Below are 72,089 nucleotides of genomic sequence, written 5' to 3'. Positions count from 1 at the left end.
GGTATTTCTTTTTCAATTCTTGCTTATAATGCCTCTGGCTGCTCAAATCTATACTGATTTAGGTCTAAGTTCGGTTCGATTTGCTATCCTATTTTTTGAATCTTTTGTTCCCCTTTGTTGTACGGATTTTGTTGTTGGGATATGGGTTGAATATATTTCATGGATCTGCAATATCATCAATTGAAAATTGAATTGTTGTGTTGTGCTTTGATGACAGGGTCTAGGACCTTATTCAGCTAGTATCAGGAAAGTAGAGAAGGAAATTAAGGAGATGACGAAGAAAGTCAATGATCTTTGTGGTAGATGGTGGTGATATATATGTTAGAGCATGCTTTCTTATATTATTTTTTAGCTTTAGTTCCATAATTTTGGAGATCATACACATTAGAGTACGTTGAAGGAAATATAGAAATTGTGCAACAACCCTAGTCCCTAATCTTTGATTGGCAATACTTAGAAAATTAATTATCAGACCAAGGTTTTCAATGTCTAGATTGTTTGTTTTGTTTTGGAAGCCATGCAAGAAAGTCCAGAAAGTGAGCATTTTAGTTTCACTGATAAGCAAGAAAGAGGGCAAAATAGGGATGTATTGCACTTCCACATATGTAAGCTTGTTGGAGCCAAAATTCATCAACATCATATGTTTTCTACTATATTATTTGGTAACAATCTCTTTTTGCATGCATAGCTTATTGCGAGAAAAACAGATAAAGCATTAAGAGAAAAAAATGAATCACCTACTAGCAGCATAACGAGCATGTCTACTGTTACTTGTCCCAGAAACGGCAGCCATGCGAATTCTATTATTAGAATCACGAGCTATAGGCATTTCAATCCTTCCAGAACTTGGGTTAGGGACTCCACAAGTAAGACTGATGTATACTCTATGGATAGTGTGTAGCTTGAACTGTTCAGCTAAATGGGCATGAGAATGCTCATCCTGTCACGGAAGAGAAAAAACATGAACTTCAAATACACATATTTCCCAAGTATTATGAGCAACAGAGTTAGGTGCATGTATTGCATGTAAGAGTATAGTTGGAATAAAAGAAAGTTCATATGTTTCAACAGATATATATTGCAAGTATTGCTTATAATGCAGTCCAGCATACTACTGAACATATGGAGATTTAATCTACCGAAAATTTCAAGACCACTTGAAATCCCCTGCTGATAGAGAAGTTTTGTTAATAGATTATAACAGAGTGGCACAAACCTGTGCTTCATATGATTGTTCTTAATGGTCTTAGCAAAATACAATACTCACCCTCAGTAGTAAAAATGATGCTTCATTATTTGTGGTTGTTTACAAGAATTATTTTATCACGACTAGCCATATGGTGTTTTATATTTTCTTGGTTTTGTTAGGTTTTAAGTGTAGATGACAAAAGTAATTTCCTGCTATTATTTAATATTGGGATGGTTCATTTATTATTACTTTATGTATTTTTTTTATTTTACATTTTGTAATATAACATTTCTTTATCCTAGATTTTGATTGAAGATAGTGTAATATTTTTTGTTTTCCTAAATAATATATGGATATTTGCTTTTAACTTGTTATGTCTGATAAGAGGATATTCTTGAACAAGAGGGCTCCTGTTCATTCAGTCATCACATTCTATTCCTCAAAGCATTGTCTACATTGCAATCCGAGCTTCACATTGCACGCTCTTTATACGTTGGGCCAATTGTATCTGATTATAGTGTTCAGGTGCAGTTTTTCAGGTGCAAGCTCAACAGGCTTTCAATCCTTTTTTTTTATTCTTCTTTTGATGAAAATCCTTGATTCTTTCTGTGCATACTAGGTAACAATATGCCGCGAGGAAAACGATTCAGAGATGTTGAGTTTCAGCACACATCCGTGGGATCTTCTTCCGATCAGTTCCTACGGTCCCAGCAGCACGAGTCCCATTCTCAGCACGAGTTGCATACTCAACACGAGTCTCTGTCTGAGCACGTGTCACCTGCTGATTGTCTAGACATGGATGACGTGCATATCCAGAGTAATTTGATTTACATTTTATATATTAAATCATTTGCCTTTAATGTTTTAATTAATGTATATTTTATTTTATTTTTATAGATGGACTGGGGAGAATGAGGAGGACACGAGGACCCACTCGAGCACGGGATGTGTGGAATCTACATGAGGATGAGAAGATCGTTGTCCATTGCAATGAACTGGGGCAGCCCATCAAGAGGGTTGCAAGTATTTTATCGACTTTTCTAGGATCGGTTGCGCGGAATGGTCAGTTGTGTCCGCTCAACTATACGAAATGGAATGAAATGCTTCCTTCATATAAGGTTGAGCTTCTTAAAGTTATTGAGGTAAATAATTGAATTTGCTTACTATCACAATTTTATTTTTTGATTTAATATTGTTATAACATTCTTTAATTACTTTGGTGTAGCGTAAGTTTTTGCTTCCTAAAGAGAGCCATGATTGGGTGTTGAAGTCCGTCAACCGCAAGTGGAAAGAATATAAGGCCAAGTTAAAGGCGCACTGGAAGCAAGATGGTATGACAGAAGAGGAGGTTGCCCATGTTTGTCCTCCTGATGTAATCCCTCATCAGTGGAGGGAGCTTGTCCACTACTGGTTTTCCGAGAAAGCTCAGGTTGTGTATATTTTTTCAATACTTTAGATTGTATTTACTAATAATATATATTACAAATTTATACATTAAATATATTATATTGTTTATTCTTTTTTTGGAAGACATATTCCAACATTGGTAGAGCTGCACGAGCCTCTCAGACTGTTCCTCATACTTCAGGCTCGATGAGTTATGCTAGGCGTAGAGCTGAATTCGTAAGTTTTTTTTGAAACTCTTTGAAACTATTTTTAACTACTCTATCATATAGCATGTATCAAGATAACTAGCTTGCCAATATACTTTTTGTTGTAGATGGATGATAATAGAAGGGAGCCTGGTAAGGTGGAGTTTTATAAGATGACTCACACCCACCGAGATGGCAGTTTTGTTCGGAAGGAGTCAAGAAATATAGTTGTATGTATTCATCTTTCAACGATATTATTATTAGTTCTATTATTGGCATACATTAATTTGACTTTTTCTTTTGAGATATATAGGACAGGGCAACAACTCTTATTTCAGAGCGCGTCGGAGAGTCATCATCATCCGACGCGACCAGTCATGTCGAAGCTCAGGTGCTCGCTGAATTATTGGGCCCAGAGCGTTATGGTCGAGTGAGGGGTTATGGCGTTGGAGTTACCCCCACTCAGTTGTCTGCAGTGGGCATGTATACAAGAAATGCTGGAGAAGGCAGTAGCAATGCAGAAGTTAGTAGACTTCGGGCAACAATTGAAGATATGAATGATCGCCATCAGGCAGAGTTGGCAGAGCTGAAGCAGAACCAACAAACTTTGCAGTCTCAGCTTGAGCATATTTCATCTATGTTACAGCGATTTCTCCCTCCTCAGGTAAATAACTATATGTATTTGATGACTATACATAATTATTATTTTGCATGAGTTAATAATTTTCATATTTTGCATGGCGATTTCTCCCTGATATTTTTTAGACTGTTATTTAATGAGTTTTATATGTATCTTTCTTATATTTTTCAAAATACATTGTAATTCTAAACTTATGTAAATTTAATCTTATATGACAATATGAATGTTTCGAATGATCTGTATGTTTGTCTTGATGTAAATGTAATGCAGGTTCATATTGCTATAATATCTTTTTTAATATGCTTTTATTTTTTAAAAAAAAAATCCACTCCCGACGCTTTAAAGCGTCGTTAAAAACCCCCTTTGGCACGGGCTGGCACGCCATCGCCGATGCTTACAAAGCGTCGGTAAAAATCCTTTAGGCGACAACATTTACCGACGCTTTATGGCGTCGGCAAAAACCCAGAGCTGGGCTTCCTTTGGGCTTTCCTGACGCTTTAAAGCGTCGGCGAATGTTGTTTTTGCCGACGCTTTCGTTAGCGTCGGGAAAGCCCAGTTTTTTCCGATGCTTTCTATTAGCGTCGGCAAAAACATTTGCCACTCCGGTATCGCCAACGCTTTTGCGACGCTTCTGTTTGCGTTGCGGGAACTTTAGCCGACGCTTATAAGCGTCGGTAAAGATTATAAAAAGCGTCGGGAAAGATGAGTTTTCTTGTAGTGTCACGTGATAGCATTTTGTAACGAAGATAAACGATTGGATAATATTGCAACAAATTTGAAGTTTTCATAGCTAATTGACACTTAACGGCTGGGCAATATTTCATAACACTTTCTTATTTCATGATTTTATTAATTTGTGTCATACACACATATACACATATTTATATACATATATACATATATTTATATACATATATATATATAAGTATATATCTATATATATATAGACATGGATGCATGCATGTATGTTTGTATGTATGTATGTTGTATGTATATATGTGCATGTATATATATGGACCTACCTTTCTCTCTGCCGCACGCCTTAAGGCCTCCATGAGGAATTTCTCGCATGATTCAAGCTCATCCATAGAAGTGATGCCAAGGGGGGCTGGCTCAAAAAGTCTGCTCAGATTACAACAGAAAATAAATAGTGTTTAAACTTGGATCCAGATTCTAATTGTATATCCGAAGCCAAATGGACTCAGCTCTCCGTCAAACCGAGCCCCATGCAACCCAACCTGCTTGCATTCTTGCCGCCTAAGGATAAAACCAAATGTGTAAAGTTTTCAATGCAGAGAATACAATAGAATTCCAGGCGTTAGATGCCACATATCGTGCATGCGATGTGCCACGTGGTACACAAACTATGCACGTGGCATTCAACTCCGCTTCTTCGTTCCCATAACTAGACCCCGAAACCTCCTAAATGGCTGTTTCCACTGGGTCGAGCCATTGCAAGGAGAAGAGAGGAGTATGGCCTCAAGCGACGAGAAGCCGGGGCCCACGCCGGTGGCCGGCGGAGAAGGCGGCACGCCGCCGGGGAGGCCGATGTCGGTGGCGACGAAGCTGGTGGAGAAGGGGGCGTCGATGCTGCAGACGTTGAAGCCGGTGCGGCAGATGAAGCAGCACGCGTGCAGCTTCGCCCTGTACGGGCACGATCTCGGCCGTCAGATTGAGACCCACCACTACGTCTCCCGCGTCAACCAGGACTTCCTCCAGTGCGCCGTGTATGACTCCGATCAGCCATCGGCCCACCTTATCGGTATATCCTCCGTCTCCTTCTAGTTATTATGCATATATTAGTATTCTCCCTTCCCTTTTAAAACACCAACTATTTGAAGTTCTCCAAGGAAACAAAGTAAACGAAATTGTGTGGTGATTGACATCCGTAGCTTTATGGGTTTTAGTACGTGATTGAATTGCATCCTCGGTGGCAGGTGTGGAGTACGTCGTGCCTCATCGAATTTTTGAGACGCTGCCTTCGGAGGAGCAGAAGCTGTGGCACTCCCATGCCTACGAGATCAAGTCTGGGCTGTGGGTGAGCCCTGGTGTCCCGGAGATGTTAGAAAAGCCGGAGCTGGAATGGATGACCAAGAGCTATGGTAAGTTCTGGTGCACCTGGCAGGTGGACCGGGGCGACCGCCTGCCGATGGGCGCGCCCGCCCTCATGATGTCGCCCCAGGGGGTGGGCTCGGGCTCGGTGCGGCCCGACCTGGTGAAGAGCCGGGACGAGAGGTACAAGATATCGACCGAGGAACTCAAGGAGTCGAGGCTGGAGATGGAGGAGCCCGAGTGGATCCACCCGAATGCCGACTACTGGAAGCAGCATGGGAAGGGTTTTAAAGTGGACGTGGTGGAGACGGACATGAAGCGCAGGGCTCCGTTTCCATGAAGGGTCTTGGGTTGGGTCGACTCTTCTAGTTCTGTTTTGAGTATGGTGTGATGGGTATAATAAAAGCTTGTTTGTGTTGTTGTTGATGCCAGCAATAAATGAAGTTACTTTTATAGACAATTATTTTCTTTGTCAGAATAATTTTAAAAATTATCTAATAATTTGTGCCATTTACAATATTTTTTTTTTTTGTTAGTGTGACCGCGTAAATTATTTTTTCTACGTAAACTCTGTTTCCCAACTTTGAGGTGTACTGAATGGGATAGAACAATGTTGCCCAGATAGACAACCCAAGAGGGGGGGGTGAATTGGGTTTTTAATATAATTTGGCTAATTAAAACTTTGTGGATGATTAATTAAAAACTATAGCAAGTTATTTAATTAAAGCCTAGTGCTGTGAGTAATGTGCGGGGAAGGAGATGAGAGACAATGCACTACAAACACAAAGTTTTATAGTGGTTCGGAGCTAACCCTTGCTCCTACGTCCACTCCCCAAGTCTCACTTGGGAATTTCACTATAACCCCCTTGGATTACAGCCGGTTGTTTTGCAAGCTCACAACCAAACTTGTTGTTTTACGAGCTCACAACGAACTCGGTCGGTTTTCCCAGGCTCACCGACTAGAACCAACCCCGATTGTTTTCTCGGGCTCACAATCAAACCCTTACACACGTTGGTTTTAACTTGGCTCACCAACCAACCTTAAACCCCTTGATTCAATCCCCCGATTGAATCAAGTAAATACAAGAGATAGAAGAAAACAGAAAATAGCTTCTCAAAAAGCAGATTTAAGACAATATAATCGTAAAGGAGTTAGAAGCCCTCAAACACTTTTAAGCTGGTGAAGAGGTATGGCTTCTGGAACTCCGGTCTCCTCTTGAAAGAGTGGTCGACTTGAATGCAGGAGGAGGAAGCTTTGATTGTTGGGAAGAAGTTGTTGGAGCAGTAAATGCAGATCTCCCCTTTTTCGTTTAAGAGCACTTGGAGAGCTTGAAAACTTGAATGCTTGGAGTGGAATATCTGTTCTCTACCTTGCTACAGTCCTCTGTGGCTATTTAAGCCAACCCCCACGGAAACTAGCCGTTACTCTGCTTTTTCTGGCCGTTCTGCACACTCTGCGCAGCCTGACAATATGACCGTTGGTGGGTTGGAGTCGACTCGCGCGATCAGGAGTCGACTCGGCTGTAGCAGGAGTCGACTCACGCTTTTCCGGAGTCGACTCGGCAACTGTTCCAAATTTGAATTAAAGTTGCCGTCTTGACTGGGAGTCGACTCGTCTTGACCTGGAGTCGACTCGCCAACTTCTGGAGTTGACCTGGCAATTTTTGGAGTCGGCTCATCCACTGAAGTCCGTGGATCCAAATTTGAATTTTGTCCACTCGAGTCGACTCGACTGTCCTGGGAGTCGACTCGAATCTCAGAGCCCGAACTCTCGATTCTCTGTCGTTTGGCTCATCCAGTCTTGGAGTCGACTCGAACCTCCTTGGAGTTGACTCGGCTCTCAGTTTCCGAAAGTTGGTCTTCTGCCTTTTGACGTGTAGCTTGTCTTGGAGTCGACTCGAGCTGTCTGTGAGTCGACTCGAATCTCAGAGGCAGTAACATGGTCTTCTGTCTGTTGATGGTCGCTCAGTCTCGGAGTCGACTCGTGTACTGCGGGAGTCGACTCGAATCTCAGAGTCCGAAAATCGTTCTCTGACTTTTTCCTTGTGTTCCTCTGAGAGTCGACTCTTACCTTCTTTGGAGTCGACCTGCCAACCATCGGAGTCGACTCGCGTTCCACTGGAGTCGACTCGAATCTCAGACCCGAAAACTGCTCTCTGACTTTTCTGCCTGTGACTGCTTGGAGTCGACTCTTACTTCCCTGGAGTCGACTCGGTGAACATTGGAGTCGACTCGCGCACTTCAGGAGTCGACTCGTTGACAGGTTCTGAGATGAAGCTTTCTGTTCTTCTTTCTGTTCTCAGTCGGAGTCGACTCGTACTAATCTGGAGTCGACTCGAGCTCGTGCCAGTGAACTTGATACGCTTGGAGTCGACTCGTGATACTCGGGAGTCGACTCGAGTCTCAGACATTGGTTCATGCAGACTTCTTAACTTATCCAAAATACTATGAACCAAGTCTAGAAACACTTGGACAGGATTTTCACTGAAACACTCAATTGAATTCATTAGTAATCACAAGATATACTCAATTGCTTTGAGCTCATCAAAATCAAATGGGGTTTTAATCAATCACTCCACAATCTCCCCCTTTTTGATGATGACAAAACTTTGAGTATATGTAAAATGAATTGCTCATAAAACAATGAAGTAAAATCCATAAATGAATTCAAATGTCTGATAATTTAATTTATCCAAGTTTGAAAGGAGTGAAACATTAAATTTCGGAGTTAAAGCTCCCCCTTTCATTTGGAATTATATAAGCCTTCATATTATGCAATCAATTGTTTGGCTTATATGTCATTAATGATTTAGCTTGATTAAAATTCAGATTCTCCCCCTCAACATATGCATTCAACTATATTTTGATTTTCTGAATTTCCTCTTCATGCTTTGAAGTTTTTTTTTTTTTTTTTTTGAACTGAATTTTATCTTTTTAGAGGAAAAATCTGTCAATTTGTTCTTGAGTAGGATTCAGCTAATCTCCGAATATCCCTTGAATAGATTCTGAAGATTACTCCATTAGGAGCCTCAAAAGAGAGATAATGAGCCTCGAGGTACCGAATCCACTTAGAACAAATTTGTGTGTGTTTTTAAGAGTTTATCGTTTTATTTATTTCCATTGATTTCTTTTACATATTTTTTTCAATATTTCTCCCCTTTTACATATTTTACCATATTTTATACATATTTCTCCCCCTTTTTGTCATCATACCAAAAAGGAGGTAATCACACACAATCAATGGCACAATCAACAAATGGCACATAATTGAAGATAAAATGTCTACTCATTGTATTGATATGAATGTGAACACATTTGAGCATACAATAAGTAAGGTAAAACAATACATCACACAAAAACATCTATGGCCTCCTCGAGGATGAGGCTCCCCCTCTCGAGGATGCATCTCCTCCTCTGGAGGGTGTGGCTCCTCCTCTCGAGGATGTGGCACCTCCTCTCGAGGATGGTGCTCCTCCTCTCAATCGGCTCTGCTCCATGAGGAGGGTGACTGCATCTGTCACATGTCCGAGCTGCGTGATAATAGACGTGGTGGCTCTGCTATGTGTAGTGGAGAGCTCTATCACCGACGCCTGAAGCCCAGTCACCGATGTCTGTAGTGCGTCCAGCTTGTCGATGAGTACATTCGACAAGCGCTCGGCCCCCTCGGTGGTGGTGTGCATGTCACGACCTATCTCCTCTCGCATCTGTCGAGTGGAGCTCGTGACCTCATTCATGCTTTGGAACTGGGCCTGGACCAAACTCCGGATATTGTAGATCTCTTCCCGTACATGAACCGTCATGTCAGTCACGGCTGTCAAGGAAGGGACCAACTGAGAAGATACAGGTGCAGGAGTGGGAGCAGGCACCGCACCTCGGAGCTCCCGAAGCAGCTCGTCCCTCAGATCTCGGACGATCTCCTGCCGCAGCTCCCGGAGCTGCTCTGGATCAATCCGAACCTTCATAGATGGTGTAGCTGAGGAGGAAGGTCCGGCAAAGGTGGTAGGAGCAGGAGGAGTGGATGGGAGGTCTGGATGGTCTGGAAGGTCTGGGTAGTCTGAATCTGGCTCAGGACTGGGTGATGGTCTGGTGGTCTGAGCAGTGAGAGTAGACTTCCTAATCCAGATCCCTTCTCTCTTCCGAAATCCCATCCTGTGCATAGTCCCCGTACACAAGCGATCAGTCCATCGCAAGGCACGAGAGGGTTCCCTCTCAGGAATGGAAATCTCGTACTGCCTAAAAAGAAGAGTGAATAACATCCCGTATGGGAGTGAGAGCCTAGGTCTATCTAGGGGCTCACACATATACCTATAAATGAGCTTTGGGAAGTTGATCGGGGTGTCCTGAAGGATATAAGACATAATAGCTAAGTCCCTCTCATTCACAAAATCAAATCTCCCTGTCTTAGGGAAGATGGACCTGGACAGAATGCTCAAAAGGATTCTCACTTCAATAGGAAGTGAGCTAGCAGATACCTCATCTAGGGGGGACTGAGGTGGATGCCCTAAGACGACCGTAAGGGCCGCAACTCTATCCTCAGGGTGTGCAGGAGCCACCCCTACTAATGGAAGGTGAAGGATATGGGCAATGAGGTCCTCTGTGACACGCAACGGGACACCTACTACCGTACCCTCGATACCTCCATCTCCCCGATGGACGGTACTGTAAAACTCTTGAACTAGGCCAGGATAGGTGGAAAGGTCCAAGGTGAGGAAGTACTCTAGGCCCTGGGCTCCAAGCCTATCGCCTATGGTGAACCCCTCCCGGGAGAGATAGTCGAAATCAACAAACCTCCCGGAGGTGATGGCCTTCCCGGCCAACGGCCTAACGAGAACCACCCTAGGCGGGGAACGATCCGGAGGTGGTTGCCTCGCGGGATCGTGCCGCGCCTTGGAGCGTCGCTCGGGACCGGCCTCGGGATGGGACCTCTTCCTAACGACGGTCTTACGAGGCATCTTGACCTAAACGGGAAGAAAAATACCTAGAGGACGGTGAAGAACCGACAGAGGAAGCTCGGGACGGACCGGAAATGACCTAGGAACGGACGGAAACTCAATGTCCGGCGAAGAATCGACGGAAAAAGGGCTTGGAGACGATCGGGGATGACCTAGGAGTCGGCTCTAGGGCTTTGTGAACAGTGGCGGCTTGAGGAAAAGTGTTTGCGAAACGACAAACCTAGGGTTAAAAAGTCGGATCCCGACTGCGAGTCGACTCCCCTGAGTCGCGAGTCGACTCGACCTCGAGTCGACTCCAGAATATGCGCGAGTCGACTCTCTGTTAGCGCATGTAGACTTCGAGTCGACTCCCGACAGTGTGCGAGTCGACTCCCCCTCAGCTGCCATCTTTGCGAGTCGACTCCCGCAAATGCGCGAGTCGACTCCCCCTTAGGAGCCGGCTCTGAAACTTACTCGAGTCGTCTCTAACCTTGGCACGCACCTAAAAATCATGCTATAACCGTGCCAAATGAGGGAAAATCACCTAATTGGGATCTGATTTGATGATCATTGGATAGAAACTCTATTTTAACCACATTCTAATCATCAAAATCAATTAATCTAGTGGAAACTCCCACTAGGATGGATCAATCACTCCTAATCCCCTCCTAAGCACACTAAACCTCTCTTCACTTAGGGGTTTTGTAAAAATATCTGCTAATTGATTATCAGTACAAACAAATTGGAGTGACACATCACCATTCAATACATGATCTCTTATGAAGTGATGTCTTATCTCAATGTGTTTAGTTCTTGAGTGTTGAATTGGATTTTTAGTTAGATTTATGGCACTTGTGTTATCACAATTAATGGGAATTTTATCTTGTTTAATGCCATAATCTTCTAATTGTTGTTTAATCCATAAGATTTGAGCACAACAACTCCCGGCTGCAACATATTCAGCTTCTGCAGTGGATAATGCAACCGAGTTTTGTTTCTTGCTAAACCATGAGATTAGGTTTTCTCCTAGAAATTGACAAGACCCGCTGGTACTTTTTCTATCAAGCTTACATCCAGCGAAGTCTGAATCTGTGTACCCTATTAAGTTTAGGCTAGATTCTTTAGAGTACCACAGCCCTATGTTCTTAGTTCCAATTAAGTATTTAAAGATTCTCTTAACTGCAGCTAGGTGTGATTCTTTAGGATTAGCCTGATATCTAGCACACATGCACACACTAAACATAATATCAGGCCTACTTGCAGTAAGATACAGTAAAGAACCTATCATACCTCTATAAAGTTTTTGATCTACAGATTTACCTGATTCATCTTGGTCTAACTTGCATGATGAGCTCATGGGGGTGCTGATTGACTTGTTTCCCTCCATATCAAACTTCTTGAGCATCTCCTTGATATATTTTGCTTGATTGATGAAGATGCCTCCTTCAGATTGTTTGATTTGAAGCCCTAGGAAGTAATTCAGCTCTCCCATCATGCTCATCTCAAACTCACTCTGCATCAAATCAGCAAACTCTTCGCAGAGGCGATTGTTAGTAGTACCGAAAATGATATCATCAACATAAATCTGTACTAATAACATATCTTTGTTTTGCTTTTTCAGAAATAATGTTGTGTCTACATTTCTCCTAGAGAATTCATGTTCTAATAGGAATTTACTAAGTCTCTCATACCATGCTCTAGGTGCTTGTTTTAATCCATAAAGTGCTTTGTTCAGTTTATACACATGATTAGGGTATTGATGATTTTCAAAACCAGGAGGTTGTTCTACATACACCTCCTCATTAATAAACCCATTTAGAAAAGCACTTTTTACATCCATTTGATATAGCTTGAAGTCCTTAGAGCATGCATATGCTAATAGAAGTCTAATCGCCTCAAGTCTAGCTACGGGAGCAAAGGTTTCATCAAATCTATGCCTTCTTCTTGATTATAACCCTTTGCTACTAGTCTAGCCTTATTCCTTATAACAATTCCATTTTCATCTAGTTTATTTTTATATATCCATTTTCTACCTATTATTGGATATTCAGAAGGTCTCTCTACTAGATCCCACACTTTGTTTCCTCGACCTTAATTAACTCCCATCCTGCCAGCGCATTCTAGTAAATTGGTTTAGTTCTTCTTGCATTGCATTTATCCAATTTACATCATTTTCGGCTTCTTCTATATGTTTGGGCTCAAAGTGTGAAACAAAAGCTAGATGGTTATTCAAATTTCTAAGAGATGCTCTAGTCCTAACCAGTTGTGATGGATCATCTAGAATTAGTTCCTTAGGATGCCCGTGAGCATACCTCCAAGCTTTTGTTAGCCCATGATCCACAATAGGCTCTTGGCTTGATGATGTTTCTTCAATCAATTTTTGATTATCATCTTGTAATCCCATCTCATCTATCTTTTCTTCAAGTATTTCAACATCATCATCAAAATTAACCTTCTTATTAGATGAGATGTCACTAGAGTCATCAAAAACAACATGTATAGATTCTTCTATAACTAGGGTTCTTTTATTAAAGACTCTATAGGCTTTACTAGTTGTAGAATAACCTAAGAATATTCCTTCATCAGATTTAGGATCAAATTTTCCTAGATTATCTTTTCCATTATTATGGACAAAACACCTACATCCAAAAACATGAAAGTAATTAACTTTTGGTTTTCTGTTTTTCCACAGTTCATATGGTGTTTTCTTTATGATGGGTCTTAATAAAACTCTATTTAATATGTGGCAGGAAGTATTAATGGCTTCTCCCCAAAAGTACTTAGGGAGGTTACTTTCACATAACATCGTTCTCGCCATTTCCTCTAGAGTTCTATTTTTCCTTTCCACAACTCCATTTTGTTGTGGTGTCCTAGGTGCAGAAAAATTATGGGTTATCCCCTTTTTACTACAAAATTCATCAAATAATTGATTTTCGAATTCGGTACCATGGTCACTTCTAATGGCTATGACTGAAGACTCTCTAGCATTTGTTACTTCCTTATGGAACTTCTTAAACATAGAAAATGCTTGGTCCTTATGCGCTAGGAACATGACCCATGTGTACCTAGAGTAATCATCTACAATAACTAGGCCATATTTATTTCCACCTAGGCTTGTTGTTCTAGTTGGACCAAATAGGTCCATGTGTAATAATTCTAGAGGCCTAGAGGTAGAGACACATTTTATGGATTTAAAAGAGTTCCTAGATTGTTTGCCAAATTGACATGCCTCACATATTTTGTTCTTTTCAAATTTTAATTTTGGCAAACCTATCACGGAGTCTCTTTTAACTAATTTAGTTATTGTGTCCATGCTTGCATGACCTAACTTACGGTGCCATAACCAACTAGCATCATTATCTTTAGTTTCATTTACAACTAGACATTGGTTATGTTTTGCAAGATCTTCTAGGTCTACAACATATACATTTCCACGTCTAATCCCTTTAAAAACTAAACTATTATCATTAGGATTTGTTATAATACATAGTGATGGTTTAAACATAACATCATATCCTTTATCACATAATTGACTAATGCTTAACAAGTTATGTTTAAGACCATCAACATATCTAACATTATCTATAAAAGTAGAAGGGGTGATTTGAACTTTACCAATACCAATGATGTGACCTTGGTTGTTGTCTCCAAACGTCACAGCACCTCCCTTCTTAGCTTCAAGGGTGAAAAATTGGTCTTTATCACCCGTCATGTGCCTTGAGCAGCCACTATCCAAATACCAGCAGTTCTTGTTGACCTTGGCTGTAAGACACTCCTACACAAGCAAGTCATGTCATCTTAGGTACCCAAGTTTTCTTGGGTCCTTCATGGTTAGTCAAGTTGGTTCCTTTTGGAACCCATACCTTTTTAATTTTTTTTTTAGTTTTACTTTTTCTAAAATTACACACATTTGCTTTATGACCTACTGTACCACAACAAAAGCAAGTTATTTTCTTAATTTTAGTTTCTCCAGCTTTAACAAAGAAGTTACTGAGAAGTTTTTGTTTATTTCTTGGTTTATATCCTAAACCCGCTTTATTAAATACGGCTCGTTGATTATTAAGTATCATATTTAACTTTTCAGAATTATATGTAAACCTTTCAACTAAAGGTTTGTATCTTCCAAGTTCTTTAGTTAATGTTTGATTTTCTGCTTTTAAATCATTTAGTTCTTTTGTGAGATCCTTGTTTAAGATTTGTTTATGGTTTTTAAGTTCTGAAAGTTCCTTAGTTAGTTTTTCATTATCTTTCGTTAAGTTGTTAGTCTTCTTAATTAAGAGTTGGTTGCTTGTCTTAAGTTCTAGATTTTCTTTGGTAAGATTATCTTTATCCTTAATTAATGAATCATACTTACGGATATAAGTTTGGTTAGTTACTTTTAGTTCCCTGTTTTTAACATTAACATCCTTATATTCAATCATTAGTTCGTTAAACGCATCATAAAGTTCATCAAATGAAAAATCATAGTGCGTATCGGAAGTTACCTCATTTTCGTTGGCCATGAAACAAAAATTGGCCTTCTCTTCTTGTTCTTCATCCGATGATGAAGATGATACGTCGGAGTCCGATAGGGTGGTGACAAGGGCTTTCTTCTTCTTCTTGTACTTGCTGCTCTTCTTTAGTAAGGGACACTCAGCTCGGATGTGTCCCGGCTTTTTGCACTCATAGCACCCGATCCCCTCACTTTCCCTTTCCTTACCTTTGTCCTTGCGGTAGGAATTTGAGGGGCCTCTCCTTTGATGATAGGACTTCTTGTGGTTGATGAATTTCTTGAACTTGCGCACAAGAAGAGCCTCACCACCATCTTCCTCATCTTCTTCTTCTTCACTGCTGCTGCTGCAAGACAAGTCCTTGTTAGAAGAAGTAGATTTTAAAGCTATTACCTTTTTCTTATGGGAGGACTCTTCCTCGTTGTGTTGTTTCATGGTAAGCTCATGCGTCATAAGGGATCCAAGGAGCTCTTCAAGTGGAAGCTTGTTCAAGTCTTTAGCTTCTTGGATTGCCGTCACTTTAGCTTCCCACGACCTTGGTAGACACCGAAGGATTTTCCTGACAAGTTCACTGTTAGTATAGTTCTTGCCAAGGCTTTTTAGGCCATTGACAATATCAGTAAACCTAGTGAACATGCATGTAATTGTTTCGTTAGAGTCCATTTTAAATAGTTCATATTTATGAACCAAAATATTTATTTTGGACTCTTTCACTTGATTCGTGCCCTCATGGGTCACTTCAAGTCTGTCCCAAATCTCTTTTGCAGAATTGCAAGTAGAGACCCTATTGAATTCATTACGGTCTAAGGCACAATATAGCACATTCATAGCTTTAGAGTTTAATTGTGCCTTCCTCATGTCATGTTCATCCCAATCCTTTTCTAATTTGGGTACCTTAACACCCTCTACATATGTGGATGGGATGTATGGGCCATTCACTACAATGGTCCACATCTCATAGTCTTGGGCTTGGATGAATATTCTCATCCTAGCCTTCCAGTATGAGTAGTCGGATCCATTGAAGAAAGGGGGTCTTTGAGTGGACTGACCCTCAATGTGAGAAGATTCAAATGGGGTTGTCATTTTGATCTTTTAACTCTTGAGTGGAAGAGTTTTTGGCTCTGATACCACTTGTTGCCCAGATAGACAACCCAAGAGGGGGGGTGAATTGGGTTTTTAATATAATTTGGCTAATTAAAACTTTGTGGATGATTAATTAAAAACTATAGCAAGTTATTTAATTAAAGCCTAGTGCTGTGAGTAATGTGCGGGGAAGGAGATGAGAGACAATGCACTACAAACACAAAGTTTTATAGTGGTTCGGAGCTAACCCTTGCTCCTACGTCCACTCCCCAAGTCTCACTTGGGAATTTCACTATAACCCCCTTGGATTACAGCCGGTTGTTTTGCAAGCTCACAACCAAACTTGTTGTTTTACGAGCTCACAACGAACTCGGTCGGTTTTTCCAGGCTCACCGACTAGAACCAACCCCGATTGTTTTCTCGGGCTCACAATCAAACCCTTACACACGTTGGTTTTAACTTGGCTCACCAACCAACCTTAAACCCCTTGATTCAATCCCCCGATTGAATCAAGTAAATACAAGAGATAGAAGAAAACAGAAAATAGCTTCTCAAAAAGCAGATTTAAGACAATATAATCGTAAAGGAGTTAGAAGCCCTCAAACACTTTTAAGCTGGTGAAGAGGTATGGCTTCTGGAACTCCGGTCTCCTCTTGAAAGAGTGGTCGACTTGAATGCAGGAGGAGGAAGCTTTGATTGTTGGGAAGAAGTTGTTGGAGCAGTAAATGCAGATCTCCCCTTTTTCGTTTAAGAGCACTTGGAGAGCTTGAAAACTTGAATGCTTGGAGTGGAATATCTGTTCTCTACCTTGCTACAGTCCTCTGTGGCTATTTAAGCCAACCTCCACGGAAACTAGCCGTTACTCTGCTTTTTCTGGCCGTTCTGCACACTCTGCGCAGCCTGACAATATGACCGTTGGTGGGTTGGAGTCGACTCGCGCGATCAGGAGTCGACTCGGCTGTAGCAGGAGTCGACTCACACTTTTCTGGAGTCGACTCGGCAACTGTTCCAAATTTGAATTAAAGTTGCCGTCTTGACTGGGAGTCGACTCGTCTTGACCTGGAGTCGACTCGCCAACTTCTGGAGTTGACCTGGCAATTTTTGGAGTCGGCTCATCCACTGAAGTCCGTGGATCCAAATTTGAATTTTGTCCACTCGAGTCGACTCGACTGTCCTGGGAGTCGACTCGAATCTCAGAGCCCGAACTCTCGATTCTCTGTCGTTTGGCTCATCCAGTCTTGGAGTCGACTCGAACCTCCTTGGAGTCGACTCGGCTCTCAGTTTCCGAAAGTTGGTCTTCTGCCTTTTGACGTGTAGCTTGTCTTGGAGTCGACTCGAGCTGTCTGTGAGTCGACTCGAATCTCAGAGGCAGTAACATGGTCTTCTGTCTGTTGATGGTCGCTCAGTCTCGGAGTCGACTCGTGTACTGCGGGAGTCGACTCGAATCTCAGAGTCCGAAAATCGTTCTCTGACTTTTTCCTTGTGTTCCTCTGAGAGTCGACTCTTACCTTCTTTGGAGTCGACCTGCCAACCATCGGAGTCGACTCGCGTTCCACTGGAGTCGACTCGAATCTCAGACCCGAAAACTGCTCTCTGACTTTTCTGCCTGTGACTGCTTGGAGTCGACTCTTACTTCCCTGGAGTCGACTCGGTGAACATTGGAGTCGACTCGCGCACTTCAGGAGTCGACTCGTTGACAGGTTCTGAGATGAAGCTTTCTGTTCTTCTTTCTGTTCTCAGTCGGAGTCGACTCGTACTAATCTGGAGTCGACTCGAGCTCGTGCCAGTGAACTTGATACGCTTGGAGTCGACTCGTGATACTCGGGAGTCGACTCGAGTCTCAGACATTGGTTCATGCAGACTTCTTAACTTATCCAAAATACTATGAACCAAGTCTAGAAACACTTGGACAGGATTTTCACTGAAACACTCAATTGAATTCATTAGTAATCACAAGATATACTCAATTGCTTTGAGCTCATCAAAATCAAATGGGGTTTTAATCAATCACTCCACAAACAAAAAAAAAAAACTTATTTTTTTGCGCTTTGCAAATATTTTAAGCAGTTATTGAGAAAGCATGTCGGTAGGTTGCAATATTATTTATATAGTTTCTTTGGGCAACGAGCTGTGGACCTATATGTATTATATAGCTTCATTTAGGCGGTGTCCTGGCATGATGTATGAACCATATTATGGCGGATGGCAGCTGCTCGATTGATCAAGATTTTGTTAAGTTGCGTGACAAAGGGGTGTTAGATAAAAAAAAAAAAAGGAAGAACACTCAAGAAGAAAGTTTGGAAAAAAAATAATTTTCATTCAACTTACATAAAAAAATAATTAGAGTACATAGATATTTATAGAGACTTTAGATGGTCTTTTAACCTCTCTAATTGAATTAGTCATTACACCATTCATAACCCCAAATATATCTCAAATAACTTCTTCTAAATAAATTCCTTATAACTCCATGTAACTCCTATATGACCAAAAACCAAAAGACATATAACTCCTCACTATACTAATATGCAATTATTGAAAATAAAATCATAAGTTACTAAATATTAAAAACTAAGTTTAGTAACCAACACCCCTGCTTAAACTTGGTTTTGCAACTCTACGCAAACTCCTTAACATGCAAAAAGTTTCACTCTTGAGGGGCTTAGTGAATATATCCGCTACTTGATCTTGAGATTTGACATGTACAAGCTCGATCTCCTTGTCCTTCACGTGCTCTCTTATAAAATAATATCGAGTATCAATGTGCTTGCTTCTTTCATGATAGATGGGGTTCTTGGCTAATGATATGGCAGATTTGTTGTCAATGAACAATCTTGTAAGTTGTTTTTGTGAAAATTGTATCTCCTTTAGTAGCTTCCTTAGCCAAATTGCATGACAAACACCGGAGGAGGCAACTACATATTCGGCTTCACATGTAGAAAGTGTAACAATTGACTGCTTCTTCGAACACCATATGAATGCAGTGTCTCCCAAGTAAAATACATAATCAGAAGTACTTTTTTTGTCATCCAAGTCTCCTCCCCAATCGCTATCCGAGTAACCTATAGGACAAAAATCTTTGGAAGAAGAATAAAATAAGCCTTGTCCAATAGTACCTTTGATGTACCGAAGGATTCTTTTAACGGCCTTCAAGTGATATGATTTTGGCTCCTCCATATAACGACTCATAAGTCCAACTCCATATAATATATCTGGCCTTGTGCATGTCAAGTAACAAAGACTTCCAACTAGGCTCTTGAACATAGTAGGATCAATCTTTTTTGTATCACCATACTTCGTTAATTTTGTGCCACATTCCATCGGAGTGTTTGCTGGATTACAATCTTCCATCTTGAACTTCTTTAATATTGCTTTTGCATATCTTTCTTGTAAAATGAAAATGCCATTTTCAGTTTGCTTCACTTCTATGCCCAAAAAGTAGGACATAAGGCCAATGTCTGTCATTTCAAACTCCCGAATCATAGATTTCTTGAATTGCATAAACATGTTTGGATTGCTTCCTGTGAAGATCAAGTCATCAACATACAAGCAAACAAGAAATATATCTTCATTTTCATTTACCTTACTATAGAGTGCATGCTCATACGGACACTTCATAAAATTATTTTCAAGGAAGTAAGAATCAATTCTTCGGTTCCACGCTCTTGGAGCTTGCTTTAAGCCATATAAAGCCTTATTTAGCTTGAGAACTTTCTCCTCTTCTCCTTTTTTGATATAACCTTGTGGTTGTTCAACATATATTTCTTCATCAAGAAAACCATTCAAAAATGCCGATTTTACATCCATTTGAAATATTTGCCATTTAAATTGAGCCGCCAAAGAAATTATCAATCTAATTGTTTCCATACGAGCAGCGGGAGTAAATACCTCTTCATAATCAATACCATACCTTTGATTATATCCTTTGGCCACCAACCTTGCTTTGTACTTTTCTACATCACCTTGTGCATTCTTCTTCATCTTATATACCCATTTTACTCTAATTGCCTTATGCCCATCTGGTAAAGTAGCTAACTTCCATGTGTCATTTTTCTCAATAGCCTTGATTTCTTCATCCATAGCCTTCTTCCATTTGTGATCTTTAATAGCTTCTTCAAAATCTATAGGCTCACAATTGGCAAGAAGACAAACAAGAGTTAGATTATTTTCATTCTCTGTTACCTCATATATTTCACTTAATCTTCTCATTTTGCTTAGCTTTGAACTTGGTTCTGCTGGGAATGAAGATGAAGATGGTGTAGGTGCTTGTAACTCTTCATTTCTTGGTTGCTCTTCTTCAATAAATGTACCAGATTGTCTTTTTTCTTCTTGAGAACTCCAATCCCATGTGCCTTCTTCATCAAATTCAACATCTCTACTAACAACAACTTTTTCATTACATAGATTATATAATTTATACCCCTTTGAGCGAGCATCATAACCAATGAAAACATATTTAGTACTTCTATCATCAAGTTTAGTTCTCTTTTCTTCCGGTAAATGAGCATAAGCAATACTTCCAAAAACTCTTAAATTAGAAACAATAGGCTTCTTACCGGACCATGCTTCTTATGGTGTGATATTTCTCAAGCCTTTTATGGGGCATCTATTCAAGATATAAACAACACAATTTGCTGTTTCGGCCCAAAATTGCTTTGGCATACCTTTGCTTTTCAACATGCATCTCACCATATCAAGAATAGTTCTATTTCTTCTTTCTGCAACTCCATTTTGTTGTGGAGAGTATGGAACCATCAAAGGTCTATGAATTTCATTCTCTTCACAATAAGCTTTAAATTCTTTAGAAGTAAATTCTCCACCTCTATCGGATTTCAAGGATTTAATAGTATAACCACTTTCTTTTTCAACATATATCTTGAATCTTTTGAAAGTACTAAAAGCTTCAGATTTGTTTTTCAAGAAATAAATACATATTTTTCTACTGAAATCATCAGTAAAAGTGAGAAAATATTTGTGCTCACCAAAAGAGGTAGGAACAATTGGCCCATAAACATCTGTGTGCACAAGTTCTAGTGGCTCTCGTGCTCGATATGTTGCTTCATTTGGAAAGCTCCTTCTATGATGCTTGCTGAGAAGACAACCTTCACAAAGCTGCTTTGGATCTTCTATGAATGGCAATCCCTTCACCAAATCATGCTTAGATAAAAGCTTTAAAGCACCAAAGTTAAGATGACCATATCTCAAATGCTAAAGCCATGATGAATCTTTAAAACATGCCTTTAAAGATATAGCACTTCACTTTGAATGTTTAGAAGAAATATTCTATTCTTTGTCATTTCAATATTTGCAATCAATCTATTTCTTGAATCTCATATAGAAAGAGTACGATTTTGCATTTGAATATTGTAACCTTTTTCCAAAAGTTGCCCCAGGCTCAAAATATTATTCTTCATATTTGGCACATAGAAAACATTAGAAATAAATGTACGAGTGCCATTCTTCAAATAAATCAAAATAGTGCCTTTGCCCCTTATCAAAATTTTAGAAGGATCTCCAAAAGTAACTTGACCACCGACTGATTCATCAAGCTCCGCAAATAAGCTTCTTTTGCCACACATGTGATTGCTCGCTCCAGTATCAAGATACCATGCTTCCTCTTTGTTGCTTTGTTCTTCTTTATATGCTAATAATAGAAATGGCTCTTCTTCTTCATTTCTCTTTTCACCATAATTAACCTTCTCATCAACTTGATTAGTAGCAGCACTCCAACAATTTGAAGAGTAGTGCCCAAACTTCTTGCAATTATAACATTGAATATTAGATCTATCATACCACTTTCTTTCATATGGCCTTCCTCTACCACATCCTCTTCCTCTTATAGGATTTGAACCTTGCTCCTTCTCTTCATTGCTTGATGAGCCACAATTGATTCTTCCTCTTCCTCATCCTCGGCCACGGCCTCGACCTCATCCTCGGGCTCTTTCTTGAGTTCTCCCATAATCTTCTTTTGTAGTAAGCTTCGTTTGTAGAACTTACACCAATGGCTTTTCTTCCTTTTTTTTTGTTAAGCTTTTTCTCATGAACTTGCAAAGAGCCTATAATTTCTTCAATTGTCACTTCTTCCAAATCTTTGGATTCTTCTATTGCTACAACAACAAAATCAAATTTCGGGTCTAAAGACTGCAACACCTTTTCCACCACTCGAACATTGGTTAAAGTTTCACCATTCCTCCTTAATTGATTAACTATCACCATAACTCTTGTAAAATAATCAGCAATAGATTCTGAATCTTTCATTTGTAAAGACTCAAAATCACTTCTAAGGCTTTGAAGATGAATCTTCTTTACCTTATCAATACCCTTGTATGCTTTTTGAAGAAATTCCCAAGCTTGTCTTGATGTTGTAGCAGCTCCAACAATCTCAAAGGTGGCTTCATCTAACCCTTGATAAATCAAGAAAAGAGCCTTCTTGTCCTTCTTCCTTGACTCCCTTAGCGATTGCCTTCGATTCTCCATCAAAGTCGCCTCATCTTCAAGCTCCACATAGCCTTTTTCAACCATCTCCCATGCATCTTGCGAGCCAAGAAGTGCCTTCATTTTGATGCATCAATTTTCGTAGTTGTCTTTAGTGAGTTGATGAATTGAAAATGCCATCGTATTATTGGCCATTGGATCAGTCTAGCTCTGATACCACTTTGTTAGATAAAAAAAAAATATGAGGAAGAACACTCAAGAAGAAAGTTTTGAAGAAAAATAATTTTCATTCAACTCACATAAAAAAACAATTAGAGTACATGGATATTTATAGGAACTTTAGATGGTCTTTTAACCTTCCTAATTGAATTAATCATTACACCATTCATAACCCCAAATAAATCTCAAATAACTCTCTCTAAATAAATTTCTTATAACTCCATGTAACTCTCACATGACCAAAAATCCAAAAGACATATAACTCCTCACCATGCTAATATGCAATTATTGAAAATAAAACCATAAGTTACTAAATATTAAAAACTAAGTTTAGTAACCAACAAGGGGGAGAGACGGAACTGAAATAAAAGCCCTACTTTACTGTGATCAAGGTTGAAACTAAACAATATTTGGAGTGGATGACCCACTGCCGTTGATATACCTCGATTTTGCTAGGACTTGGGCCTGATTGGATTGCAATATTCTTTATAGCCCAGTCGTGCCCCAATCGAGCCAGGTTCTTATGATGGTTTATCAATGTATGTAACCACGAGCTTAATACATCACGAATATTTTTTTTTAAAAAAAAGAAGATATGCTTTCAATGTTTTCTTTTTGTGCGCTAAAAATGGGAGAATCATATATAACGTGTACGGATACAACCAAGAAAATTAAAAAGCATCACATCGTGGAGAGCACTAGGTAACTCCATGTCTCCCACCCAGATGTGGTCCCTGCAATGGTTGGCAATAATGGATGCCACCCAATCTGCAGCTCCATTGGCGTCTCAGCACTATGCTTTTAAAGTTTATTTTTAGCTTTACATCAATCGGTTAAAATATTTAAATATGATCTAAGAAATATCTCTAAATATAAAAAGGCAATTGCTCTTATTTTTATTCCTCGAGGTTGGAGAATGTGAAATAACGTTATTTGAAAATTAAAATGTAGCTGGCTATAGTCGGTGGAGATGGATGCGCAGTGCTCGTGTTGTCTCGTCATCCGTAGTTTAGTGTGATTTTAATATAATAGAAGATATTGAAGCAGAATCTCTAGTATTTGAAATCGGGCTTGAAGCGTGAATTAACACTGTCCTTAAGCGAATTTTGCCCCTAATATGTTGCTATTGGTGATCCAGCAAAATTCGTTCTAGGATACAATAAAACCGAAATAGAATCCTAGCCAGCAAAACTAGGATTCCCCAGAACAACTGAATGAAAAGTTTAGAAGAAGAAGTTGCCCTGCAAGAATGAATCTCAAAAAGGTCTGCTCCCGCAGTCAGGATTGCTACTTTGTAGAACGGGGGGAATGACTACCTGTAATAAAGCACAGGCTAATACGAGCCGACCAGAAGAAGCAAGGCTTAGAAATCTGTGAAGAATATTGGCTATTTATAACCCTGAACTAAACCCTAAACCAACACAACTATTGGAACAGTGTTTGTTTAAAACATAATTGCTCATGCAGTTATTTTTGTACAAAACAAATAAAAACTGCCTTTAGTAGTTATATTGTACAAGACTGTATTAGTGTAATAACAATAAATAAATAAATAAATTCATAGGCAATCTGAATTTTACACGTGCCAATCTTTGATTAATATAATATTGGTTTTATCTATAAATAAATAAATATTACTTAAATATGTGTAGGATATGAATGTTTATAAAGCTATTTAAAAAACTCTGCACAAGCAATGTGAGACTAAAATCCTCTCAATATTACAAACTATCAAAAGGAAGGAGAATTCCAACAATCCCCCCACTTAGTTTGTAATGCTAATTATTTGAGTGTATGCATTGAGAAAGTTTCTTGCGAATTAAACCTCCTCTTAGTGTAAGCACTTCAAAACTTCGACGAAATCAACCGTAATTTAAGTTTAAACCGTGATTCCTTATTATCAAAGTCGGAAGTACCACACACACAAACTCTACCCTTTTTCATTCCGAAGTATACCGTAAGTTTTAGCATCGTATATGGCCTTGTGCTACATTTTGGATTATGAACATGTACAAAAAAATTAATATCCAATTTTCTGTTAGAAGCAGCACCACTTCTATGTTCATATAGGTGAAGTTCCTTTGAGCCTTAGTACACTGCTCGCATGTTCAAACTGAACAAACAAACTTTCTTAAAGGCAATATCTATACCTACCCTCCTTTAATAAGTATTAGCCTCTAATACTTGAAACTGTCACTTATCAGAAATTTGTTAATTACCCTTTAAACCTTTAATATTAACAAAGAATAGGAAAGGTTGGGTTCCCATTACTGGTGACAAAAGTTTAAAATGACTTTAGACCTATACCTATGGCAGTTTTTCTAATCATATATCTCAAGAGTTTTTTGGTTAACGGGTCAGCCAAATTATTACTGGATCTTATATAGACAACAGTTATGATCCCTCATATATAAGTTGCCTTACGTACTCATGTCTTAAACTAATATGTATAGACTTGCCATTATAAATCTTGCTAAAAGCTCTAGACATCGTTGCTTCACTATCACAATGTAAAGAAATCGCTGGCATCGGTTGTGGCCACAACTTTATATCTAACAATAAATTTTTTAGCCATTCCGTTTCTTTGCCTGCTGCCGCTAACTATAAACTCAGATTCCATTATGGAATGAGTTATGCAAGTTTGCTTTTTCAAAATCCACGAGACAGCTCCTCCACCTAAAGTGAAGATCCAACAAGATGTAGATTTGTTATCACTAATGCTAGTAATCCAACTAGCATCGGTATAACTCTCTAACACCCCTGAAAACTGATTATAAAATAACCCATAGGATTTAGTCCTTTTAAGATATCCAAGAACTCTTTCTATAGCTTTCCAATGTCCAGTGCTAGGATTGTGAGCAAACCTTGAGAGTTTGCAAACTGCAAAAGCAATATCCGGCCTAATGCAATGCATGGCATACATTAAGCTGCCAATGGTACTTGCATAGTCAATTTGACTAATAGACCAACCTGAATTCTCAACCAACTTGTTTGAAGCATCTAGGGGTGTATTAAATTCTTTTATACCTAAATGATTAAATTTAATTAGCAACTTCTCAATGTAATGAGACTGGCATAAAGCATAACCTCCACTATGTAGATTCCCAAGATGGTATCAACTTCTCCAAGTTCCTTCATTTTGAATTGAGAAGTTAAATACTTCTTAGTTTCAATTACTCCTTTCATATTGGTCCCAATGATTAACATATCATCAACATAAAGACATATAATCACACCATATTCTTTAGTAAACTTTGAATAAACACACTTATCCGCACTATCGTGGCTAAAACCATATGACAAGATCACTGAATCAAATTTTTCATGCCATTGGTGCTTGTTTCAAACCATACAATGATGTAATCAATTTGCAAACCTTCTTCTTATTTTTAGGTAACACAAAACCTTCAGGTTGCTCCATATAAACCTCCTCATCTAAATCATCATTTAGAAATGCTGTTTTAACATCCATTTGATGGATATACAAATTATAAATTGATGCTAAAGCAAATAGAATTATAATGGAAGTTATTCTTGCCACCGGAGCATATGTGTCGAAATAATCAACACCTTCTCTTTGCTTAAACCCCTTGGCTACTAACCTTGCCTTAAAGGTCTGCAAGTATCCATCGGTATTGTATTTCTATCTAAATACCCATTTACAACCAATGGGTTTAGAAACAGGAGGTAAATCCACCAACACCCATGTATTGTTGGATAACAAAGAATCCATTTCATCATTGATTGCTTCTCTCTAGAAAGCAGAGTCTCTAGACGCCGTATCTTCTGTATACATTTTAGGATCTTCCTCAACATGCATGATTATTGGTATTTTATTAAGCATGACATCTCTACTCCCTTCGACTAAAAACACTATAGCTTGTGAAAATATAAAATCATCACCTAAGTTCTTCTTCTTTCTAGCTCTTTGACTTCTCCTAGGTTCACTAGGAGGGTTAAGTGCTTTCCTTTTATTGTTAACCAAAGAACTAGGGTCTAAATTTGTATCTTGTGGTACTAAAAGCTCATTATTATCCTGTATAACCATGGGTGTTGGATTGACATTTGAATCGTTAAGGAAACTTGTTTCATTAAATTCAACATCTCTAGACTCAACAATTACATTTGAGTCAATATCCAACAACTTATAAGCCTTAGAGTTTTTTACATTTTTCCACAAATATACTTTTGAGAACTCTAGGACCTAATTTTGTTCTTTTAGGATTTAGAATTCAGCAATAAGCTATGCAGCCCCATACCCTCAAATAGCCTAAATTAGGCTTCCTTCCTCTCCATCTTTCATACAGAGATTCTTTCATTTTTCTTGAGGAAATGCGATTGTGCACATGATAAGCCATTAACAAAGTCTCTCCCCATAAGTTAGTTTGCAACTTGGCATGTAGGAGCATGGTATTTACCATCTCTACAAGCATTTGATTTTTCCTTTTAGCCACTCCATTTTGTTGTGGGGTGTATGGTGCACTAGTATGATGACTTATACCATGTTCTTCACAAAAACCAAAAAAAATATTAGAGAAATATTCCCCACCTCTATCACTACGTAGAGTTTTAATCTTCTTCTCTTATTGATTTTCCACCATAGTCTTATAACTCTTAAACATATCGAAAGATTGATCTTTTGATTTCATTAAATATACAACAATATACCTAGAATAATCGTCTATGAATGTGATAAAGTACCTATTCCCTCCTCTAGTTATAATTCCATTCAATTTACAAATATCAGAATGAATTAGTTCAAGAATATTAGTAGTTCTTTCATTCTTAGAAAAAGGTTTCTTAGCCATCTTTGCTTGAATGCAAGTTTTACACCTTTTGTCACTATGATCAGAATAAGAAATCAAACTATGATTGGACATAAACTTTAATGATCTAAAATTCACATGTGCCAAACGATAATGCCATAAAGAAAATGATAAATCAACAATATAAGCAGAAACATTCACTTTATTAATACTAAGCTTGAACATACCATCACAAGCATATAAATACACCATTCTTAGAATAATTAATTTTCCAGCCTTTATTACAACTTTGAGACCCTTCTTGTAGAGAAGACTTCCAGAAACCAGATCTTTCTAATGTCTGAAACATGATGAACATTAGTAAGAATCAATTTCTTTCCAGAAGTAAGTTTTATTTAAATAGTTTCTTTTCCAATGACCTTTACAATGTCATGATTATCCATCAGAAGCTTCTCTCCTTATGGCAAATCTTCATAGTCTTTGAACTTAGACTTGTCATTGCACACATGAACCGTTGCACCAGAATTATACCACCAATCAGAAGACTTCATCATTGTTGCTATGTTCAACTCAGTTATCATATTAATTTTCAAATCAGAAATCATAGCAACAGTTTCCAAAGTTTTTGGTTCAGTCATGTTGGCTTGTTTACCCGTACAATTATTCTCAGTTTTCAGCCTCTTCCTAAACTTGCAATCTCTCTTAAAATGCCCTTTCTTTCCACAAAAGAAGCAGGTCTTATTTTTCTTACTTGTATCCGGCTTACTTGATTCTGGATTTTTTCTCTTATTTTCAGAATTCTTTTGGACTTTCGTGGTGCCAGACTCAACATTATTCACCTTAATTCCAGACTCGCTAACACCCCTATTCTCACGGATCCTTATTTCTTCTTCAATCCGAATGTATTTAACGAGTTGGTCAATGGTAAAATCCTCTGAAGTGTGCAATAGTTTCTTTCAATAATTATTCCAAGTCTGAGGCAATTTTGTAATAATTGCTGCAACTTGAAGAGGTTCAGAAATTTTCACTTTCAGATCTTTGAGTTTGGATACCAAAACTTGTAGATCATCAACTTGATTCATAACAAATTTATCATCCGTCATTTGAAACTCAAAATACTTTAAACAAATAAATTTGTCAGTACCTTATTTTTCTGAAGTATACTTGTCCTCAATAGCAGCCCAAATTTTCTTTAGGGGCTGGATGGATCTAAATAGATCGTAAAGTCTGTCTAACAAATGGTTCAGAATGTACCCTCGACAGCGCACTTCATCATCTTCACATTTCTTCCGGGCAGTGGTGATTGATTTAGAACATACATTATAGCCAATTAAGTGAGGAGAAAGAACATCTTGTCCTTCCAGCGATTAAAGTTCGTCACATCAAATCTTTCCACCTTATAAACATCCTGATTAATCACCTTGGACTCCATTGTAGAATACAAAAAATCGCTTAAGATTGTTGAAGCAAAATCTCTAGTATTTGAAATCGGTCTTGAAGCATGAATTAACACTATCCTTAAGCAAATTTTGCCCCCACTATGTTGCTGTTGGTGATCGAGCAAATTCGCTCTAGGATACAACAAAACCAAAATAGAATCCTAACCAACAAAACTAGAATTTTCCTGAACAACTGAATGAAAAATTTAGAAGAAAAAGTTGCCTTAAATCTGTGAAGGATATTGGCTATTTATAATCCTGAACTAAATCTTGAACCAACACAACTATTGGAATAGTATCTGTTTAAAACATAAATGCTCATGCAACTATTTTTGTACAAAATAGATAAAAACTGCCTTTGGTAGTTATATTGTACAAAACTGTATTAGTGTAATAAAAATAAATAAGTAAATAAATTCATAGCCAATCTGATTTTTACATGTGCAAAATCTTTGATTAATATAATATTGGCTTTTCCTCCACAAATTTCTATCAAAACATTACTTGAACATGTGTATGATATGAATGCTTATAAAGCTATCTAAAAAACTCTACACAACTAATGTGGGACTAAAGCCCCTCTCAACATTATAAAGTATCAAAAGGAAAGAGACTTCCAACAGAAGAGAGCTAGTTATTTTTAATATATGATAAAAGAGCAGCTGTTATATTTTTAGTATTTTTAGTCACAGTCCTACTTTATTGTATTTTGGATGTACAGTGCTTTATTTATTTATTTATTTTTATACAGCGGTGATTTATACATGTTGGGTGAGTGCAGTCAATAAAATTAAAAAAAAATAAATTGTGAAGCGGAGAAGAAATCGATTCCTGATCCTTCCAAAAAAAAATTTCGAATAATGCGCCATATAGAAGATGACCCAATCCATTGCACTGTTCATCTTTCGAAATAAATGAGAAGCCTGAAAAGCCAAACTCTTTTACGAGCTCGCGTATATTCTAAAAAATTGGGTGTTGATCATCATATGTGTGCTGTCCTCGAATCTATTCAATCACCATAGTCGAATTTCTTTCTATGTGAATGCATATTTTTTGGATGGATTGTATGGTTGACAAATTGTTCCATAAAATTTACAGGAATGAGTTACAACCAAACTTTTTCTTTTATCTCTGTGTTTTTTCTTTTCTGTTTTCATAAAAGATATTTTTTTCCCATCCATCTCGAAGGCCTGTATTGCTGCAATATAAAGTAAGATTTTCAAGAAATTAAACGCATAAGTAATGTATGACCGTGCTATGCATTACAATGTCATAGGTTGAGTAGTTAAATAAGATAAGCAAAATTTCTCAAAACAGAAAAAAATAGTCCATTAAATAAAAAAAAAGTTCCTTTTAATAACTTGGGCGCAAGTTTACCTTAACGGAAATGGTGGATAATGCTAGAAATAAAAAAAAAATCCACTAGTTGTAATTTGAGAGGCCTCTTGAATTCTCTTTCCAAGTTTTCATTTTTGGTGGTGATAAATTGTATTCAATTTTCACTTTATTTTCCAAACTTAGAGAAATGAAGAGAGATGCGATGACTCTATTTCATTTTTTAATATGTACTCGAAGTCGACGGCAATTAAAGCCTCTCATATTATTTGAGACCTGCGACGGTGTTATTTTTTTACATGCATTAGCACGTGCTGCACGTGATTCGAAAGATGAGTGAATAAAAGGTAAGGTGGAGAGATTATACAAATAAAAAGGGGGAAAAAACGGTGAGAATTCCATGTACACTTCTTCATCTCAGTATTCTGGATCAAATAAAAATTTTGCAGTTAAATTCTAGGAGTCCAACCTAAAGCGTTCTGCAGTCCCAGCAGCGAAGGCTCCGATTACAGTGTGCGCATGGTTGGTTTAATTTAGAGTGGTGAAAGAACCAAATTGAAGCCACCAAGGTGGTAGCCTAGTGGTACTGGGCAGAAATTCTAACCTTAAGGTCCCAAGTTCGAATCGCTGCGGCGACGATTAAATTGTGGACCGAAGCTCACTACTTTGGCCACTGCTTGGATTTGAGGTATAGGACCGCTCTTGAACCGCTAGTAGCCGGGGTGGTGCCGGGTGTGACGTACTCACACTTGGGACTCGAGCCAGAGCCCAGAGGGGTAGCTGAGCCGGGCCCATGGGTGGGGAGGGTATGAGTAAAACCGGTCGGGGTGCCCAACACACGGCCATTTCTGCCCGCATCGAACATTCTCCTGGCGGGGCGGGGGCCCAGTGGGGGCTGCTACGCAGGGTTGGGCTTGTCCCTTCCTCCCCCTACCCCTTTTTCTTTAGCAAAAAAAAAAAGGAACCAAATTGAAACAATTCAATTTTACCGAAAAACAAACGATAAAAGTCCAATCAAATCATATTGGTTTGGAAGCTTTTAGATTAATAAAATATATTCAGGCATACAATATTTTCACATTATTTTTAATAAAAAATATTAAAAAATAATTAGTGAACTAAAATTAAGCCAATCCATGTTAGATTATCTTATTTCATAACAATAAAAAACTTATCTGACCTTTTGTCTCGAGAACTGAAACAAAACCAATCCATCTTAGATCAAACCAGTCAGAGGGAATTTTTTGTCAAAATTTTGTTTTGTGACTTATACGGTATTTGGGTGGTATTTGGTGGCCAAAATGGGATCACCAAGATAATTTAAAATCATAGGTGATCTTTATCGAAAGGTAATCTAATCTTTGATGATCTAAAATTATCACTTTTGTATGCTATGTTCCAGTAATTAAAGATTTCGGACATTCATAAGTGACATGTCCAGTATTTTATGAAAGCTCAAAATCACTCATCATATAATACCAAAATTATTTCTAATATGTTCTATAAAAATATTTATTAATAATATAAATATATTATAAATATAATATTAATATATTAGTCATTAATATATTTCATAAATATTTCATAAATATATTTATTAGACCTATATATTATTAATCCTATAAAATATGTTAATTGTTATTATAGAATTAATATTTTTATTTATACTTATAATATATTGTTTTAATACTGATATTTATTCTTATTAAAAAAATAAGGCAAATAGAAGTAATGTATTAAATAATTTCATTATATAAATATAATATAATATGATAATATATATAATTATCACCGAATAATAACATAACAATAATATAATTATTAATATATTATAATATAATATATATCATATATATATAATATTAATATAATATATAATATTGATATAATATATTAATAATGTATCAATATATCAATTTTTTTTTGCTAGACTCATAGCATTTTTGTCCTCAAATGTCAGTCGAAGATCATTTTCTTGAGATGATCTTGGATGCCTAACCTCAAAAATGGATATTTCATTATTGAATTGAGCAGTGACTTAAGAAATAGAGGTGATTTGAGATCGCTATCGTGTGTAGAATCACTATAATTCAACCAAATAAAATTATTTTATCACCTTGTATCATTTTTGATATTGGAATGATTACTTTATATAAAATATTTTTTTATATATCGACTCAGGTGGTGAAGGAGAGGGATGTGATTCATGTATCCCCACTAAATCCTACAAATTTTTAATGATATGCAATACAAGCTTAGGAATTTTCATAATCTTTGAAAGAGAGAAGATGCCGTATGGGCATATTTGCACATGCTCCTTGGCACCGCCGCCACCTCATCAGGCTCGGAAACATAAGATCCCGAACTTTACCCAGAGCAGCCTTCGATTCCCTCTTTCTCTCTCTATCCTTCAACTCAGAGGCATCCGAATCCTCGTCTCTTTAGCCATGGAGAACCGGACGGCTGGCGATCAGGCGGCGGAGTGGTACTCCGTGTGGGCGCTGCCGCCGGAGGACGTGGGGGCGAGGCTGAAGCGCCTCATGGCGGATCTCCGGTCGGAGTTTGGGGGCCCCGAGTTCGAGCCCCACATCACCGTCGTCGGCGCCATCCGCCTTCGCTCGGACGACGCCGTCCGCCGTCTCCGCTCTGCCTGCGCCGCCCTCTCCCCTTACCACGTCCGCGTCGCCTCCGCCTCCCGCGGCACCTTCTTCTACCAGTGCGTCTACCTCCTCATCGATCCCTCCCCCGAGGCACGTTTCCCCCTCACAAAATCCTTACCTTTCCTTATTTTTCACAAAAACCATACCTTTTCTTTTAATTCTCAGAAAACAAACAAGCTTTTCCTTTCATATTCAGAAAAATGTCCTCCCATATTTCCTTTAATTTTCAAAAAAAAAAATATTATATTTTTCTTGGATTCTCATAAAAATTCCTACCGTTTCATCTAATTCTCATAAAATTCCACCTTTTTCCTTCAATTCTCACAAAAATATCCGAACTTTCCCTTCAATTTTCACAAAAAATCTTAAACTTTCCTTATTTTTTTCCACAAAAACCCCACCTTTTCCTCAAGTTCCTCGCAAATATCGGATTTTAATCCTCGCGAAATTGGCTTTTCTTGGCAGGTAACGCAAACGAGTGCCCACTGCCGCGACCACTTCGCTTACAAGAACTCGGCCCGTGAGTTCAAGCCCTAAATCCCTTCTTTCATTTTCCTTTTTTCTTCTAGATTGGAATTGCTTGGACTTGTTCTCCATGGAATTCGGTGTTTTTTATTGCAGCTTACATGCCGCATCTGAGCCTCTTGTATGGGGATTTGACGGACGAGGAGAAGTTGAGGGCTCGGCAGAGGGTGGAGGAGCTCGATAAGGAGATATGCGGGCTTAGCTTCCAGGTCTCGGCCCTGGCTCTCTACAAGACGGACACGGAGGACAAGAGCTTGAAGTCATGGGAGAAGGTGGAGGTCTGCTACCTTGGGAGTGATAACTAGATTACCTATTTTCCCTATAAAGTTTCCATCTTTATTGATTTGGTATTGCTCTTTAGACTATCTTCAGGCTTTTGGTTTGATATGTAAGCTGTACTTCTCCATCCTGTGCTGCTTTGAATAACCATTTGGTTTGTTGTTCATCATCTTTCTAGTGTTTGACAGAGAGCAGAGATGGAAACTCCTATCCATAGTTACAGAAATAAGAATATTTGAAAGAAGCTTGGAAGAGTATGCCTGCTGAGTGCTGAGGGATAGAGCATTTTGAGGAGATGGAATCAAATATAGGAATAAGATGTCAATCCTGAGCAGGTTGATGTTTTGCATTCAAACCTGCGTTCAGAATATTCTTATCCATGATAAGAATAAGCACACATTTACTGAAATAAAGCAACTATTATCATGGATGCTAATGGGAGATGTTAGGTACTAAATTTCCGACCCCCTTGATTGCACACATTAGGTGGAAGTTGCTTCCATTGAACTCAAAGAACCATATACGTAATTCATGAATTAGCCCAGACGGGACCTCAAATAATTGCACTTCACTGACAATCTTTGAGGAAACCAACAGAAATTTTATGATATGCATAAAACCAGGATTTTGGTAGAAAATAAGTACATAAACATTACCAGCTATAACGAGGACACGTAAAAGTTCTCGTTCTTACTGAGCCAATGCAATATACCAGCCAATTTTGTATCCCAGTAAGCAAAGTATGAATTGGAGTTTGGTAGGGGGATGACAAAAAGAAGACTCAAGCAGGTAGCCCCTAATTTCATCCATGTTTTAGAGCAATTACCTAAAAACGAACGAAAATATGGAAAATTTGTTTAAAAAACAAACGTCTGTGAATGTATACAAAAAAGAGTAGGTTGTGAAATGTATTCCTAATTGAGCTTTTATTCACAAAGATTCATAATTAGGGATCCACCTCCCAAGTCCATCATCCTATGAAGTATGAATAGCGCTGTTATATTTTGCTGATAATTCCTTAATTCTTTTGAAGTATAAAATCCATTCGACTACGAGCATCAGAGTGCTGATTTTGAGTGAAAACGCCTTTTTTTTCTTTCTTTTTTTTCAGTTGGAAGAAAGAGAACTCCTCTGAGCCCTTACGTTGGGGTTGCCTGCGCGAGGAGGAGGGGAGGGGAGGGGAGGGGAGGGGGGCGGGCGGTCGGCCCTGGAGCTGGCTCTCGAGGCTTCAACAGCTGCAGGAACTAATTAATGGGCTCAGCCCGGATATGCACGGTACTGGATATCCGGACATACGGATGGCGATGGGTAGCCTTCCGGCCGACCTATGACGGCCGTTAGTGGGCTTGCGGAGGGAGGGCAGGCTGAACTTTGCAGGCGCGATAAATCTCAGGCCGTTCTCAGGTTATGCTCCAAAATGCATGGACCGGGTCAGATGTCAGTTTTTCAAATGTATTAATATATACTAAAATTAAGACATTATATCTCTAAAGAATGTGTAACAATATCTCTTCTCTCTCTCTCTCTTTTGGTTGGGGGGTGGAGATAAAGGGCACACCTCCTATGACTCACCTATTGCCGCACCAACAGATAATCACCGTTCGTTGCCCCACCGCTGATCCAGCTTCTCCCTATTCCTTTTCTAAGAAGAAATTATACTCTACACAATGTGCATCATGTGAAGGTGCACCACACCAATCGCTACATCACGCTCCTATGGGCCCTAGGAGGTCACATGTATATGATGAATGCGAGATGAGGTGGTTGGCATGGTGCACTTGCACGTGGTGCATTTAATGTAAGGTATAATTTCTCTTTTCTAACACTCCTTTCATGCTAGAGCACCTGGCCATCTAGTAGATCCTTTCTCTCTCTCACTGTATGTGTGTGTATGTATACAAACATATATATACATATTAAGAAAAAAGTCATGAGAAACAACCACTTGATAGCTAACTATATATTAGTAATCAACTAAAAATTGAAAAGTTAAATCTTAGTTAAAGTTAAATACAAATATTCAAACATGCTTAAGCACATCATTGCTTTTTAATTAAAAATATATAATAAAACTAATATTATATATGTGCTAACACGTATGTATTTATGTATGTATATATGTGCATATATATGTATGCATGCATGTATACATGTACGTAATAAAATAGGTAATTTATGATGGTTCAGATTGGGAATAAAAACCTCAAACCTGAAGCCAACTTGAAAGTTTCAATGGACTTCGCCGATTCCATACTCAACCCATTTATCATCGTGTTTGGGTTTGGTCCGGTAAAAGTTAGGCGTGTTTGAGTTAAGGCACCAGATTTGCAAGTTGGAATCACAACCCTACTCTCCACATCACCACCAACTTGCAGCACTATCACCATTGGTCCTCATCATAGCCATGGCTCCGAATGCTCTCTCTCTCTCTCTCTCTCATGACCCAATGGATCCAGGTCCTAGAGGTCAGGCTCAGGTTTGTTGGTTTGTGGCTAGGCTAGACTCAAGCCGACAGCAAATTTCTCAATGACATGTCAGGCCAAGCTCGAGCCTAATGTTCTAATGACATTGAGCCATGGCCTAGTCTAACATGCACAAATCTACCGCTAAACATAAAGAACCAATCCTATGTAAACAGCGGCCTGGCCTGACCCATGCACAAATCTGTTGGTAACAGTGGTGTGAACACACTAAACAAAGTGAGCCAGGCCTAGGTCAAGCTCTACTCATTAACTCGAGTTATTCATAAACAATTCTGTTTGAAAAATTTGGTAAGATTTTGAGATCCTTTTCATTTATATAGCCTAGATAATTTTTTATAATTATATTTTAATTTTATAGTTTAAATATATTTAGACCCTTCATAAATTCTATTGTAATAAATAAATTTAAAAAATAATTTTTATATCAATGATCATAGTTCAAATAATATATATGTAAATATTATTTATATATTTATATATCGAAGCTGAGCTCGAGCCAGCTAAGGGTCCATTTGGTGCTATAGCCTATAAGTGGGCGAGTAGGAGCCCACTTCATCGAAGTAGCGATGGCTCTCTCAAAATGCAACTATTTTGGGCTTTTTCTCTTTTAAATTGGGCCAGACAACAACTTGTTAACCAAACACAAAAAATGGGCTTCTCTGTTATCGGTCAAGTTTGGTTGTCCAATTACAGATTTGGCCCAAGCCGAGTTGACTCAAAAATGCTTTGACGACCATGTAGAGCTAGCTGCAAACCAAAGAAAAAACCCTAGTCGGTCGATCCATTGATGATGGTCGATCCATTGATGTGTTGGAGGATCGTTGGATGACGGAGCAGCCTATGAGTAGACTTCCGGTTACAGTGGACACAGCGAGGTTAGCCGATCTCAGGGTCAGTGACCTGATGGAGCCTGGGGGGGACCGTTGGAGGGTGGAGCTTATTAGGGAGGCTTTCGGGGAGCAGTTGGCGGAGAGGATCCTGGCCCTACCTGTTTTTGCCCAGGGAGGGGCGGATAGATTAGTCTGGATGCCGACAAGACGACCGCAGGTGCGAGCCAGGGATATCCACATGTTATTGAGCCGAGAGCCAGCCCGACAGATAGAGGGAGGATGGATTTGGAGGATACGGATTCACCCGCGTGTTGCGCTCTTCATCTGGAAAGTAGCCTGGGGCTGCCTACCGACCAGGAGCTTACTAGCTCGGCGAGGGGTGAGGATCACTCAGTGTTGTGATGAGTGTACGGAGACTGAGGAGACGATGGATCATGTTCTTTTGCAGTGCCCCAGAGCTAGGGGCATTTGGAGCCGATCGCCCACATTGCTGCCCCATTCAGTCGAGTCGACACTGGATTTGATTCATTGGTTGAGAGTGGCCCTGCGGCGGCCCAGCACTGTTGAGGTCGGGATCCGGTGGGCATATTTGGCTCATTCTATCTGGCTGGACAGAAAAGCGGGTATATTTGAGGGCAGGCGGTTACCCCCGCGAATGGTGGTGGACAGAGCCATGCGTCTTGCCAGGGAGGTTTCTACCACTGCCATTACTTTCTCTTCTGAGATGGCCAGGGACACCTGGGGTACTCTTTCTGCTGTCACAGTGCCCAGGTTTGCTCTAGTCTCTTGGGTACCCCCACCCCTTGGTCATCTCAAAGTGAATTTTGATGGTAGTATATCGGCGGACGGGGTGTCAGGAGGAGTTGGCTTTGTTATCAGGGACCATCTCGGCAGTTTGATAGCAGCCGGTGGCTGCCGCGCGCCGGGATTTACTGTAGTCGGTGCGGAGCTACGGGCAGCTTGGGAGGGGATATCCTATGCGAGGCGGGTACTCCGTACTGAGCACATATGTCTTGAGGGAGACTCCTCTGTGGTGATAGAGTGGATTCGGGGAGTAGACAGATATGGAGATGATCATCCTCTCATCCGTGAGATTCGGAGATTGGCTCAGGAGCCGAGCATTTTCCAGGCTTCACATGTTTTTCGGGAGGCGAACAGTGCAGCAGACTGGGTCGCCTCATTTGCCGCTCGGCACTCCGGAGAGATCATTTGGACATCGTTAGGAGATATTCCTCCCACCTTGCACTCTTTACTTTATTTTGATATGGCTGGATGTACTCAACTTAGAGCTATATGAATTGCCGTTTTCACCAAAAAAAAAAAAAAGAAAAAAAGAAAAAACCCTAGCACATCTATCATAGTCCATACTAATCCATTATCTTCAAAGTGATCAAAAACCTTATTTAAGTACAATCGATGGGGCACGAAGTGTCGAATTCTTGCTTGCAATTCTAGAGTGGCTTGAGATTTGAAGTAAGAAAAATTATAACCTGCACCTTGTGCACCATATGGTCGTGCATCATGCCACTGTACATCATCTTATTTCTGTAGGTTTCATTTATCATACACTCATTGTAGTGATCGGTCTATAGAAATAAGACGATATGATTGGTATGGTGCATAGCCATGTTGGTGCACATGATGCAGGATATAATTTTCTTTGTCTTTGTTGCAACCTATGTTACTAGTACTAGGTTTAACAAAGTGAGTGGGATTAATCTATTTTTATTTTGAATGATGATTTAACAAGAAGCAATTTTAAAAATATAGGCTATCAAATGCAATTAAGCAAATTATTATAGACTCTAGTTTTCTAATGGGACTCAAGCAGATATATAAAACCTTTATTTTTGTTGTTGTTGATACCATTATGTAATAAAACCAACCCTCATCATAATATATATAATAACATAAAATCTCGCGAGTTTCACAAATTCTCTCTTGTCACATGACAAGAGGATTGTTTACATGCATATAATCATAAGTTGGTGCCATTACTTGTAAGAGAAGGAGCGTGTTAGGCTAAATTTATTGCACTTGTCACTCGAGACAAACAAACGCGGTCAACCCTTCCTAAATTTTTTACACTTGTGCATACCTTAAGCTCAATTTCTTTAGGGAAACCTAGATGAACCCATAAAAGTTGAACATGCAATGAATCTAGAACAACTTCCATTCTAATTTACGACAAAGTGGTTGTGAAAGATGCATTGCATGCATCCAAGCCTTATCCATGTAGTCCAATACATGCATTGTGGACACCTGTTTCCTTTGGTACATGGTAGGCAGCTCACAAGGTTGCCATTTTTGTTCACTATGTGGAGGCTCAGTTTGTGTTAAGTTTTTCATTCACCATGTGGACATCCATATTAACGATATCATTGATATGGTCCTTATTTTGGATAATAATATAACACACACATACTAAAATAGAGGCTAAGTTCTCTATGCACCATGTGGATGCTCAAATTAAAATTAATGATATCATTAATATGTTCTTTATTTTGAATAATAAATAGGGTTCTTATATCTATTCTATTTGATTATATATTTATTATCTAGTATGTTTATTATCCACTATAATAATTAAATGAAAGCTCAATATGTGTCGAGCTCTCCATTCACCACAAAGATGCCCATATTAAAAACATTATTTAATAGAGTTCTTATTTTAGAAAATAATTTGACGTTTATGTTCGCCCGATTCCTGCCTACCTAAAAATATGCTAGACAGATCGTTGTTAGAACCGACGAACAAAAGTTAAATTTAATTATACTCTTACCTTTCCTACTCGAAGAATAGCGGTTGTAAGAGGTCGATCCACAGGGAGGCGATTGGAGTTGCATAAAAATTAGAACATTCACTCGGATTTGAAATCGATTTTTGGATAATAAAAGAAAAACATTATGTTGAAGATGTTGAATATTTTCTAGCCTACCGAAGAATTATTTTTCATTTGAAAATAACGAAAAGACAAATACTTGAAATAGAAGAGCATTTATAAATTCATGAAATATTTAATTATTCAAAGGAAAACTTTGACATGGATGAAAACAATGCTTAAGAAGATTGAAGCTTGGAACATAAATTGCATAAAGGAAAATTAGATGTATTGCATAAAAAGAAAAATTTAACGATTGCATAAAGAAAATAGAAATTTAACTAAACCTAGAACAAGGATTGCATGAAAGAAATTGATTGATTTCATAAAAAGGAATGATTACAAAAAAAATAAAATGAAGTTTGGAAGCCTAGTGCTTCCTCCTTCCACAAGAATAAAACATAAAAACCAAAAAAGAAAAATAAGAAAACTCTCCTTCCTTCCTTCCCTAATTTTTTATTCTTTCTTTTCAACCCGAAACAGAGCCATGCTCTGTTTCTTTTTTTCTTTTTCTCACAAACAGGGCCTTCCCCTCTTTCTTCGCCTCAACCGAGAGCTCCTCCTATTTATAGATCAATCCTTGAAGCGTCGAGAGGGGGAGAGTGCGTGATTGCTGGGATCCGCTGGCTGGAGAGCTGAGATTCCGAGATCGATCGCGGAAGGAAGCTGGGCACGGTGCGGTTGGAGTGCGCTGGCAGCGACGCGGATGGTGCGGACGGAGGCTTGATTGCTGGAGAGACGCCGCGGGACCACTGCTAGCATCACGGAAGAGGGGAAAACGTGGTGCGGGATCGCCGGATCACGGAATGAAGGAGGCGTTGATGAAGCCGAAGGAGGGAGGAGCTGGCTGCGTTCGATCGGACGTGGGCGGCTTGGATCACGGAGGAGACGCTGATCCGGAAACTAGGAACGCGCTGAAGAGGAGCTTGACGCGTGATTATTTGGGAGGAGCTGGAAACATTGATCCGGAAAAGAGGAAGCTGCGGGATCACTGGAAAGCATCACGGGATACTGGGAGCTGACTCGGAATTCCTTCTTTGGACCACGGAAGCGTGGGATGCATCACGGGATGGACGTGGGAGGCTGAAGAGCGCTGCTGGATACTTGGATGCGGGAATGGAATGAGCTGTAGACGCTGCTGGGAGGAAGAAGAACAGTGAAGTAAAAAAAAATCCCGTAACACTGTTCATATGAACAGTGTTTTTACGTAACACTATTCATATGAACAGTGTTTTCACGGAACACTGTTTATATGAACAGTATCATCTCGGAATACTGTTCATATGAACAGTGATTTCAGCATGAATAGTAATTTCAGGAATGAATATTATTTTTAGCTATTCTTCATGGGATTGGAGATTAAAAAGTTCTTTTTTTCTTTGTGATGAAGTGAGAGTGGGAATCTCTATTTCGGAAGAGTGCGGATGCTAATCCGGAAAGGAGGGAACGCGAGGATCACTGGGAGATCGCACGCGGGTTCGGATGTTTGGGTGCAAATGTGCTTGATCAGATCATGACAGGATTGGGCCCGCGCGGTTTGGGGCTATGATGCATCCCTCTAAACCCTACCAAATGTGCATTTAAACTTTAATTTATACTAACCTGTGTCAAACCCAAATATAATATTATTTAAGTGAATTTATTATTATCGGTTAGCAAAAACACTAATTTTGGTGACATGTAGGTCGCACTTTTGTGCTCTCATCACACCCCCCAACTAGCTTATTGCTAGTCTCTAGCAATTAACAAGCAAATGATAAAATGAGGGCACAAAAAGATGTAGTCTAACTTATGATTTTTTCTCTCTCTTTTTTTTTTTTAAATTGAAGCTAAATACACAAACTAAGATATGTACCCATTTTCGTAGGGAGTCACGATTGCACTTAGCACATGCAACAAGCCTTTAAACCCCTAGGTTACCCTAGTGGACGAGTGTTGTCTCGTGAGGGTTTGCAGTGAAGTTACCCACAAACTTCATTAGTCAGGGATTTCCAATTTTTAACTCAAAATTTGAACAAGTATTACTGTATGAAACTAGAATTGCAAGGACAATAGAGACTTGTTGCTATTATATTTAAACAGACTCTAACTCAAGTTTTATTACACCCCATCTATCTGCTAACAAGTTAAGAATGTAGTGAGGTGCAAGATAGTATCATATAAATGAGTGGCTTTCACTTACTTCCAACATGATTACTCCAATTTTCAAGACTTTCTAGAGTTAAATGGTAATGAACACCCCATGTTTATTTATTTATTTATATCAGACTGAATGCTAAGAAGAATGACTTGTGCAATATCTAGCCTTATTAAGCTTTCTAGCTGACCCATGTAGCGAGTATTAGGCCAATGACTCCCGATCCAGATGGCTCAGGGCACTAGGTGTAGAGACACCCTAACAGGCTTAATAGCTCAAGTTAACTAGGCTTCAAGGCCAAATTAGTCACTCAGAGTTTAATCTCAATCATCCTCACCTTTTTACGCGAACACTCGCTGCTTGCCAGGCAAGAGGCCCGGTTACTCAGTGAGAAGACTTAAAATAAACTCATTATTTTTATTTTATTTTATCTTTTTTTTTCTTTTTTTTTTGATTAGGGTGTTCATCACACATATAACTTTAAATTATCCCGAAGATTAAAAGTATTCATATTAGTTGCAAGTATACATACCCCACTATTCATATGCTTACGTGTTGGTGCTAAATCATCTTGTAACATGTTAGCAGAAGATAGGTGGGACAGAAATTCAAGTTAGAACTGCTATCATATTCCTTAACTCAAAGCTATTGTCAAAGCAATTCCTGGTTTGTACAGCCAAAAAGATTAGAGTTTGAGTTAAAAATTTGAACTATTTTTTTTTTAATTTTAATTTTAATTTTAATTTTTTTTATTTTTTTTTAATTAAAAATATTCTCACCCCAATACCTAAATCTAACATTGTCCTCAATGTTAAAGAAAATTTAAAGCAGTAATAGGACAGGAGAAGTTACTTGATAGGGGGGGTAAAGTGATAATTGGGGCCAAAAATCCTCAAACCTGCATATTAGTAATTTATTAATTTTTTTTTTTATTTTTATTTTTATTTTTATATATATATTTATATAATATTTACATGTTGGGTTGCATCCCTTTCAAACTAATGGAATTTGGGTAGCATATTTATTGTCGCAGCCCGAATTTCAAATTGGGCTGCGTTATTTATTGGCAACACTGTAGGTGGACTAGCGGATGCAGGAGCGAATAATTCAATCAGGGTTCTAATATGATCACCCATTGTAGAGATTGGTGGTTGATCAATAATTTGTCGGATGTGACGATACTTTTTTCCAACCTCTGGGTTAAATGGTGTTAACTTACCCCTTAATGATTTTCTACCATGCATACATTATCCACAACTTAATTAGACTCGACTCCTAAACGAAATCCTAAAAGAAAAGAAGGGCTAGACACAGCTGACCACAACCAACACCACACAACAATTTGATCCTATTAGTCTTAGAACTAAGTGAGGTTTAGTAGCTTCTTAAATCTAGTTGCACAGAGACTTATCAGGTTAAAAAAGTTCCTGAAATTCTCTCTAGATTAGACAACTCCTAATCTCCCTTTCAGATTAAGCTTGAGCTTACCAGTTAAGTGATCCAGTAACCAGTGACCAGGAAAGTCCCGGGGTGTGTGGTGGTGCCAGAAGGGATACACCGATACCACAATACCTGTAACAGTTCTCACTGTTGTAAAACTTTCCTAGACATCACCAATTACTAAATCCTCACTGGAGTGGCTTTCAGCCGCTTCTTTCCAAGAGCCTAATTGAGCTCGAAAACCCTAAGGCCAACGTCTAATTTGATTTTAATTTAATTTGGCTTAGGATAAGTATGCAAGGTGGTGATTTTTTTGGGCTAAGGACAGGTAATGACTTCCCGACCTTATCTTTTTAATGGGTTTTGCCCTTAAGTTATTTTATGCAAATGCTTAATACTAAATGCAACAAATAATCAATAATTTTTTAAAGTTTATGCAATGTCATTAGGTTGTATTGATTAAATGAGCAAGCAATTTTTTTTAACTTTTTTTTAAAAAAATTATTTTTTTAATTTTTTTTTAATTTTTTTTTTTAAATTTTTTTATAGCAATAACTTGGATGTAAACTAAACACAATCCTTATGTGTCAGTCAATCTCCGAATGCCCGTTGAATAAGCTCTGGAGATTACTCCGTGAGGAGCCCCAATAGAGGTATGATCACCTCGGGGGATTGCACCCTATCAATTACTAGCAAAAATAATATTTTTTTTGATTTAATTTTTTTAACTTTTTTTTTAACTTTAAATTTCAAATTTCGAATCACAGAATTCAAATTTTGAATTTAAATTTTTGAATTTTTGAATTTTGGAAATTTTTTTTCAATCAATTTTTTTTTAATTATTTTTTTTTAAAATTTTAATTTTTTTTTTAATTTCAAATTTCGAATTTCAGAATTCAAATTTTGAATTTAAATTTTTAAATTTTAAAATTTTGGAATTTTTTTTTGAATTTTAATTTTTTTTTCAAAATTTTAAATTCCGAATTTCAAATTTCAGAATTTAATAACTACGAAATTATTAACTAAAAATAATCAAAATAAGGAAAATTAATAAAAATAAAAACTTACTACCGGAGTGCGTTCACTCCGGACATCCAAAATTCGATTTGATCTTTGTGATCGTTCTTGCTTCTCGATTTGCCTCCCCGGCAACGGCGCCAAAATTTTGTTCGCCCGATTCCTGCCTACCTAAAAATATGCTAGACAGATCGTTGTTAGAACCGACGAACAAAAGTTAAATTTAATTATACTCTTACCTTTCCTACTCGAAGAATAGCGGTTGTAAGAGGTCGATCCACAGGGAGGCGATTGGAGTTGCATAAAAATTAGAACATTCACTCGGATTTGAAATCGATTTTTGGATAATAAAAGAAAAACATTATGTTGAAGATGTTGAATATTTTCTAGCCTACCAAAGAATTATTTTTCATTTGAAAATAACGAAAAGACAAATACTTGAAATAGAAGAGCATTTATAAATTCATGAAATATTTAATTATTCAAAGGAAAACTTTGACATGGATGAAAACAATGCTTAAGAAGATTGAAGCTTGGAACATAAATTGCATAAAGGAAAATTAGATGTATTGCATAAAAAGAAAAATTTAACGATTGCATAAAGAAAATAGAAATTTAACTAAACCTAGAACAAGGATTGCATGAAAGAAATTGATTGATTTCATAAAAAGGAATGATTACAAAAAAAATAAAATGAAGTTTGGAAGCCTAGTACTTCCTCCTTCCACAAGAATAAAACATAAAAACCAAGAAAGAAAAATAAGAAAACTCTCCTTCCTTCCTTCCCTAATTTTTTATTCTTTCTTTTCAACCCGAAACAGAGCCATGCTCTGTTTCTTTTTTTCTTTTTCTCACAAACAGGGCCTTCCCCTCTTTCTTCGCCTCAACCGAGAGCTCCTCCTATTTATAGATCAATCCTTGAAGCGTCGAGAGGGGGAGAGTGCGTGATTGCTGGGATCCGCTGGCTGGAGAGCTGAGATTCCGAGATCGATCGCGGAAGGAAGCTGGGCACGGTGCGGTTGGAGTGCGCTGGCAGCGACGCGGATGGTGCGGACGGAGGCTTGATTGCTGGAGAGACGCCGCGGGACCACTGCTAGCATCACGGAAGAGGGGAAAACGTGGTGCGGGATCGCCGGATCACGGAATGAAGGAGGCGTTGATGAAGCCGAAGGAGGGAGGAGCTGGCTGCGTTCGATCGGACGTGGGCGGCTTGGATCACGGAGGAGACGCTGATCCGGAAACTAGGAACGCGCTGAAGAGGAGCTTGACGCGTGATTATTTGGGAGGAGCTGGAAACATTGATCCGGAAAAGAGGAAGCTGCGGGATCACTGGAAAGCATCACGGGATACTGGGAGCTGACTCGGAATTCCTTCTTTGGACCACGGAAGCGTGGGATGCATCACGGGATGGACGTGGGAGGCTGAAGAGCGCTGCTGGATACTTGGATGCGGGAATGGAATGAGCTGTAGACGCTGCTGGGAGGAAGAAGAACAGTGAAGTAAAAAAAAATCCCGTAACACTGTTCATATGAACAGTGTTTTTACGTAACACTATTCATATGAACAGTGTTTTCACGGAACACTGTTTATATGAACAGTATCATCTCGGAATACTGTTCATATGAACAGTGATTTCAGCATGAATAGTAATTTCAGGAATGAATATTATTTTTAGCTATTCTTCATGGGATTGGAGATTAAAAAGTTCTTTTTTTCTTTGTGATGAAGTGAGAGTGGGAATCTCTATTTCGGAAGAGTGCGGATGCTAATCCGGAAAGGAGGGAACGCGAGGATCACTGGGAGATCGCACGCGGGTTCGGATGTTTGGGTGCAAATATGCTTGATCAGATCATGACAGGATTGGGCCCGCGCGGTTTGGGGCTATGATGCATCCCTCTAAACCCTACCAAATGTGCATTTAAACTTTAATTTATACTAACCTGTGTCAAACCCAAATATAATATTATTTAAGTGAATTTATTATTATCGGTTAGCAAAAACACTAATTTTGGTGACATGTAGGTCGCACTTTTGTGCTCTCATCAGTTTATATCCATTATATTCTATTTTATTTATATTATATATATATATATATATTATATCTATTCTATATTGCATTTGAAGAATAGTTAAAAAGATTACACCTCGTCCATTGTGTGGGTTATATAGTAGTGCGTGTTTATATATATACACATACTAAAATAAAGGCTTTGCTTACATAGAGCTCTTCATTTACTACGTGAACGCCTATATTAGATAATATTATTAGTAGGACTTTTTATTTTGGATAATAAATATCACTAATATTTAATTTAGTTCTTTATCAAAATTCAACAATATAAATCATTAATAAGAAGCTTATTAGCTTATTAAATCATATTAAATAATTTTTTATTAGTACTACTAAATTAATATAGAAATCAATGATATTATTAATAAATATATATTTTCTTAATATATGTTGATATAAATAAAAAATATTTTTGATTAGTATATACCTTGCCCATATTCCGCACAAATCATTAGATAACACCTATATTTTATTATTTATTATTATATTTGTATGATCATGATCTTACTTAAGAAGTGAAAGCACGACCACTAATTATTTTGCTATATTGCATTTATATATCCCCTATATGCGATGCATTTCTATTTCTTATTATACACAAATTGGATCATGATCTTATCATTTTATAATAATTTATTATTTTACTATCTCAATAGATATACATATCACATTAAAATTTGTATAGTGATAATATATTATACAATTAATAATAAATTTTATTTTAGAAAATAATTAGGCTCAGAATAGGTAGGTTCATTACCTTCAGCTCGAACAGCATCTAGTCCAACATCAGCTCCACTTCCAAGTGCGCCTACTCCACTGCCAAGTTCATGAACTCTAGTAGTGCCCTTTTGCCTCACATTTTTCTCCTTATTCCTAGCTTCCAGATATTCTTCATCGTCTGTCATGAGCTCATCAATACTCAAAATCTCCTCAATTTTTATGTGGCTCCATTGGCATGTAGTCAGGATCACCATCTTCATTAGCAAGATTGTCACCATAAGTACTACAACCTGACTATTTACATTAGTTTGTGTTTCACCCAGAGCATCAGTAACCATAACCTCGGCATCAGACCCCTTACTTTCAACTACATTTTTACCCTTCAAGTTCTGAGCAACCATAACTTCTACATACATCACTATAGGCCCATGTTGAAGTGCAATAGGTACCATTTCCATAACTCCAATATCACTTCTAATTTCTCCAACACCCTTATTTACATTCATGTCTGGAATTCTTTTGACACCCTAGCTCCTTGACCATGTCTATCAACTTAGTGTATAAAATAAAATTTGGATCATAATTGTCCCACATATCAACCTTGCCTCCTAGGTATGTCAATTTCAGATGCCTTTGCAAAGCACCCTACGATGCTTCTGTATGTTGAACCTATCTCTCATTCTATATAAAAAAATCATACTGTTAACACTATTAGCAAAAATACAATATAAAGTTCATTAACTCAATCTAGTCTCCCCCCTTTAAGCAAGTAGAAAGAAAGGGCAACCAAGAAGAAGTTCCCAAAATGCAAACCCTAATCTCAACCCTCACCTCCTCACTCTTTCTCCTCTCTCTCTCCCTCCCCATTTCTCTCCTTCCTATCTACTTTTCATGCTTAAGGCAGTTGACGTCATTGCTAAAACGTTTACATATCAGTTTCATGTTTGTCCATTAATAGTAAAATTGGATGCTGGTTGATGCAAATATTAATATTATTATAATTTATAAAATATTTTTATGCTTAAGACGGTTGACGTCCTTGTTAAAATGTTTACACCTTCATTTCATATTTGTCCATTAATGGTAAAATTGGATGCTAGTTGATGGCAGTATAGCATTATAACACATTATAAAATATACGTACTCAATTGAAAAAAATTGAACGATATGATAAATTTGAACTGAGCCCTAAAAGTATAGAATTTTTTTTTGAAGTAATAAGCCTGCTTTTTTTGATGGAACAATCTATTCTCTGGTGGACCTAGTCAGTTGTGCCGGTGAAACTATCGTTACTGAAGCTTCCATCTTGGCGGTGTCGATGGCTGAGAAGGGGTTCGATGGTGGCAAGCCGGTGGGTGGCCGACTGGACTCGGGCCCAAATGCAGACAGATGGGATCATGAATCGATGGTGAGGAAGGCAATGGTGGTTGTGTTGGGAGGTGGTTCGAGAAGAGAAGAAGGAGAGGGGGTTGGTGATGGGCAAACCTAGTTAGGTGAGAATGGCATTAGGGCCCTGTGCGGTGAGGAGCAGGTGTTAGAGTTGCAGCATGGTGCAGAATGAAGATCCTTGTGTGGAACTGCAGGGGAGCGGGCATGCCCTCTTTCAACACCTCGTTTAGAAGATTGATCCATATGAACGACCCGAACATTTATTTCTTGTCTAAGTTGCGGCTTTCAGGAGACAGCCTCCATTGAGCTTAGCATCACTTTGCTGCCGCTTGGTGCCCTTTGCTATTGAGTCTCAGGGTCAGGTGGCATCATCGTTTTGTGGAAGCAGGATGTTGCTACTATGGATGTGTTCCGCAATTACCCCCAGCAAGTTATAATGGTAATTTCAGAACCTAATGAAACTCTTTGGATTATGTCTGGAGTGTATGCTAGCACAGATTACAGAGTGAGGAGGGCTCTTTGGGGTGAGGTCACCAACCTTGTCTCTTAGGAGATCCCAACCTTGGTTGCTGGTAATTTTAACTACATCCAGGGGCCCACTAAGAAGATAGGTGGCAAGGTGTACATCGACAAAGTGGAGAGAAGGAAGTTTTGTGACTTTTCTGGCGGCGAATGGTTTGGTGGATCTTGGGTTCTCTGAGCCGAGGTTCACCTGGTGCAACAACCGTTCAGACCATGCCAGGGTGTGGAAGATGATAGATAGGCCTGTTACGTCAGCATGTTGGATCCAGTGTTTCTCCACTTATCAGGTTCGCCATCTTTTTGGATTCCTTCGGATCACCGTCCCTTCTGATTCGAGGTGTAGTTGTCGGATCCCTAGCCCTGGGATATTGTTCGAGGGGCCTGGGGGACTCTGATGTGAAGGGATGCCATGCAGAGGGTTTCACAAGTTGGAGCTCACCAAACGGACTGCGTAGATGGAATTGAGAGGAGGTGGACGACATCTTCAGACGCTTGGATGAGATGGAGGCTTCCAGCGTTGATATTCATGGGAGTGAGGATAGTAGTAGCGAGCTATCGGAGGCCGACATGGTTGTTCTTTATCAGAAGCTAACTATGCATCACTCTTTCTTGCGGCAGCAAGAGGTTTTTTAGAAACAGAAGTCCATAGTCTAGTGGATCTGGAAAGGGGATAGGGACACTTGTTTCTTCCACCGGTCAACTATCATTAGGAGGTAGAGGAACATGATCCAATCCTTGAAAGATATGGCTGAGCAAAGAGTGGAGGAGGAAAGCAGGGTTAGACATTCTATTTTACTTCTTCAGGTTCAGATGGATAGAGGATAGTAGCCCGAGGATGGTTGCCTACTTTCTGCTGCCGGATGTTGGGGTTGGGACGATGGAGAATGCAAACCTGATTTGGCCGGTCTTTGAGAGTGAGATGCGAGGGGCCCTTTGGGCCTTGGCGGAGGAAAAAGCTCTAGAGCCAGACGACTTCCCTCTGCTCTTTTACAGAAGGTATTGGTGCATCATCTGAAGGGCAGTGGTGGAGGCAGTCCAGTTGTTCTATAGCACGACATCGATGATAGATGCTTGAAAGGCTACCTATGTCACTCTCATTCAAAAATGCCAGGATGTGACGGAGCCCGACCATTTCAAGCTGATTAGTCTTTGCACTACTCTTTAAAAGATAGTAGCGAAGATTATGGTGGGAAGGATGAAGCCGTTGTTTCTTGGACTCATCAAGCAGGAGCAATGGGCGTTTGTGGGGAGTTATAGCATTACCGACAACGTCCTGATTGCCCGAGAGATGATGTGGGATTTGCAGCATGCTCCGAGACGACGGAGCTATATGGCAGTGAAGCTGGATATGGAGAAAGCCTACGATAGAGTCCGTTAGGACTTCCTCATATTTGCTCTGGAGAGTTTTGGCTTCCACGAGACCTGGATTAGTTGGGTTCTTGGCTGTGTGCAGAGGCCATCTTTTCCATCATGATCAATGGGACGTCGTTGTCATTCTTCCACTCCACCATCGGGCTATGTCAAGGTTGCCCCTTTTCCCCTTATCTGTTCATTATCTGCACTGATGTGTTATCTCGTATCTTATGGGTTGCGTGTCAGGAGCAGGAGATGGACGCCTACGTGCTAGCCTCCGGTGCTTGACCGATCTCTCATCTTTTGTTTGTAGACGGCTATCTTCTTTTAGTCAGGGTGAGGACGAGGGACACATTGACCCTCAGAGGTGTCTTGGAGGACAATTGCGTGGCATTAGGTCTCTACTTCAGTCCGAAGACAGAGTCACAGGTGAAGTAGGCTATCAAGGGGACCCTTGGCATGAGGGAGCAAGAGGGGCCATGGAGTTACCTAGGTGTTCCTATCATTGGCAGGAGACTGCAGGTGTTGAAGTGCCTCAGCATGGTGCTGTGCATCCAGGAGCGACTTGAGGGTTGGAGAGCGGCCTCATTATCTATGATGGGGAGGCTGTCGTTGGTGAGATCAATCCTGAGCTCCATGTCGATTTTTCTCATGTCCAATACAGTCATTCTAAAGACTATATTGACGAGGATTGAGTGTCTTCTCTAGAGCTTCCTATGGGGCTTATATGGTAGAGGACATGGAGTGCACTTGCTGCATGGGAGACGATCTGCTAGTCGACTAGAAAAAGAGGGCTGGGTGTCTAGTCTCTTCTCACGAGGAGAGAGGTGTTGATTGCTTGACATGCGGCAAGACTAGTTCTTGAGTCGCAGTACTTCTGGAGTCAAGTGATGACTACCCATTGTTGACTGATTATGGCAGGTGGGGTAGCTCAGAGTGCCGAAGGTGCTCCTTCATCCATCAGAAGATCTGTAGGTACGTGCCCACTATCGTGGCTAAAACTAGATGGTTGATTAGTGATGGGTGCAGTGTGGATGTTGTAGAGGACTCTTAGGTGGATACTTTCTCGGTGAGACTCTGGTCGACCATGGTCAATGTTGAGGTCGTAGATGGTTTGCGGTTTTACGATCTCCTCCGCCCTGAAGGGGTTGGGTGGGACGCCAGCCGAATCGACCATCTATTTGGTGAGCACCTCGCGGAGAGAGTCCAGTCGCTGGCGGTTCTAGGGAGTGTCGGTCCGGATGTGAGGATTTGGGGTACGTCCTACATTCTCAGGGTTAGAGTGAGAGACATTTATGACCTCCTTCAATGCAAGCAGCATCCAAGGTAGGATTGCATCTAAATTTGGAGTTTTGGTCTTCACCCGAGGTTTGCCTTACTCCTTTGGAAGGTGGTTTGGGGTCGGTGTGGACTAGCCATCAAACCGTTCTACCTTGGGTGCTAGGTGGAGGAGACCGTGAACCACATTCTTTTTCAGTGCAATCGAGCTATGAGAGTTTGGAGACTTGTCGATATCCCGCCGGATGCTCGGTGCCAGTCAGACCCTTTCACGTAGATGCTTAGACGGTGGGATGCCACTCCTCAGACCTGATATATGGCCATTGTGATGACTTATATTGCTTACCACATTTGGCTCGCTAGGAACACCTGGACCTTTGGAGAAAACAGTCCTACATTTAGAGCGGGATGGTGTGCAGGTGGCGGAGATCAGCCATGCAGATTCATCGGACATGCCTTTAATATCTCGGGGCATCTGATGTTCTACATATGCTTTTGTAGCACCACAGATGGTGTTCATCACTTGAGAGCCCCCACTTCCGAGTTTTCTTAAAGTCAACTTCGATAGATGTGTGTTGGATAGTGGCGAGAGGGGTGGTGCGAGCTTTGTGATGAAAGGCTTAGACTCTAGGGTGGTTACAGCTGGTGTGTCTCAGATCTTTGATATTTCTGTTTCTAGGGCGAAGTTGAGAGCAACTTGAGTTGGTCTCTATCAAGCTCGATACTGCGAGCCAATTTAGTCTTGCTGGAAGATGACTCGGCTATAATAATCGGTTGGATCTAGATGCATCAGAGGCATGAGGCTAGCATCCACTACTTTGGAATATTTAGGCCATGATGGATAGAGACATTGCCTTATAGGCTAAGTATATTTATAGGGATGGTAAATCACTTTAGATTTTTTTTTTGAATTGGTGAGAGCAAGTTGCGTAGGACTGTACGAGTCAACCGTCATGGTGAAAAAGAAAAAGATAAAGATTAAAAAAAAAAAAAAGAAGAAAAGAACTTCATAGTCGTAGTCTTCCTTCCGCGTTCCATCTCTTCAGCGATAGAATTCTTATGATCTTATCCCAATCCAGCTGTGTCTCGAGCGACGGACGTTTTTTTTGTCCTTTTTTTCATATTACTTGTCTATTCACGCCGAAAATTTCAACTCCGCCCACCGTTTTACTCTCTTTATCCATTGGGATCCGTCTCCGAAAAACTAGGGCGTGGAAGAAAAGAACCCTAATTAACCCTCTACCCCTTCTAGGTTTTAAGGCTCAAATTCCTAGCTCTTGGATTCGAAACCCTCGAAAGGCTGAAGCCTCGGGCATGGAGTCCAAGTCCGCGGGGCGCTTCACCTTGGGAAAGCTGTCCTCCCTAGCGCCGGAGCGCGAGGGGGAGCCGCAGGCCGGCCGGCCGGAGGACTGTGACAGGCTGGATGTATCGGAGGAGATCGAATCGGACATTCGCCTCATGTACCTCGCCAACGAGGGCGACGTGGCGGGAATCCGGGAGCTTCTGGCGTCTGGGGTCGACGTGAACTATAGGGATATCGATAGGCGGACGGCGCTCCACGTCGCTGCGTGCCAGGGTCTCCCCGATGTTGTTCAATTGCTGATCACGAACGGCGCTGAGGTGGACGCGGAAGATCAGTGGGGAAGTACGGTACGTGTGCCCCACTTCAGTTTTTTTTCATAGCGGTTTCTTTGGTTATGGAAAATATGAATTTCTAGGGTAAAATTTCAATCTTTCCCCTAGTTCTTGATAAGGGGCGGATGCGCTCGTTTTCTTTATAGCCTTTAAACTGAAAAGGGCATTTAAAAAAGAGTGAAATTGATGATTTTGAACTTTGTTTTTGGGTAGTCTTGATTTGCCATTAGAAAAAGCTGGTTTGTTGGGAGTGGGGAAAAAAGACTTGCCAGTAGTCTTCGAAGCGGTCAAAAGCATGGAATAGAGATTCGTCTGAAACAAAAAACGTATGATGATAACGTTGTTGGAGCTTCTTATCGATCTAAACGGGGATGTGGAATGGGTGTGTAGAATTTGTGATTTGCTTTATTTGTCTTGGATGAAATCGTGATCGGTTCTTTTGGTTTCTGTAACGAAGAGATATTTCCGTTATGGAAGAGTTCCTGGGGTACATTTCCCTCCCCACTATTATATAAATTATTTGTTGAGTTCTGAGAGCACCGGGTTGTAGGGTCTTATCCTTACCTTTCCCTTTTCCTTGTGGTACGTAAACTGACATAAACTGTTTTATTCTGATAAGTTTTTTTAACTATTGCTTCATCAATAGCCACTTGCAGATGCAATACACTACAAAAATCATGAAGTGATCAAGCTATTGGAGAAGCATGGTGCTAGGCTTCGGGTGTGTAATTCAAGCTTTGTTATTTTGTTTGATTTGGATGAGATGGCTGCTCAATTGGATGTTGTTCTTTTTTCACGATGAACTATTATATTAATAATTTTCTTGTTTTAAACTTATATAGATTGCTCCAATGCATGTTAAGAATTCCCGTGAAGTTCCAGAATATGAGATAGACCCCAGGGAACTTGATTTCACAAACAGTGTCTGGATAACTAAGGTACTTTTCCTTGCTTTTTCCATGACTATCTTTTGTACTGATCTTGTTTTATTTTAACCATTTTTTCTTTGCTTTTCTGGTAATATTTATATCTCTCAATGTTTGAACTAGTTTAGCGGTAAACATTTTTTTCCTTTTTTAGGTGGACTAAAGTAGACATCATTATTGTGCTGTTTTTTGACTTCTAGCTTGTGTTCTTTCTCGTGACTTTTTATTTGAGTTGATTTTTTCCTCTAGTATATCCTTTCTCATTGCACCGTCACTCGTGTGTATACATTTTTATATTGATCACGTATCTTCCCAGGTATTTGAAGTGACTAATTTCAAGTTTTCCACATTGGTTTAAGATCCTAGAATAGACAACTAAGATGGAAATATAGATGATGGAAATATAGATGCATTATCAATAATTATTCTTTTACATGAGAAAAATAAATAATAAACAGATAATAAGTGGGGCAAAATCTACTTTTTGTCGAAAAGTTAAGGAAAAATCAATGGTTCCATTTTGGTTGAGATCTCAGTTTATGTTGGTATCAGGTACCCCTTGATATCATATATAGTAAAACACAACTTCCATTATCTTGGCAGACTGATAAGTGCTAAGATATCAACTGAAGTAGCATCGATACATCGGCTGTTATTTTCCAGTCATCTTTTACTTCCTTAAATAGATATTTTAATTAATAAACGCCAAACCAATTCTTTGAAATAATTGCTATGTTAGATTTATCACATTGGCCAAGATTTCTGTATCCCAATCAATATTGGTGGAGACCTTGGAAAAAATCTTGGGTCTTTCCAAATTCCCCCACTTCCCATCTTGGCTATGGTAAACCAAGATCTCGGCTTTAGAAGTTCACTAAAAACTTGATTGTTGGCAGGTTTCGTTGTATGCATTGTCTTAGTCTTGGTCAGAGACTTAGATAAAGTATTTATGAAAATTAAGGCAATGGTGGAAAGTAGTATTTTTTCCCAATTGTTTCGGGTAGCATCATTAAAGTTTAGAGGACATTGGAGCTGAATATTATAGAAAATATATAAGCTTGAATATTAAAGTGTGTTTTAACTTTTAGTTTGGAGTTTAACCGTAAAACAATGTTTTGATGCTCGGATCGAACCAGCTGGCTCGATCGAGGATGGGATAGGTCTTCAGTCCGAGTTGTTTAAAAATTTGATAGTGGACAAACATCAGCAAAAATTGGTAGAATCGGACGGATTGGTTGAATTGGCCGATTCGGGCTGAGTTGCCCATATTTTTAGTGTTGGGTTTAGACTTTAGTGGAGGGCTTACCACTTATAGCGAACATGGTTTAGCTGAGTTGCCCATATTTTTAGTCTTACCTCTTATTGGGGGGTTGAAACTTGAAACCCTAGTTCCTTTCGCAAAGCAACACGACGCGGTGGGAAGGAGGGTGGAGGCATTGAGCTCTTGCCTCTTGGAGCGTGGGAAGGTTGACGAAGGACCAAGGGAGCTTATGGAGGTGGAGGGAGGGTCGTCCAAAATCCTAACGACTGGCTATGGAACTTGCAGTCCGACCACTGGACGACAAGCAGTGCCACATCGATGCCACTGAGGTCCTCGCCGACAACAATGTCGCGGTTGTAGCCTCCAATTATAGGTCTCTCCCTCTCCTCTTCTCTCCTTCCAGTTCTTGAAGTTTGGGGGTTTGTGGGTGTTCTTTTTCTCTTGGATTTCATAATTTGTTGCTTTGGAGTAGTTTATGATGCTGAGTCTTTGGAATGTCGAAACACTTCAAATTTCTTTGATTACATCAATAAGATAGTCGATTACATTTAGATTTTATATTTCTAGTAGTTGGTCAGAGTGTATGGTTGACGGCTATGGTAGGAAAAGAAAAAAATCCTTTAGAAAACTACAAGAAAATCACCATTGGGGAATTTTTTGGCTAGTTTTTTTCTCAATTTTCTGGAATTTTTCGTATTTTTCTGTTTTTTTCCATATTTTATCATAGTTTTTGAAAATAAAAATATATTTATGATGTCAACATGTTGTCATGCTGACCGGTCGGACTGGCTGATTGAACTTGTGCGGCCGATGAACCGGCTAGGGCACCAAGTTGCCTTTTGGTCCAGTTTTCAATACATTGCTGTAAAACAACTTTCTCTTAATTGTTCGTAATCAAATAAACTATTTTATTTTTTGACGTAAGCAGGTATCCACACGGAGCACATCGCACTATTATTTCTACTATTTGGCTCTAGTCACTAGTAATCTTCAATTGTTGAAACCAAAAACCAAAATTATCATCAAATCTTGTTTTTGCTTGTAGTAGCTTTCTTTCAATTGAAACTTCTAATGTTGTAGTTCAGGTATCTTAGCTGTTGATATTGTTCCTAGCTTCCTTTGATGTTTGTTGCCACGGTAACATCTAATATCTTCCGGGGCCTCTACATAACAGTTGCCTAAAGCGAGAGAGACTATTTCACAAATTTGGGTTAGGGGGCAGGAAAGTTGTCTGAAGAAGATGGAAAACAGAGGTGGAAGCATCTGTATAAGTTAATATTTAACATTAAAATAATCATTGTAGCCTAGTGATTAATTACTTTATAAATATGTCATATATGATTAGAATATTTTAAAAAGTAGATATTAATCAATAAAAATAATGGACAATCTGGATATAGTTAGAAAATGCGTCAACATATTAGAAGCGTGATCGAACATACTTCACTTTGTTGAATGTGCCAAAAAATATCTACATTAATACATTGAGACATGAAGTAGCCTATCCATTAGGGCTATATGAAGATTTGTTATCAAAGGTCTGATTTGAATTTAAAAAATGTCCAAATGTTGTGTACCCAAGAGTGTACTAGGAAAGGGCTCAAGCCTGGTTCTTCAGTGAACTGTCAACACCAACATGCATATTTTGGCTCCAAAAAACACCCCAATCCCCATGAATTGCAGAACTAACCCGGTCTGCATCCAATCCAGGGTACGCATGGCGGTCTTTGAATTTTGTATCGTCTCATACAAAGCCAAAACAGATTGAACTGGCTCATGTTATTCAGTAGGCCAGGACAATATTTAGTTATTCAGTGCTCCCAACTCTTCCTATTTTCCAATTCAACCACCAGGTCACTCTCCTTTTGATGTTGAAATTTAGGTGTAATGGATCTGGTCGAGCCCATACTTTACATTTTCCTAGAATGAAATCAAGGTTTTAAAAAACTGAGATTTCAATTGTATCGAGTGGGTGTTCGAGATCTATATGAATCGAGATTTTGGTTTATTTGGACCGATAAGGAAACAAGGAAAATTTGGAAGGAAAAGAAGGTTTTCGGATTTGTCGGCCAATATTTTTGGATTGAAGCATTGAAATCTTGGATTATATAGCAAATGCAATATTAGCAATTATATTAAAGCATTGATTTAGAAATTAATTAGTTTAGAAAACCTTTTTTGATGAGGAAAAATGGTTTAGCTCAAGGTCTGCCGTACCGGTACCGGTCGGCGTACCGGTGGCGTCCCAGACCGGTCCCGAACCGGTGGCGTCCCGTACCGGTCCCGAACCGGTCCCGTACCGGTTCTCCAACAATAAACCACCGGTACCGGATTCCACGATGATCCGGGACCGATCCCAGGCCGGACCGGTACGGCAGACCATGGTTTAGCTATTAATTTCAAAAAAAAAAATCAATGCTTTAGCATAGTTACTGATATTGGATTGCTATATCAGCCAAGATTAAAAAATATCAGCTGATATTTTTATGTTCTATTGATTGATATATTGGAATTTATCAGTTTTATTTCAGGTGAGATGTTATGAGGTGAGATTTCCTAATACCGTATTATGGGGTTCCAGTTCTGATACAAACCACAATCTTAGCTGAGTTGAAATGCATGAATGCAACCCAAATCAGATCGTGTATAGGATTTGGCTGTATCTAAATTTTGGATCTAGGTCAGACCTTTCAAATTGTTTTATTGATTTGGGCAGGTGAAGTCTCTTATAGCTAAAACTGGTATGGTTTTATCTATACCCAATCTTGCGACAGGACATATGGATCAAAATTTTGGATCTAGGTCTGGTCTAAATTAGGTTGCTCTAGTAGGATGAATCCGACATCTTATAGCCTCTAATAACTAACAACTTTTTTCAGTGTCACCTTATTAGTTTCAAAGGTTCTGTTGTATCTGCAAAGAGAAACGCTTTAGCAGCATAATCATGTGACAGCCAAAAAAAACTAGTTAAAAAAAAAAGGTTACACAGGGGATGTTGAGATCTCCTATTGCTATTCAATCTGTCAGACTGTATTTTTTTCATTTGAAAACGGGAGAATAGTAGGGTTACACTTCAGTTATGTAACTTTTCTGTGAAATTTTTGTGTCATGCTAGCAATGGTGAAACGCAAAATTCATTTATTGAGCTCATGTTTCCTTCAATTTTAGATTGAGAATCTTGTTGTTGCATTATATGTTCTCTTTAGTTTTTGGTGGTTTAGAAAGAATGCAATATTTATAGAATTATATTTTCTGAATCCCACGCTAAGGGGTTTCTTAAATTAATATACAAGACATTTTCTTCTTTACAAAATAATGATGATGCAGCCAATATCTGAGGCCTTTTTTTGCATTTGCATTTCCTAGTTTCTGAACTGATTGCATTAACCATTGTTGAAATGCAGATGTTAGATGTTTCTTTGTTATGTGAATTTCATTGTACTTTCATTCTAAGAACTCATTTTTCAGGGAACATTTTGTATAGCAACATGGCGTGGAATTCAAGTCGCAGTTAAAAGGCTTGGTGAAGATGTAATTACTGATGAAGATAAAGTGTGGGTTGGTCCTGTACTGTCTAAATATTTTAATGCTTGCTTCTTATCAACATGTCTACTTGGTTCATCTATTTTACTTTTTCATCCTGTATCATTTTCCATCTGTCATCATAAACCTCTCTGTATGCAGAAGGGCATTTAGAGATGAGCTTGCATTGCTTCAGCAAATACGGCATCCAAATGTAGTCCAGTTTCTGGGCGCTGTCACTCAGAGCAGTCCAATGATGATAGTCACAGAATATTTGCCCAAGGTGGTTGCTAAATCTCTGAATGTCACTCTGTTGGATCATGCAAAACACTCAGCTTTGTACTTGTCAAACTCAAATAGCTTAAAATATTATTTGCTACTTTGTGAAGCTTTTTCTGTATAATTCCCAGTATCTGCTTTTTAAGCAGTCTTAACTATGGTTTTTCAAATGTTACTAGGTCTACCAACTTTAGTCTGGCTTAAGATGCTATAACTATACTGACCTTTGCTTTCAGTATGAAGAGTATAAACTATAACTTCATGCCATATCAGGCAATCAGCATCGTATCCCTTGTGTATGTTCCTAGTTGGGGTTACTTTAGGGAATATTCTTTTGTTCATACTGGAAAAACAAGTATTGAGGTTCATCAGCATTGTATCCCTTGTGTATGTTCCTAGTTGGGGTTACTTAGGGAATATTCTTTTGTTCATACTGGAAAAACAAGTATTGAGGTTCTCATCTATTTGACACCACATTGCATTCTTCATCTTAGAGATATTATCAGTATGCATATATTTATGCACATAAGTTGGGTAATATAGATTTTTTTTTGGCTAGAAGCATCATTATTATAATTATATCTATGATCTTGTTCTCATAGTGATTGATGAGTTGAGAGAGAGAGGACTGCTTTGAAGGGGTCTATAAATTATTTTAACTAAAACTAGTATATGGAATGCATTATGAAGGGGTTTCCAAATTTTACATTGTTAAAATGTATCTCAAGTGGTACATCAGATTTTACTCATGTTTTCTTGGATCTATCATTACATGGGCAGATTAAAAAAAGACAGTTCCAATTGGTGACTAGGGTGACCATGGTGGAATTATACTTCATTAGCGTTGTGCATCATTTCCATCCTGTGTAGGTTCCATTTTGCTTCTTTCAGTGCCATCTTAATTTTCTCATGGTCCTCCTTGCAACAGTTACATATATGTTGTTGCCCAACTTCTACTTGATGTGTTATTCGGCTTGTAACCCTTCCTAGTGTCTCTGTCTCCTTGAACATCCACTTGATGGAAATTGCAACTGAGCATGTATGCCGCCACTTTAACCACTTAAATTGTGGCTGCTATACGACATCCTTGACCTTCCTTTTTCCTGTCGAGAGATCTATGATGAGCTGCTTGATTGATTCATGTGGCAAACTCTAGGTGGATATCCACCTAGAATCTGCAGGGAGGTATTGAAGAATGTTCCCTTTATCCATACATGCAATGATGGATATGTTGTTGTTGTTGTTGTTATAATATAATTTCTTAAATACATGTAGTGTATACTTATCGAAGTATTCTAATCTCTTTGTGAGATGACACTTATTTGGGCATTTTCTTTAAGTGTTGTTGCAGGCACTAATGAGATGCTGCATCTACTCCAACATTTGCTCTTAGGTTTCCAGTGATGGAAACTTGTATCAGTGGTGGAAAATTTCAACCATGATTTTCTTAGCTTTCTTAGGTTTCATATTAATTATATTGTTATCTGCATATTTTATTATATACATTTATGACTTCGTAAGACTTCATCTCTATAAAGTGGGTTTCAGATTTTGATAGCTGGGTCCTTCCTATGGAATCCATTGCCGAATGCTTCGTTTCTTTTCCAACAAATTCAACTCCTGCATTCTTCTATACACCAGTTCTCCTGAAATGGTGATAGAAGTTGGATAGGAGAGTGTTTTTGTTATCTATGTTTTATTATGCATATTTACAACTTTATGATGATGTCATCTTGATAGAATGAGTAATGGTTTTAGTTATCCTTTTTCTCTCCCTTTTCATTTTTCCCCTTTTTTTCCCATAGAGTTTTTTCTTTTCTTTTCTTTTTAATGTTTATTTAATTATTTATTCTGGGGGGTGTGGGGGTGGGGTGGGGTGGTTGTTGGGGGGGGGGGGGGGGGGGGGGGGGGGGGGGGAGTGGCGGCAATTGTCTAGCTTAGTTACTCTCCTTCATCCACGTTTTGATCCCTTTCCCATGTTTCCCATCTGATTTTGCTTCCTGGCCAGACTTTTAGCCAACTGAGAGGAACTCCTCGTGTCATGTTTCTAGTAAACAAGAACCTTGTTGTCCCAATGCTGAGTGTAGTTTTTGCTAGAGGTTCTGGTTGGACACCAAATGTGATTGAAATATAAGAGAGGTTGAATGGCATCGTAGAGGGAACAGTCATAGTGGTTTAGTCTATGTGGTTGTCACTAAGCAACATTGATAGAAAGGGCAAGGGCTGTTTTCTCAGCAGAAAAATTGTAACATGCATGCATGCAAATGGCATGTAAATGTGCAACACATTTATGGAGAAGGGTAGGTACAGCCTGCACAAGAAGGGGATGGAATTTCATCTATGCATAATTATCTGTATGCTTAAAATTACTAATGTTTGTGCATAACTGTTACTTTGATATCATATTCAATTAGTGTGCACAACTGTAACTCTGATATCATATCCATTTATTAGTTTGATATTTGTTTATTTAGTCCTTTCTGGGATGCAGGGTGATCTTCGTGACTTTTTGAAACAAAAGAGAGCTTTAAAGCCAGCACTGGCAGTTCGATTTGCACTTGATATTGCAAGGTTTGTTGATTTTTTCATGTCCTTTGTGGTCGTGTTCTGTGCTTCTCAATTAGATAAGTGGAGACATATGTTATAGTGGTTACTCTTTTACTCCATACCTCATATTTTTTTTTTGTAAACTTCTGTTTAAATTTTGAACATCTGTCCTTTTACTCTTTAGTATTTCAAACTTGTTCTAATTTGTGCTTAAAAATATGCTAGAGGAATGAATTACCTGCACGAGCATAAACCAGATGCCATTATTCATCGTGATCTTGAGCCTTCGTAAGTGATTACATGTATCATGTTTTTCTTTGTACCTCTGTTCCTCCTCTAAGAGCTGAATTTTGCTTTATATGCTTATTTTATGATCTATCTGAATAGGCTGACTGTTTGAATATGATTTGTTGGTTGTAAGATAACAGAAATATCTTGCGGGATGATTCTGGGTGTTTAAAAGTAGCGGATTTTGATGTCAGCAAGTTGATAAAGGTGGCGAAGACTGTTAGAGAGGATAGACCATTGACATGTCAAGACACTGCTTGTAAGTGTAGATGATACTCATTTTAACTTTTATTTTTAAATTTTCAACTTCAAACTTGCTTGTTCTTGCATTGTTATTAGTTTGCAATATTTATGTTTGGTGCTTACAGAATGCATGGACAGAATTTTGCATCTTACTAATCGTTGTTCTCTAACTTCAGGGATAAGCCTGGAAATATTTTTCAACACTCATAGATTAATCAGCCTTATCAGGTTCTGTTTGTTCATCCTATGAAGTATTGTATAAAATGAAACAGAAGTGTGGAAAAGAAAAAAATCTGCCCGTTAAACCTATAAATTGAAGGAGGAATTGTTTGTACAAGAACCTAGAAGACATTAGTGCTACTGGTAGAATAATGTACATAATCCATGAGTACATGCCACCATATATGTTTATTTCATGAGGCAGAACTGTGTATGAAAAAGAAGACGAGCATAAAAGATAAATGAATCTAGGAGTTAAAGTCTCTTGGATGAAATTTTCTCGGGCACAGCATATTTTGGATCTTAATTTGAGCTAGGTTTGCTTAATCTGGTAGTTGAGCTGGCTAACTTAACTTGCTCTGTGGTGTGCCCTCCAGTTTATTTTGGCAGAAGGCTTAGCTTTATGTTGATGGTGATATTAGAGAGGAATGTTGTTGAAGAATACCTACAGAAATCTTTGGAGCAAGAATATGATTTGTTTCACTAAATTATCTACTAGATAATTAATTGCATGAAGTATTTGTCATACTTCTGCATAAGTAGGTTCACCAGATAAACGCTGTTTGGTCGTACCCTTTATAAGATTCTTCTTTGTCTGTAGGATTTTATTAAACGTTGCTCTTTTTTAACGAACAGGCAGGTATATGGCTCCGGAGATCTTTCGGAATGAAGAATATGATATGAAAGTGGATGTCTTTTCATTTTCTTTGATTCTACAAGAGGTAAAATCTTTCAAGAATCTACATGTCTAAATACATATTAAGAATGATATACTTGAATACAGTTTAGCAGATCAACCATGTCATGAATTTCGCGGACTATCTTCTCTATGAACTATTCCTTCTCTTATGCTTGAGCAGTATATGTTGTCGTTTGCCTGGTTGGTTGGCGGGATGTGTGGGGGTTAAAATTTGTATTAATGAAGGTCGATCTTTAAAGTATCATGTTATGAGGGTGGGTCACGTACTGGCATAGAAGTATGTACTGTGGTCCACCCTGTACTTGCTCATGATATGCTGTACAGCATTGGTGCGGCATGTGGTATGTATTGGTACACCCCTCGCCATGGGGTGGCATGTAATGCAGTATGTTCAGATTTCCAAACCTTGTTCGAGATTACTCTTGGTAATCTAATTCCAATTTACTATGTTGCTTGTTAAAACAATGTCAGTTTTTCTCACATGGCAAGCCGCTTCACCATCTTTTCCCTTGTTAATGATATCGTATGGGTTTTGTATGTGTTGTACTTCCTAAATTTTCATATTAGTCTGTCATTGGTTTACTTGAGACTTTTATATAATCTAATATGTAATCATCATCAATTTGAAGCGCTTGTGAACCATGAAATGAATATCGAGAAATCTGTTGGCCAATTGGAGTAGGTATTGTCCCTTTTTTTTTTACTTTTTGTGCTGACAATTGTAAATTTGTAATGCTCTAGATGTTATGAAGGAGAGCGATGTTATTATTATCATGCAGAACAAAGTAGTTTTTTTAATGTTTTTGTGGAAGAAGGACTAAAATTGGGTCTGGTCTAATTTGTACTGATCGTTCACTGTTTGCTGCGATAAGCAGGTTGCTGGGCTTGTGTTCAAGTTTGAAATATTGTGGCCAAACAATTTTGAATTTCTCTGTTTCTTTGTTTTTTTGGTTTTGTACACATGAGCATACAGGTTAGGTCAACCCCATATGCTAATAGATCCCAATCCGAACCAGGAACATGAAGATGCTGGGCCAAGTGTCTCCCTATCCAGACCCACTTAATTTTGTGGTCCATTCTGGATCATGTAGAACTTATCTGTGCAGGAATGGGCCTGACTTGATGTGAAATGTGATTTAACTAGCCTCTCTGATTTTAATTCAACCTGAGCTGGAAACTGAATTTAGAACTGACTAGCCGTATATGATGCTTCTAACAATAATCCTAGGGTGCACCATACATGCCATGCAGTGGGAATCACTTCATGGTCATGCCAAAACATCTATCTGTTTATTGAAGTCCTTGCCTAATTTCCTATGCTGGTATTAGCCATCCTTTGCAGGATCCTCTATTTTATCATCTTCTGTTGGCAGATCGAAATTGGAAAAAGTGGGAATTGAAACTTAGGCTAGATGTCAAAGTAAATTCCATCAAACCCAGCGGGATTATAATCACAGTATCCATTAAACTTCATTGCAGAGAATGTCTGATCTTGTTAGGTGCATCCTGGTTCAATCTTGGACTTGAAGATAAATCAATATTCTTGTAATCCTATACAGCCATTCCAGTACTGTTATTTATCATGAATTCATAGATTATCACCAACCTGTAAACCTGTTCCAACTTCCCCTTGTTATAGTCCATTTTTTCTTGTCTATTTTACAGAATCATCTTCAATACTGGAGATACTTTGTTGATTTTGACGGATTTTGCTATTTTTGAACAGATTAATTTTAGATATGAGTACTTGATAAGGTCAAGTTATTATGAACCAGACTTGACCAATTTGTATCTATGAGTGATTATATAATTCAGCATGTTAGATTGCAGATTCATACAAGTTTCTCCACGGAGTTTGCTCACCATATTGCACAGAATTTACTTAGCATAGCTTGAGTAATGTCACTTTTCTAGTTAAGTTAGTGGCTGATGTATATGAATATAGTTGGAATATAATGTTTAATTTGAACAAACTTGTTGGCCTGAATTGGTCTACATGATTGATCAATGATAAATTATAAATAATTTTGTGTTCCATTTAAGGGGGCTTAAAGCAGGCTGGTTCTAGGAAGACAACTTGCCTTGGTACTGGCCAACATGTTCAGGGCATGCCAGAATTGGCTCCACATTGGGATAATTTGGGCCTAACACTGTTAAAAGGATGGGAATTTTGGGCTCTGCCTGAGGTTCAGCTTGGTGACTCCAGACTACTGCAAGGCAGTGGTGGAGTTCGGCAGAGAGTAGAGCAAGAGGAGAGAATTCGAGAAGAGGAGAGTATGGGAGAGGGGCAGGAAAGGAATGGGAAGGGGGAATTCTTACTGGGTCAGGGTTTATTTTATGATTGTATATAAAAATATATTTCATTGCTATTTATAATAGAGATTTGGATCTCTATTCATCAAGCCAAGGGCAGCCTAACCCAATTCCGAAACTGTCTTGGTCCAACAGTTCTGAGCCTGTTCCATTGTATGCATTGAAATTCTCTGTATCATAGTTGCTCATAAAATAGGTTTACAATCAGATGCTTGAAATATCATATTCTCCTTCATATAGTTAATTGCTCGTGGCACGTGCAGCTTGATCTGTTGTCAATAAATTTTTGTTCATACTTGCATGCTCCAGAAGACTGTCATATTAGTTTTACTTAACATTTCAAACACTTTTTATTGATATTATCCAGATGATTGAAGGGTGCCCTCCTTTTTCACATAGACAAGAAAATGAAGTTCCAAAAGCATATGCCTCTAAAGAAAGGCCACCTTGTAGAGCTCCACTGAAATTATATGCGCATGGACTAAAAGAGTAAGTCTTTCACTGGTGCTAATGTCCTCTCCTTCAAGCAGATCTAGTACATTCTGTCATCTGACTCATCTCTCTTTGACTTGTTGGGTATTAAATCATTCAACATGCTCTAATTTATGCATCTTTCTTAAAAATCTGAACATCCTTCCCATTTTATGAAGAATATGGGGAAGGTCATTTCTATAGTTGGAGTTTGAAAGAGATGTATCTTATGTACTTTTATGACATTTTTTAAAAAAAAGTTATACTGCTGTATTTTTGGAGTAGAATTAATAGAGGTGTCTCATGTGGTTGTAAACCTGCAAGACAATCTTTTTGTGGTTTATTCTTTATACTCAGATATCTCCTATTCCTTCTCCTGCATGCATTCCTTAAAATAGATTGCCCACCATAAAGTTCTTGAGGCATATTTTTTTGAGTTCTTGACATAGGTTAAAAGAAAAGACAACTGAATTTTTTTTAAAAATAATTATTTCAACTTTCGCTACTTTTATTTCTTGTTAGAAACTCTGCAATAATTATACCAAACTCTGAATGCTGTGTAGGTTAATTGAGCAATCTTGGAGTGAGAACCCTGTTGACAGACCCACATTCAGAGAGATAATTGATCGGTTAAGCATTATTCAGAACCAAATCACTCATAAGAAGCATTGGAAGGTATGTTTCTTAAATTCGTACTCTTCCTGACACTTAATTTAGAACAAAGTTTCCACCTTATCTCCAAGTGGTTTTTCATTGTATATATTTTCCAATCTAGTTGTTGCATAAGTATTGTAGAAAAGGCCTATTTTTCTTTTCAATCTTTAAGCAAAATATTATCAGCTAGGTTGCATTGCAGCAAGCCATCTAATAAATAACATATTAACTGGAAAGAATTGTAATACGAAAGGCACTAAAATTTGGTCTCTCTTTAAAATGCCAAATCAACAAACAAATTGTTTCGAACATTTAATCCTTCTCTTGTCTGGATGTTTACTTAATTAGTAAAGGTGTGATATTTTTTTTCTTTTTTACATCCACCCATCAATCCTATCGAAGTGCTGTTGCCTGTGTGCTTTTTTCAGCTGAGTTTCAATACTTCCAGGCCTTAAAGTAATGAAGTTATGCCCAACACACAGGACCAAGTGTCATTATCTTTACTAAATGCTAAATAAACCATGATTGGAACTAGAAAACTTGCATGCAGCAGAAAAGCATCCCTTTTTGGAACACATTGTGAATAGGTAATGCTCATCAGTAAGCATGTTATTTCAGTTTATTTAAGTGTTTTAGATTGTGTGGATGATTGTAAATAATGTGGATTGTAATTTGAAACATTGCCTAAGTTATGATACCAAAGTTTGTTATTTGATGTTCTGTAAATATTGTGGCCAATTATTTGATGGTCTGTAAATATTTGTAGCCAAAGAGACATGGGAATATGATTATTAATGAAGTCACTCCTATTTTACTATTAAACTAATAAAAGAACTGACATATCCTGTTTATAAAATTTAATCCTGACTCCAATAAGATACACTGATACCATGTCCAGTATAGACATACTGAATTGGTTAATGATAGAACAAACTTAAAAACGATATCATACTTTGATACCTTTGTCAAGTACCATAGTCATTGTTTTCGAGTACTAATTGGTAGTCAGACTTTGTATATCCTTTCTGAAGGATATACCAACATTTTCTGATTTTGACGGCGGAACAGTTTTAGCAGAGCATTGAATTAGTATATCTTCTTATGGGTACTTATCAGCCATTTTTGTTAGCCTTCCAGTGAGAGCCCCTAATTAGAGCCTATATGTTTCTGATACATTTGTTGAACTGAAGCCGTGGCACAGCATACTTAATCACAGTATATTTTAACATAAAACTCTGATGCTTTGTTTTTCCATATATTTCTGTTTTCCAGGTGAGACTCTTGAAATGTTTCCAGCACCTAGAGATGTTTAAAAAAGACCATTCTGACCCAAGCAGCCGTTCCTCTCGCTCATCTCGTTCTTCTGATTTCTTCTAGCGGGAATTTTAATGGTCACGGTAGAAGTTGATTGTCTGTATGCTTGCCTGATCCGAGGTAAGTTGTCAATATAGGACAGAGAGACAGTCTTTTTCTTTTTTCTTTTTTTAATTAGCCAATAATGTGGTGGTATCTCTTGCTCAAGGTTTGAGTGTAGGTTGTGAGTGGGTCTTATATTTGATTACAGGGATTCATCTCTTCATGTAAGATGATTCCCTTTGTTACAAAATGAATAATGAACAGCACGTAGCCAATGAATTTATGTACAAGAACCTTGTGATGTTTTCTGGTTCTGAAATGTCAAAATAGTCATGGTAGTGTCAACACAAAATGTTTCCATGGCTGGTTGTTTTTTGTGGATTTCTAAGTGGTTGGTTTAATCAAATTTGACTGTATCCATCTTTAGCAAACTAAACTTTGATATCATAGCTATGTTCTTGCTTCATGGGAGCATCGACGAGTGCTATATTGTTGCACTTGCATCGAATTGGTAATTGGGGTGTTGTATAACGGCGATCCTTGTGAATTTGCAGCAGTGGTGGGGCCATTATGACGTGGATCTATTTTGAATTTATGTGGGGAACTAAATCCAGATTTAATAAGCTAATATGATATGGGCTGATGCTGGGATCCTAGGTCTGTTAATGACTGAGTTGAGACCCTCTTATTGGTATCACGGTTCGGTTTTTGACTTACTACTGGGTCTCAGAAATAATTCTCAGAAATAATTACTGCGACATTTTTGTCTTTCAATATGTAAATTGCAAACAATGCACTTCTGGGTTGGTGTTTTTTTTTTTTTTTCTCTTTCAGTACGATGGTTGTTCATGCTATTCTGGCGAGTACGCAACCGGCAAAATTAAAAGAAAGAAAATAACAAAACAATGGAGGGGCGACTTCTGGTGTGGCCAGAGAATCTCTCCGACGTACTGAGCAGCATAGGTAGCAAGCCAATCGGCGGCCATATTCGACTTCCGGTATACATACATAGTCCGAAAAGCGCTATAGTCCTCTACCATTCATCCAATATCATAGAGCAGAGGGTCTCCATCCCTCCTCTGCCTCTTCACCCATATCCAGTTGATCACCGTCACTGAATCCCCCTCCAGGATGGTATGCTCAACTTTCAGCACCCGTCTTGGATAGGTGATCTCCTTTCATGCTGCTTTGAGCTTCGCTTCTACGGCTGTCAATCCGACGGTGCTTCGCCCGCCAACAGCAATCAACCTAGAATCATGACTCCGGATCACAAAATTTATATTTGCTTTGCTTCCATCACCGGCAGCGCTGCTATCGAAATTCACTTTGAGATGGCCGAAAGGTGGAGGCTCTCAAGAGGCTCAGATGTTTCTGGCCATCCCAGATGAAGTCGTCATGGTAGTCCTTTTGATCTTTGCTGCCTAAAGGAGATCACGATCCACTACACACTTCAGTGGCGCTCACTTATTTTCAAAGATTCAGACATTCCTGTCCAGCCATATAAGCACAAGTGACGTCCCACTCAATCGTTCTCGGACTATGCGTATCCTTTCTTATCTGTCATATAAGATCGTCAGCAGATCGGATAGCCTAGGACAGTGGTAATGAGGCCCTTCTCCAAATCTGTGCTGCGCTTGTTCTTTTGAAACAAGCAATTTATAGAGCAGCCTAACGCATGATAAAGAGATGTCAGATCTAATTCAAGTCACTTTTATATTTATACAATAATTTTTTATCCATTAAAAGCTATTATTTTTTCTGTAAGCAAAAAAAAAAAAACTAAAATATACCTTGGCTTGATATTACCAGTGTGCATCAATATTAGCATATTCCATCAGGAATTTATGGCACTCTAAAATCTCAAGCGTAAGGTTTATTTCTTATTGCAAGAGGGATCAGGACATTCGACCTCATGGTAAAAAGGTGCATACGCCACCTCTCCATGAGCTAGGCGGACGCCTTCCATGGACTACCTTGCACGTATTAAGATGTGTCATGTGATGGTGGTTGAGGAGATGACGACCTTTTTCACAAGCGATTAGAAGACATCACAGAAGTTAATAATGAGTTGAAAAGTTGGGGTGGACTGAGCTGATAATAGTCTGCACCTTGGAGTAATTAGTTGGGAGCGTCAGCTACTAATGGCATGCAAGTCACCCACTTACCATGCCACTGTTTTAGCTGTCAGTGAAACTACTTCAGTTAACAGAAGCTTATCAGTGAACTTTATCTAATGAGAATAGATAGAAACAAAAGTGATACTACGGTAGAGAAGATTATATGACACGCCCCTCAAGATGGGATTGCCATCAGCAACACCAATCTTGAAACGCAATAGTTGGAACCGCCGGCGAGCCAAGCTTTCTTTAATATTACCAAAAGGTATACATCACCTGGCATTAAACAGTTCTCTGATCTCGGTATGCACCTCCCATGGCGCTTTCTGTATCATGAAGCTGCTGCTTCTGATGCGAGATAAACCTAATGAATTCATCAACGAACTTGTTCCCTATCGAATTCATCAACCATCATAATTGTTTTGTCACCTCTTAGACAGTATTTGTTATGGAAATAAAACAAACATTATACCTAGCAAATAGCTTTTAAAATTTTTGATATAGCCAAAGAAAACTTATTCAGGTCAAGAAATGTCAAATTTGCTTGTATCAAACATAACAATTCCAACAAAAAAGTAAGCGGACCAACGGCAGCCTTTGAAATACTGTTTGGTTGGAATGTGTTGCAGGATTCAAGGTTGGACAGGTAGCCTTCCAGTATAAACTAAATTAATTCGCCAAATTGGATATAATTAAAGCTGGCATTCGTTGGTTCCTTTTCATTGAATGCACCAAGTTTATTTGTACGAGAGTGAGAAAAACATCGGCATTTGGTATGTTGCGCTGCTGCTCCTCCTCCTTCTTCTTCTTCTCCTTCTATCTTTCTTTTTTTTTTCTTTTTTTTACGCTTAGACAATTTTACATATCATATGTGTGCGAATACATTCTATAAAATTAAAATATACTAGCTTATGGAGTGTCAGCAGCTTCTTCCTTTTTGACCAAAAAATGCACCTTAAATAGTGAGCTATATAGGTAATCATTCAGACGGCTATTTTATTAATTTTTTTAATTATATGCTTAGTTTGAAAGGCCATCATCTCTCAAATTGCCTTATTGGCGTTTCTGCTGCTCGTTTAGAAAAATAAAGGAGAAGTATTATATCTGTTCGTATTTAAAGGCAGACAAATGGACACAGTCTACTCCCTGGATCCATTTCGCTGATTAATCCGTTTGCCATCCGTGGCAAAGCAGGGAATAGGCCGTACTTTGCCGCATCCATCCCGTCCCAAGTCATCCAACGGATTCCGAGGCATGAAAAGAAAGGCTAAAGGACCCTCGGGTCACAACCCAAGCCACTAATAGTAACGGGTCGAAAACCCACGCCCTCGATTCTCGAACTCAACCGGGAGATCTCCGACAAGACAATATCTAAAGCCCCTCCGACTTCTCGACCAATTTGGCATGTAGCTTTCGTCCCAACGCCCCCAGTGTGGACTTTTTTTTTTTTAATACCTTACTTCGTTTATTATCGGTAAACCGTAAAAGAGAGAAAAAAAGACATTTGCCTAACCCGGCCAAAATGGATGCTTTCTGATCTCCAGAAACCTTTGGCTTTTTTTTTTTTTTAATCCTCCTCACGTTTTCTAGAGGGGGCCAGGCCTCAAATCTATTTAAAATTAATATTTTTGTGCTCAAATTTGTTCCACGACGAGTTCTACTTCACCACCACTATTTAATAAAATATCCGATGCAACAGTTAGTATTCATATAATTAATCACTTAATTAATCATCCAACCAGCCGCATAGTTTACTTTTCTATAAATATGGATCATCTTTTAAAAAAAATATTTAATA

General features: G+C 38.8%; 4 protein-coding genes across 4 annotated transcripts; all 4 read left to right on the top strand.

Annotated features, from left to right (window-relative positions):
- Positions 1-2,066: 2,066 nt before the first annotated feature.
- Positions 2,067-2,880, top strand: LOC120110411. Its single transcript, XM_039125233.1, has 3 exons — positions 2,067-2,331; positions 2,415-2,612; positions 2,866-2,880. Exons 1-3 carry the CDS (start codon positions 2,101-2,103, stop codon positions 2,878-2,880), a joined length of 444 nt encoding a protein of 147 aa, XP_038981161.1. The 5' UTR covers positions 2,067-2,100.
- A 1,995-nt stretch (positions 2,881-4,875) lies between these two features.
- LOC103697806 (oil body-associated protein 2B-like) lies at positions 4,876-5,927 on the top strand. Its single transcript, XM_008779739.4, has 2 exons — positions 4,876-5,183; positions 5,359-5,927. The coding sequence occupies exons 1-2, from the start codon at positions 4,895-4,897 to the stop codon at positions 5,811-5,813; spliced, it is 744 nt and encodes a 247-aa protein (XP_008777961.1). The 5' UTR covers positions 4,876-4,894; the 3' UTR covers positions 5,814-5,927.
- Positions 5,928-32,448: 26,521 nt separating this feature from the next.
- On the top strand, positions 32,449-33,817 carry LOC103717203 (cyclic phosphodiesterase-like). Its single transcript, XM_008805499.4, has 3 exons — positions 32,449-32,921; positions 33,297-33,351; positions 33,453-33,817. The coding sequence occupies exons 1-3, from the start codon at positions 32,460-32,462 to the stop codon at positions 33,659-33,661; spliced, it is 726 nt and encodes a 241-aa protein (XP_008803721.1). The 5' UTR covers positions 32,449-32,459; the 3' UTR covers positions 33,662-33,817.
- A 19,010-nt stretch (positions 33,818-52,827) lies between these two features.
- On the top strand, positions 52,828-68,534 carry LOC103717204 (integrin-linked protein kinase 1-like). Its single transcript, XM_008805500.4, has 12 exons — positions 52,828-53,410; positions 54,042-54,116; positions 54,238-54,333; positions 59,051-59,136; positions 59,267-59,387; positions 61,875-61,954; positions 62,156-62,218; positions 62,359-62,477; positions 63,317-63,402; positions 66,061-66,182; positions 66,728-66,839; positions 68,091-68,534. The coding sequence occupies exons 1-12, from the start codon at positions 53,075-53,077 to the stop codon at positions 68,193-68,195; spliced, it is 1,401 nt and encodes a 466-aa protein (XP_008803722.2). The 5' UTR covers positions 52,828-53,074; the 3' UTR covers positions 68,196-68,534.
- The last annotated feature ends 3,555 nt before the right edge of the window (positions 68,535-72,089 follow it).

This window comes from Phoenix dactylifera, chromosome 4 (genome assembly GCF_009389715.1).
Source record: "Phoenix dactylifera cultivar Barhee BC4 chromosome 4, palm_55x_up_171113_PBpolish2nd_filt_p, whole genome shotgun sequence".
Lineage (NCBI taxonomy): Eukaryota > Viridiplantae > Streptophyta > Magnoliopsida > Arecales > Arecaceae > Phoenix > Phoenix dactylifera.
The sequence above is the reverse complement of the archived record's forward strand: the minus strand, read 5'-3'. Positions and strand labels throughout refer to the sequence as shown.

Bases quoted from the DNA above. Each gene is read 5' to 3' on its own strand.
- LOC120110411 (XM_039125233.1), top strand. From the start codon at position 2,101: ATGAGGAGGACACGAGGACCCACTCGAGCACGGGATGTGTGGAATCTA. The intron at 2,332-2,414 runs GTAAATAATTGA...ACTTTGGTGTAG, and splicing joins AGCTTCTTAAAGTTATTGAG to CGTAAGTTTTTGCTTCCTAA.
- LOC103697806 (XM_008779739.4), top strand. From the start codon at position 4,895: ATGGCCTCAAGCGACGAGAAGCCGGGGCCCACGCCGGTGGCCGGCGGA. The intron at 5,184-5,358 runs GTATATCCTCCG...CCTCGGTGGCAG, and splicing joins GCCATCGGCCCACCTTATCG to GTGTGGAGTACGTCGTGCCT.
- LOC103717203 (XM_008805499.4), top strand. From the start codon at position 32,460: ATGCCGTATGGGCATATTTGCACATGCTCCTTGGCACCGCCGCCACCT. The intron at 32,922-33,296 runs GCACGTTTCCCC...TTTTCTTGGCAG, and splicing joins TCATCGATCCCTCCCCCGAG to GTAACGCAAACGAGTGCCCA. The intron at 33,352-33,452 runs GTGAGTTCAAGC...TTTTTATTGCAG, and splicing joins CGCTTACAAGAACTCGGCCC to CTTACATGCCGCATCTGAGC.
- LOC103717204 (XM_008805500.4), top strand. From the start codon at position 53,075: ATGGAGTCCAAGTCCGCGGGGCGCTTCACCTTGGGAAAGCTGTCCTCC. The intron at 54,334-59,050 runs GTACTTTTCCTT...CTCATTTTTCAG, and splicing joins ACAGTGTCTGGATAACTAAG to GGAACATTTTGTATAGCAAC. The intron at 66,183-66,727 runs GTAAGTCTTTCA...AATGCTGTGTAG, and splicing joins TATGCGCATGGACTAAAAGA to GTTAATTGAGCAATCTTGGA.